The sequence below is a fragment of the Ambystoma mexicanum genome, chromosome 1p (assembly GCF_040938575.1).
Source record: "Ambystoma mexicanum isolate Mex_15411 chromosome 1p, UKY_AmexF1_1, whole genome shotgun sequence".
Classification (NCBI taxonomy): Eukaryota; Metazoa; Chordata; class Amphibia; order Caudata; family Ambystomatidae; genus Ambystoma; species Ambystoma mexicanum.
The window spans coordinates 690010381-690082469 of record NC_090921.1 but is presented as its reverse complement, the minus strand read 5'-3'; positions in this window follow the sequence as shown (position 1 = coordinate 690082469).

Genomic DNA, 72089 nt, shown 5'->3' with positions numbered 1-72089 from the left:
TTCCCCTTAAACCTATACGCCTGCCTCGTGGCAGACACTCATAACCCCCTTGATCCATCGGGTGCGAATTATTCACCTGTGATACACCTGTTGCCGCTTGCATACCCATTCCTTCTCCACTTGTCAATACAGCCCCTTCTAAGGCAAATTACGACAACCTTTTCTGAACTAATTTGGCTTCCTCAATTTTTCTATTCTCATCCTTTTTTTGTTCTTCTCTTATAATATCTGACAATGATGCACAATCGTTAAGTGTATCTCAGCCCATGGCTTCGCTTCCATCCCCATTTGTTTTTTCATCTGACTTAGTACTGGTTCTGGCAATCCCTGACATGAAATATGATAAAATAGTGCCACTGTCTTTTCTCACGGCTCACGAGTTTCAAGCTGCCATTTATCCTAAATATCTTGAATATAAGCAATAGGGTCTTCATCCTCCTTCATTTTTCATGTCATAATTGCACCCATATCTGATGTGTCAGGATGTTGTACCCTGGGAGCCTTCCAAACATCTACCCTGCAATTATTAAATGGTGATCTGTCATGCGCTGTGTTTTGTGCTGTCACACTTGCATACCCCGCTTGCCTCCATATGTCATCAGCCCTCTCCCCAAGAATGGTTGCCAGTAGATGTTTTATGTCTCCTATAACCAGCATGTTACCTCTTATTTCTAATTTGTATATCCATTTACCAGCCCCCTGAGTTAACTAGGGAGCTTGCATTTTAAGTTATCCTTTTCCATCTGTGGCCATGGAATGCATTGTGGTCTCACCCCCCTGTCTCTAACAAGGGAAACTGCGAGAACTCCATCCCATAGTGGGATTGCACTATTAGTCTATCTATGGCAGTGGTAATCGTCTCTATCCGCCTTCTTGCTGGTAGTGAACTTAACCTGCTTACATACAGTGGAGACTCTCCCTTCTCACTACATGATCGTCTTTGGGGAGCTCAAGGTATGATATACGATCTAGTGTTTTTTCTTTAGGATGTTCCACGTCTGACCATCTTACTTCCTTATCCATCTGTTGGCTTCCTAGGGGGGAAACACGCACCGTCTCTCTCTGCCTAAGGACCTGACTCTCTTTCCTCATCGGACATTTCTAGATTCCAACTAGTGTAACTGCCATCCCCCTCGCCTCTATCTAGATTTAATATACTCAAAGACAGTGCTCTGCGTTCATCACTAAACATATTTTCCTTTTCAGTTTGTAGTTGAGATACCAGGGATTGATTACCGCCCCCTCGATTTCCATACTCACTTTCCCGTCTTAGTTGCTGATATATTTTGTCGATTCTTTCCCCAATGCCTTCTGTATCATATCTTTCTTCCTCTAGTGCTACTCCAGGTGTATTTGGTGTTATGTCCTTTATCGGGAGAATCTCCCTTACTCTATCCCCTCATATTTCTTCGCCTTGCCTCATTTGTTCCTTCAGGATGACTCTGGCATACAGACCTCGCTGCCTACGATTCTGTTTTATTTCTTCGTCCACTTCCCTTCGCTTTCTCGCATCCATTCTAGCCATTTCTTCCTCCTGCCTTTGTTCATCCCTTCTTACTTCTTGTCTTTGTCTTTCTTCTTCTCGCCTTCTCTGTAACCTTCTGTCTTTTGCTCTTTGTGCTTCTAACTCCTCTCTCTTTCTTTCCTTTCTATCCCTTTCTGCTATCGCTCGTTGTCTATTGTCATACTTTCTTTGTTCCTCTGCCCGCTTTTCGTCTTTTCTTTGTTCCTTCCTGTATATCTGTTCCGTCGATCCCTGTTTTTGTTCCTTGTTCATCCTCCTTCAAACTGCTTTCTCGTTCCCTGTCCTTCTTGTCTTGGTCGTCCTTATCTTCTCTTTGGCTAACCTCCTCGATGCTTTTCCCATCTAACTTGAGTAATATCTGTCCTCACATCCATTCGTTCTGTACGAGCGTTACCTCATAAGCCCTATCTTTTCCTCCTTTCCAATGCTTAATTTCTTGGTCTATATCTGTCGATATATTTGACCGATATATTTGACCCCGTATAGACTAACAGATCTATTCCTTTCTCATGGACTGTCGTCACTACTATAAGCGGGGGGGGGGGGTTCACATGTCGGGTTACGGTACCCCGCTGCTGCTTTCAGTTCCTTTGAAGGGTAAACTCCTATCTCTTCTGTAGTTGCACTCTTAATCTTGGACAAAGTAAGAGGAGCTGCGGGCTCAATGCCCTCTACCTTATGCTGATTAAGCATCCACCCCTCTGGTGGTGGGTCCTTGTTCTCCTCCTGGTACATCTTCCTAAATTCTAAAATTGCCAACCTTTTCTCTAATTTCTTTCCCGTATTCGCAGCATGCATGTATGTGGTCAGTCATGTGTTGCAGTACCGCCTTTGTCAATGATCTCCCTTGTAGCCATGGCATGAACATTTTATCAGCTATGCCCTTTACCCATTCTGCACTGTACTGTTTGAGCTTGGGCGCATGTTTTGTCAGTGTCTTACAAAGGTGCATGAGAGGAGAGTCCTCCATAATGACAAGTCTCGATTGACTGCCGATACTTACCAGATCATTAAATAAACCTTTTATTTTATCTTAAATCACCACCTTTCATTTTAAAACACCAAAATATGAGCAAGCACATTCAATTGCCGCTCAATCCTTTTTTTGTTTCAATAATCTATTTGTCTTTGATTGGCGCCAATTGTTTACTACACCTAAACTTTAAACACTGTTTCTTCCAACCTTTTACAGTTCTATTACTTCTTAATACTTCACACAACAAATAACTCTTAAAATAACCACACACTACACATTAAGAACCCCCGATCACCTTCCCTTCATTATTAACCATTTGTAATAAGGGGTACACTTCTCTCGCCTCCACTTATTTTACCCTATACAGGGTTTAACAAATCATCTTTTACAGTCCTGACCGCGCGTATCACCTTTTCATTAATACTCCTGTTGGTGTTTGAGACATCTTCTTATAATGTAGGCACATAAAATGTACACTTTTTGATGTATGGTGCCTATACATCAAAAAGTGTTTCCAGGTGCCACACGACAAGGGGGCTACATGGGAGAAATAACAGCAATGGTCCTACTAGGCCTTGTGACATTCGGATCATGGAAGTGCAGTAAAAAGGAAGTGCAGAGAGAGGGAGAAGTGCAAGGGGGGAGGGGCCAAGGGGCTGGGCAAGTGCTAAGGGAGGCCCAAGAGGGCAATTCCTCAAGCAAGAGGATAGGGGCTATCTAGTGCAAGGGGGGGGAGGTAGAGCAGACTCAGTAGGCTAGTCGGGGAAGGATGCCCGAGGGCAAGTGCTGGTAAGGAGTGAGGCACAGACTGGTTGAAGGAGGGCCGGCCCCAGTAAGGCTCATGAGTGAACTAGCAGGGGCAGTGGAGGGGGAAACAGGAGGAGAAAAGGGAGGTCTTGAGAAACCTCTGGAATTTAAGGAGACACGGCTCAAGACGGAGAGGGACAGGAAGGCCATTCCTGTGAGGCTCCTGTGAGGCTCCTGCCAAGGAAAGAGATCTACCTCCCACTCTCTGCTTAGAGAAGCATCTGACTTGCAGAGAATTAGAGCTTGAAGACTGAAGAATTCTAGTAGGGCAGTATTTAAGGAAAGAGAGTTGGATGTAGTGTGGTCCCAGGCTCCAGAAAGACTGATGCAGAGGGTCTTGAATTTGATCCTAGCAGCCACAGGGAGCCAGTGGAGAGATTCTAGGGCTGGAGAGATGTGGTCCCAGGGCTTGATGTGAGGTGAGACGGAGAGAGAGGAGTCAAAGATGACACCTAGGTTTTCTGCCTCACAAAAGGATGAGGTGAGAAGGCCCAAGGAGGGTGGCCAGAGAGGTGGGGTCCCAATGAGGAGGATCTCATTCATACTGGCTTTAAGGCAGAGATCTTTAGAAGCACACCATGCCTGAATATCAGTCAGACAGTTGGGAATGATAGAGGAAGGAGACGAGGAAGAGGAGGGCAGCTTAAATGAGAGCTGATGGTCATCAGCGCAGCATTGAAAATGAGGAGAGAATGTGGAAATCAGTTTGGCGAGAGGGGCAAGGTAAATAGTGAAGGTGAGAGGATAGAACCATGAGGGACGCCATAGGTGGATAATGAGATAGAGGAGAGGAACAAGCCCAGTTGAACTTGCGAGACCCTGTTTCAGAGGAAGGAGGTCAACCAATCCCGTGCCCTGTCAGTGATGCCTACGGTATCACAAAGCTGATTTATGCGGGTGGAATGATTGACTGTGTCAAAAGAGGAGGATAAATCGAGGAGGATGAGAACAGAAGGAGAGTTGGAATCAAAGTTTGAGAGCCGGTCCGCACAGGTGTTCAGGAGAGCAGTTTCCATGCCTATGGCTGCTCTAAAGCCAGACTGGTGGGTTTGGAGACATCCAACGGATTCAGTGTGATGAATTAGTTGGGAGTTGACCAGCTTCTCCAAAAGTTTGCCCGAGAAAGGGTTAGTGTACATAGGGCGGTAGTTAGCTAGGCAATTTGGGGCATACACCATTATGTTGATTCACGTTTGTTGCATTTCCCTAGGCCACCTTTGAGAGGGGAAAAAGGGTTACATAATTCTTGCGTACAGGGGCTTCTTGGCATAAAAGGGACACCCAACAGACTAAAGGTGATTGGATTGCTCATCCAGAAAGCTGTGCTTTCCCTACAGTGGTCGATTTCCCTAGTGAGGTGCATGCTGATGGGTTGTCACACCATGTTTGGATGTGCTTGTGTATACATTATGCTTGCTCTACATCTGGGCTCTACAATCGTTGGCTCTCTACGTGTTTTGGGCTACAACTCCCATCATCCCCAGCTAGAATGCTCAATAGTGCAAGATCATGGGTATTGTAGTCCAAAACATATGGAGAGCCACAGGTTTCAGACCCCTGCAAATGAATTGCTTGGTATAGAGAGGGCACTCGCTAAAAGGCAAGAAACCAATCCTCTGTCTACAGGGGATACTATAGGGGGTGGACGGTATAGATGGTTGCTCAACAAATAAATGGTGCCCATCCTCAGACGTGCTTGCCCATATAGTAACTGGCATCTATCTATTCTATCTATCTATCTATCTATCTATCTATCTATCTATCTATCTATCTATCTATCTATCTATCTATCTGTCTTTCTTCTCTATTTACAGAGTGCCCACGATCAAAAGGCGTCCAAGCACTAGGAAGGCTCTACCAGGGACTCATATTTCTTTTGAAGTTGAAGGTGCTCAAAGAATTACTGTTGGAAAAGCGTAAGACTCTGACAGAACAGTAGTGCTTGAGTCTGCACTGGAGTAGTGTGGGCTTAAACCATGTAGGGCTTTAAAGACAAAGGTTACCGCTTTGCATTTAAATTTTGCTGCCACTGGGAGCCAGTGTAGTTTGTGAAGTACTGGAGTGGTATGGGCTCTGTGTGGCGTACCTGCGACTGTTTTGCTGCCTCATTTGGCTCTAGGTCAGCATACTGGCGTTTGCTTGGCATACAGCAGATGCTGTCCGTACTCCTGGACCTTGGCACGGCTAACAGGGGTGGTCTCGCTAGCTGAGGAAGATGGGTTTCTTAAGTTCCTCTGACTTCTCTTTGCCGAGAAGAAATTGCCAGCAAGAATCTCAGCCCAAATGACAGGTTGCATTCTGGGATCCGGCTTAATGGTTGGGTGAGATTTGCAATAAAAGCTAAATGGCGCAGTCACACATTAGGGCTCAACCGTTAGACGGAGATGAAAATATTTCCCCCAGAGCCTAGGCGTGATATCACGAATGTAATGCAATAGCCGTGTGGCAGCTTTGAAGGATGTGGGCTGACTTCCTGTACTTACGCGCAATGATCTTTGCTGCACACATCATATATAAGTATACCCTACTGAGCTGCAATAACTTCCTGGTGCGTGTGGAAAAGGCGCACACAATCTATTTCTAAACACACACTCATCCAGTAAATGCCACCGGAGAAAGCATATTGAATCTGTAACATGGTGGATGCCCGCGCGCCGCTTCGCCTCTACAGAGAAGCACCATGGCAAGGAACCATCAAAGATGTGTGGCCGTGGGGGCCAGGCCCTCAAAGCTATCGCTGGGGCTCAGGCCTCAGGCAGTGCCGTGATATGTTGCAGCCATTTGCCTGCTCGGCCAGCTCTGAAATAGACCAACTGGCCGGGTGTGTCGGGTCATGTGACCTTGGACCCAATGACATCACGTGAAGTGACATCAATGAAGCTTATACATTACAATAAATTAATGAAACTAAAATCAGACAAAATGTACTGAAAGACACTGATATGAAGGGGCCCCTTGCACAGATGAGTCAGGAGCCTCAGGTAAGTGAAGAAACTCTTTTACTTAGTTGCATGTTACAAATAGTAGGTTACTGAAACACTAGGGATACAGGTATGACAAATACACCAGGAGACATCCACCGGCACCCTCTCTCTCAGCCAGGACCACTTCAACTTTATTTAATTGATTTTTGCATGTATAGCAGCGCATTAAGCCCTGGGTCATCTAGGTGGTTACAGTTACAGGATGGATACATGTTACACAGAGAAAAGACGCTAGTAAGTTACATAGATACAGGAAAGTTACGTGAGGTACACAACCATAATATAAGAGCTAGCAGAAGTATCTTTAACATATGACCCGTTTCCTAGGTTCATAATAAGGCATGGTGGGCGTGCAGGATCACATCAAAATACGTATAGGGAACGGTAAAAATTCTGTTGCTGGCGCACTTCGGAAAAGCCGCATCCAGGAGGTTTGGTGGCTACAGCGGCTGTGTGAGCATCCATATGAGTTCCTGGGGGAGCCCCAGGGTAAGGAGTATGGGAGTCCAGTGCTTGTAGAAGAGCCCCAGGGTAAGGAGTGTGGTATTCCAGCGCTTGCAGGGGAGCCCCAGGGTAAGGACTGTGGTAGTCCAGTGCTTGCTAAGGAGCCCCAGGGTAAGGAGTGTGGTATTCCAGTGCTTGCAGGGGAGCCCCAGGGTAAGGAGTGTGGTAGTTCAGTGCCTGCAGGGGAGCCCCAGGGTAAGGAGTGTGGTAGTCCAGTGCTTGCAGCGGAGCCTCAAGGTAAGGAGTGTGGTAGTCCAGTGCTTGCAGGGGAGCCCCAGGGTAATGAGTGTGGTATTCCAGTGTTTTCAGGGGAGCCCCAGGGTAAGGAGTGTGGTAGTCCAGTGCTTGCAGGGGAGCCCCAGGGTAATGAGTGTGGTCGTCCAGTGCTTGCAGGGGAGCCCCAGGGTAATGAGTGTGGTATTCCAGTGTTTGCAGGGGAGCCCCAGGGTAAGGAGTGTGGTATTCCAGTGCTTGCAGGGGAGTCCCAGGGTAATGAGTGTGGTATTCCAGTGTTTGCAGGGGAGCCCCAGGGTAAGGAGTGTGGTATTCCAGTGCTTGCAGGGGAGTCCCAGGGTAATGAGTGTGGTATTCCAGTGCTTGCAGGGGAGCCCCAGGGTAAGGAGTGTGGTAGTCCAGTGCCTGCAGGGGAGCCCCAGGGTAAGGAGTGTGGTAGTCCAGTGCTTGCAGGGGAGCCCCAGGGTAATGAGTGTGGTATTCCAGTGTTTGCAGGGGAGCCCCAGGGTAAGGAGGGTGGTAGTCCAGTGCTTGCAGGGGAGCCTCAAGGTAAGGAGTGTGGTAGTCCATTGCTTGCAGACAAACCAGTGCAAATGATCGGAGAGAGGTTTAGGAGTAAATAGATAAGCAGTGTCAGTGGATGCAGGTGCAAACCTTGGTGGCTGGTGGGTTGGGCGGCCCTTCCTGGCTGGACAGGCCCATACTGACAATGAGTGCCTTTGGATCCGGCCTTCGGATATGGAAGGCTTCAACATCCGGCGCAGCTCTGCAGGGTCATTTCCCTGGCACAGTATCCGATGGGGATGCTCACCAGTGGAGGCTAGGTCGCCTGCTGATGCTGGGATAGATGACACTTTTGTGGACACAATAGCAATATGGTGGTCGAGTCTGCGGTATGATGGGAGGAGTGAGGAGGGTTTGGGGATCGGTAGAGGGAGCGATTCAACTGTGCTAGGTATAGCACATTTGCAAGCGCAAATTAGCATGGCTGATGCAAGGACAAGGGAACATTGCTCAGGCTTAACTTGCTGGTAAGTAACAGTACAACAGGTGATCCCACATGGGCATGCAGCCACTAGGCTTTGCCGGTGGAGACCGGCAGAGACAATGTGTGGCAGCCTTGACTTCAGGTCTTCACGGCTGCACCTCCCGACTGTCATAAGCAGGCTCCATTGAGCCAAGCTGTAAACAATGGGAAGGCTGCATTTGGTAGGCAGACTGGTTACCACCAAGTAAAATACACTGCGGTGCGGCGGCCATCATGAAGTGGTGGGGAGGGTCTGCAGGTATAATACATCCAGCAATGTTGGTTGAGCTGGGCTTCTCATCCAAGCCAGGACCAGGATGGTCTTCGATACCGGAAGAGACAATATGCGGCAGCCTTGACTTCAGGCCTTCACTGACACTATTGGAACACACTGCACATAACATTCTCTCAGAAGCCTGTATTGAACCTAACATTCCAAGCTCACCTAGCAACAGGAGGGAAGGCACTTACAAGTCATAACACATGCACATTGTGTTTTTTCATTGACTGTTGACCAAAAGGCGATTCCTTGTATATTTGTATATTCACAGCAACAATGTGATCTAGTATGCCATGCATGAGTGAGACTTTATGTGCAGTGCACACTTGATAGAAGTTCCAATTTCATGCAATTGTTTTAATGCTGTTAGCCAATCTGGGGTTTTGCCAAAATCTTGGGCCGATAGTCTGATTATCTCTTTTTTTGTTAAAGGCTACATGTGTGAACCCCATTGTTATCACCCCAGTTCGGTCTTAAATACAGCGATTAAGATTTTTACTAAATGGTTGTTGATTAGATTAGCGGAATGGGCTTTTTCAATGCATATAGTGAAACCATCTCAGGCAGGGCTTAGGAAGGGATTTTCGACCATTGCTTTCTTTTAAATGTGTTTATTAAAAAATACTGTATGACCGTGGAGGAAAATTATATGTGGCCCCTCTCAATTTAGAAAAAGCTTTCACTTCTATTGCTAGCAATGTGCTGTGGCGTAAGCTGGGTGCACTGAACGTGCTCAAGGGGCTGCTTAACAGGGACGTTAATTCACCGAAATGCCTGGGCTAGGAGACATGACATGGCATATCTGATGACATAACAGGAAGTGATGTCATATAACATTTTCCCCTGATTACATCATATGAATTAACATCACATAACTACAGTGGGTGCCAACACCTCCCCTTTCAACTGAATGTAGATAAAATGGTAGGTCACATAGTTCACTCTCCTGTCCATCAGTATAGAAATCCGATTAGATTGCCTTTATTAAAAGTAAAAATGACATTAGACACTGCACACACTTGGTTTGAGGTGACATGGGAAATGTAGGGTGCGTTTATATTATACACACTCCATAAGTGCACAGGGATATATTATGAATAATGTGCTTACAAAAGGAGAAATTCTTAAATAAATGAAGAATATAGCTCTCTGATAAGAAGAACAGCACCGTGTCAGATGATTATATATATTTTTTTAAATGGATACTCAAATGCAAATGGGTTCCGGAACTATAAACCATAACTAGGGTTTTCAGATAAGCAAGGGGGACTGACAAACTTGGAGACAGTTTTTGGCAGCATTTCGTAGTGAGATAATGATGTTTGTTAGGTGAAAAAATTGAATTGGAAAAGAAATGAGACAAAATAAGAAAAGGTAAGGCAATTAACAGGAGCTTAGATTATCTATGTTCTTATGGAGAAGGGTACAAAGTGTATCATACAAACTACTTTGGCACCATAACATAAGAGGTTATATCTTCTCAAATGGTGTTGAGTACCAGACAACTTGGCATAACCTCAGGAAATAGATAAGGTGCAGATATTGACTCATGAGGAATGTCCTTGGCAGGAGTTGAGCACTTTCAAAGTTATGTCCAGCCAAGTCTAAAACATGCATATTAATTTTGTGCATCAGAGAAAACTGTGGATGCCAGTTATGCTAATGTTGAATTATTGTGCATGTGTGATAAGTTATCCACTGGTAATAAAGGGATATTTGCCCTCTACCTAACTTGGCCTATCAAAAGCCTACTCTGTACAAGGTGCTAATTTGCATACAAGTGTTGCGTAATCTTGGAAAATCTATAAAGATAGGTTGGATGGAGACATGCATTTGAGTGTGTTTTGATGAATAAACAAGTTTGGCTCCCAGGTGTCTGTTTTTTCCTGTCTCTGCCTAATAGATAGCATGAGAATCTATGGATGTCTGATGGAAGTGTGTGCGGGGAAAAACCCCCTATACATCACATTTAACACCAATGGCATCACCTAAAGTGACTGACGGGTGTACAAACATAGTTTACATTTCATAAAATAACAAACCGATACTAACATAGGGTTAATATATTTTTAGTTTCCAACCACATTTTAACAAGGGTGCTGCCTTGATTTGCCAAAGAGGGTGTAATGTTATGACAAGCGTAGCCCCATTTGAACCAACATAGACCAGTGCCTTTGGCACTATAGCCTTATATGGCCATCTACTGCTATCTGAACATACCAAGTCTAGTAATCGTGTGTCAAGTAAAGCCCCACATTCTCAGCTGTTGCAACAATACTGTGTGCGGAATGCAGCCTCTATCTGAGGATGCAACCATCTACAGTCTAGGTACAGTCAAAATATATTAGATACAACTTTATATTTCCAATTTTTGTCTTATGCTATGTGATAATGAAAGCACAGTACATAGAACATATTTACATACCATTATTACCCAGCTGAAAATGGTACTCATTGATCAACCTCGTGCACCTTGTGCACAATCTGATTAGTGCCTTATTGTGCCTTTGCTCTCTGATGCAATTCGCGTGACTGGCTCCCAAATACTGCACCCTGACCTTGTTGCAGGAGTTGTTCCTAGTGACCCCACCGGGACTCTTTCTTCTCTGGAATCCCTAGTGTGATCTTTCCTCTGGAACTATTCTCCCCCACTGTCGACTAGGCACCCATTGCTGCCAGCGGTCAAGTCCTAAAAATTAAAGTGGGAGGACTCTTCAACAAACGCAATGGGATGTGAGGTTGCCAAAAATTAGCAAATCAAGGTGAAATTTGCACATTTCATTAATTGGCTTTGCATAACCACCCAAATTGCACAGGATGAATGGCATTTTCCTTTCATAAAATCGACACACACACAAAACCAAGAGAGGATATTTTCTTCTAATAGTGTTTTGAAAACATTGAAAGGTGTGCATGTTTTAAATTCCAATAACCAATACCAAATGTTTTCCCTGGACCATACGGTACTGAAATTGGACATTTAACCTTTAGTTTGATGTTCTTCATCAGGTTATATATAGTGCAGTGGTGAAGCGTCCGGCCGGACTGCGGTTCGATCCCCAAGGTTGACTTAAATTCATAAATTCAAACACAACATTTAAAGTTTCTCATTTTAGGTGGGGGATGGGTCCACCCTCTGAAAAAAGTGGGTGGCCTCTGTCCACCCTCGACTTGAGTCCACTCCTCCCCATTCCTCCCCTGTTCATCCTGGACCAGCCATGCTCACTGTTCATTGAGAGAGACAACAGTCCACTCAAGGGTACCTCAGGACATGTCCTCACAAGTAACTTACTCGAAGAGCACCACTACCCAGATGTCGCCTCAGGGGAGCCCTTACTGAAAAGTCTCCATGGCCACACAAGACTTGCCCAGCGGCCCTTGCACTAATATTCTCAAACTCTACACTCAAACCAACTATACACTTACCAACAAAGCCACTCACACATGGCATTGAATAATATTTATTTTCACGTAATATATGTACACGGTGCTACATGCAAGCACTAGGATAGTTCTAGCGGACATCAAACAACAGAATGTTATACCTCTGCAACCAACGTACACATCACAGTCCCAGGCAGCGCATCCCAGCACCACGGGCGGGCAAGGCTCCACCCTCTAGATACAAATGCCTCTCTGCTCTCTTCACATGACACTTCGAAACAGACCTGCACGCAGAGTTCGTGGTCCTTCCCTTCTGCATGGATTAACAGAACTGAAAAGTTATCTTGCATGTCCCTCTTCCTCTGTTAACCTTACCTGCTGCTTCTTTTTCAGATACGTCAGAGTGCCTGGCAGTGGTGTGTGCCATGACTCCCAATAACATAATAGAACGCAACATATTTGCAGGTCCTGGTGCATACCACAGCTACTCCCAATATCACAATAGAACGCAACATATTTGCAGGTCCTGGTGTATACCACAGCTACTCCCAATATCACAATAGAACGCAACATATTTGCAGGTCCTGGTGTATACCACAGCTACTCCCAATATCACAATAGAACGCAACATATTTGCAGGTCCTAGTGTATACCACAGCTACTCCCAATATCACAATAGAACGCAACATATTTGCAGGTCGTAGTGTACACCACAACTAATCTCAATATCACAATAGAACGCAACGTATTTGCAGGTCCTGTTGTATACCACAGCTAATCTCAATATCAGAATAGAACGCCACATATTTGCAGGTCCTGGTGTTTACCACAGTTACCCTCAATATCATATTAGAACGCAACATATTTGCAGGTCCTGGTGTATACCACAGCTAATCTCAATATCAGAATAGACCACAACATATTGTCAGGTGCTGGTGTATACCACAGCTACTCTCAATATCAGAATAGAACACAACATGTTGTCAGGTCCTGGTGTATACCACAGCTAATCTCAATATCAGACTAGAACACAACATATTGTCAGGTCATGGTGTATACCACAGCTAATCTCAATATCAGACTAGAACACAACATATTGTCAGGTCCTGGTGTATACCACAGCTAACCTCAATATCAGAATAGAACACAACATATTTGCAGGTCCTGGCGCATATGACAGTTCAAATTATGGCATGTGCAACAGTTTGATAGCCCAATAGATCTAACAATACCCAGTGTCAGGTGTGCATGATGCATATTGTATAATGTTTGTTTCTAGGCATTCTGATGCGTGTAGTTTTGTGTCAGACCTTAAGTGACAGAATGAAAGCAAAGGAGGAAGGGCTGCATCATTTATTGACACTGACATGGGACAAGAGATGTCTGTGCACTCTTCTTAGGGCGGCGAAGTCAAAAATAGGTACCTGCTTTTTCCACTGCTTGTAAGGAGCATACACATTGTTGTTTTGCATATTTACTCTCGTCAAACAAGCGAACCAGTTGTAGATTTTTAATTAATCAACTGCGGTGGGAGTTTGCCAGTAAAATGCACAAGGCTCATCAGTGTTAACCAGCGAACTTTAGTGCTATCCAGGAGGATTCATAACGTCACACATAAGAGTGCCACTGGGGGTGAGCTGGACCTCAGAACCCATTTGCCATTATTTGCTGCTGGCAGCCCTCGACGAACATGAAGGCGGTGAATGACAGCTTCGTGAAAATCAGGCAGAATTAAATTGTAATTGAGAGCTCAGAAGGAAGCTTTGATGGAAGCGAGACAACTCTGGTCCTGACATTTACCTTCAGGAGACACTTCACCCAGCACACCCCTTTCAGAAGCAGTGCCCTTGCCCAGCCCTCAAGCCCTGGCTCTTTACTTTCTGCCTGGACAGTGGAGGCACTGGCCCATGTAACATTGTCGCCTATGCATGTATTGTATTGTATTTGGTTACTCATATAGCGCTCTTTCCCCATTTGTATGGCCTCAATGCACTTTGTGGTTGGAACGCCCTTGGTGACCGTAGTTAATGTGGTGGAGGCTCTAAGGGCCTGATTCATAGAAGTGTTTTATAATGGCGCAATCCCATTGGAAAACGATCTGTGAATACGTCCTAAGAGTTTTAGATTAAGAAATGGGTGTGTGCATTTTCGCCTGCTTAGGGCTTAGGTGGATGGCTAGACTCCACTAAGCATGTGGCCTATGAAACCAAAGTAGTGACCAAAGGGAGGCAAGACATGGAGCAACACATATTTAAACCTATGTGTTCACATAACATAATTAAACAGCAGTCAAAGAATCAACTAAGTAAACATATTCAAATACAAAAATTTAAATAAATAAAAAACAGTGCTGGCTCTAATCGCTCATATGACAACATTTCAAAATAATAATCTTTTGCAAAGATTAAACAATGTATTCTCAAGGAACAACCTCGATTCAAATGAATGAAACTAATGGTGCGATTCTAGTGGCACCTGCTGGGAAAGAGCAGCGTGTCACTCATCATCTATGACTTTCAATACACAGGGAAATCACGTCAGGGACATATGTATCTACACTACCCCTAAACCGCAACAGGACCCTGGTTTGAGAGCACTTTTTGGAGTCTGCCGGGCCTGAGCTCCAGGGAGCCCCAACCCACTTAAAGGCCTGGTAGCAGCAGTGCATGTAGGCAACGCGGTCTGAAAAGCTTCTCGCTGTCTGTGTGTGCCTCTTCTTCAGAACACAGGTGTGATCCTCTTTGTGTGTCAGTTCCAGACACGATCCTGGCTCAATATACTTGTCCCTATTGCTCCAATGGGAATCTGCCATTGCCCCTGCTCCTCGGCAGCTGCACCTGGTTCCTTTCAAACATCCCTAAACATGCCAACTCTCCTTTCACTCGTACCCTTACAAATTCCATATGAACCTCAAGGTCAGCCTTCTCTACCTTGTCCCGTGGCCTTAGGGACTGTGAGGGTTGCATGGAAAGGTGGAGCCTCAGGCTAACACTAGCCCTGCTTCTAAGCCCCCACACACCTGCTGAATTCCCACCCCCTGCTCCAAGCCACTTACCTTCCCCTTCCACACGACCAGGTGCAATAACGCAGCCGAAAACCTACGCTTCTACCTGGAGAGCGATAGCAACATGAGCTCCTGGGAAGGGCCTTCTTCACACACATGCAGCTCAGGAAGGTCTCCACCGCATCCAGCCCACTTCCATGCACCAGTGGTTGCCACCCTAACGATGCAAAGCTGTATTGTGCATATGCAGGGTTGCCAACTAACAGATCTGAGTGTTGGTGGCCAGAGCAAGGATTCCCTCCAAAATACTCGGCCACACCTTGTAATGCACGGGGTGGCCCAGCTTCAAGCATCTCTGCCAAAGGATTTCCGTGCAAGCCGGAAAGGTACTACTTCAATCTCTAACCTCCTGCAGCTGAGTACTCTCGTACAGCAGCATGTGAGTATCAGTAGAGGGGGCAGGTGCCTCTGCACGCAAGCCGCCGAACTCTGGAATAGGCTCCCATTGAATGACAAATGTAGTCCCCACCCATCAGATCTTCCTCCGACGCCCGTGAGAGGGCAGGACTGGGCTGGCCTATAGAGCAATGGCCAAAGTGCATGCTACTGTCAGCCAGTTTTATTGGGCAAAGTGGCCCAATCTTTTACGGCCAACGTGGGCCAGTTTGATGACTCGCTTTGCTGTGCGGCTTGTTTTTTCCATAATTACTGATCAAATATTCTTTCAAGGGCACAATTTTCAACACAGTTTGCCAGACACCCCCATTCGAGTTTATGGTCTTTCCATGGATGGAAATTCATCGAAATGCAAATCCATCGATTGAAATCCGTCGAATGCCATTGCATCGAAAATGCTATCTTTTACATGTAAGAGTGCATTTCCATTGAAACCAGTCCATCGAATATATAAACGGACAAGTTTAGATGGAAATGCACTTTAAAATGTAAAAAATAGCATTTCGATGCATTTTTTTGTAACGTTAAAACGTTACATGGAGCTGTCCAGTGCTGAAATTTCGGAACTGGTCAGCTCTTAGTAACGTTATAAAATGTATTGTATATTGAGGATTTAACCCCCAGTCCTCCAAACCCCAACGCACACCCCCAACCCTAACCCAAACCTAACCCTAATCTAACCCTTAATCTAACCCTAAATCGAACCCTAGCCCCAACCCTAACCCCGAACCCTAACCCCAATCTAACCCTTAATCTAACCCTAAATCTAACCATAAATCTAACCCTTGCCCCTGATCTAACCCTACCCCTAACCCTAATTATCCATCGAAATTAACCATCGAGAATTATTCTATGAATATGCTTTTCGATGGACAGGCAATTCAATTAATAATTTTCGATGGGAAGGTATTCGATGAATACATTTTAGATGGAAAGACCAGATACCGCCCATTGGGTACCACTCAAACAGTCTCTCACAAAAGTAAGACAATGACATTTGTGACTGTGGGCCAATTTTTCACTTGTACCCGAGCCAATGTAATGCCCTGTAAAAGCACTGGTGCACCCAGACTTTTTCATAGGGGTGGCCTGAGGAGGTTCCTGGGGTGGAACATTCATTGGGCCTCATTACGAGGTGTGCCGGTAAGGCAAAAACGATGCCGGTATGGTAATACCGGCATCGTTTATCGTCCCGTTGCATTCCGACCCGCAAACCCGGTACTAGCGGCACACTAAACAACATTGCCGCTCATAGCGGCATAGGCGCGTACACGCGCCCCTTCAGGGAGCAAATACCGGCATGCCGGTAATAGGGGGTAATTCCAACCCATGCATACATGCAAATACCGGCATAGCGAAGCGGTAATCACGGGCTGCACGATGCCAGTCATACAGGCATTGCGGACCACCCGCAAACAGCAAGCAGGATACAAGGCAGCTGCTGCAGGTGCACCCAATCCCCACAGGTGGAGCCAATGGAGGCTGTGCCAGTATAAACTGAGCACACCCACACACCACAACCCCCCCTCTCAAAGGTGTATGCAATTTTAGAGTGGGCCAGTACAAAAGGAGCACACCTACACACCACACCCTTCCTACACCAAAATGCTACCACTAGCAGTTGCAATCATGGGGCTGGAGGACATGCCTATACTGCTACAACTACAGCAACAACAGCAACAACTACAGCATCAAGAACAGGCAGCACATAGGAGATGCAGGAGGAGAAGGAGGGTGAGACAGGCCCAGCAATTACCTCCAGTGCAGCCACCAGTGCCTCGTAGGCAGCCACCAATCCCTCGCACCAGACCCAGCCCATTCAACCTAACCCCTGAGCAGATCCACACCCTGTACCGGTTGGACCGTGACACCATCACCACCATAGTGGACATGATACAGAACGACATTGCCAGCCACATACAAATACGCACTGCCATCCCCCCACTACTAAAGGTGGTGTCTGTGCTACACTTCCTGGCCACAGGCACCTACCAACACACAGTGGGCCAGCTGCAAGGCATTTCACAACCACTATTCTCACGCATGCTGAACCAAGTGCTGGATGCCCTCCTGAAGCACGCAAGCACCCATATATCCCTACCACGGACTGCCCAAGAGATAGCCGAAACCAAAGTAGGCTTCCATGCACTGGCAGGCATGCCCAATTGTGTTGGTGCCATCGACTGCACCCATGTGGAATTGGTAGTCCCCCATGCCATAGAGGCGGTGTACCGCAATCGCAAGCAATACCACTCCATCAATGTGCAAATGGTATGTGACTCCAGCAAGATCACCCATTGCTGTGCCCGATTTCCTGGATCCACACATGATGCCATGGTACTGCACAACTCAACGCTACCCCGTCACATGGAGCGACATGCTGGACCACGTGCCTGGCTGCTCGGTGAGTTGCACAACACGCCCATGGCCATGCTGTGGGGTACTGATGTGTGTGGATGCAGAAGGTGGGGGGGGCCTACTGCACCTGGGTGGGAAAGGGGGGGGGAATAGAGCACCTGGGTTGCACTAGCCAGTGAGTGGAGAATGCACGCAGAGCTAAACACTCCTCCCCTAAACCAGCAAAACAGAACACAACACATCACTGGGCCACTTATCACAAATATTGCAGATGGATGACAACAAGTAAGAAGCACAACCAGGGCAATGCATAAATGAATAGGATGGCAACTGTGGCAAAGCGGCGAGTGTGACCATGCCTATTAAGGAATATACAGCATGATTTGGAGCCCAAACATTTGCGCACTACCAAAGCACATCTGGCAGTGCATGCATGATTACACCCAGCATCATCTATTGAACCCCATCCAGTGTACCATACCTCATTACAGTATACATTTCATCAAAGTGACTTTTTGTACACGTACAGGGACATGTGCATGCCCACACCAAGTAGCTGCTGCCATGACTGTGCTCCCTGAAGGTGGCAGTTCTGTGTGACACACACCTATTTGTATCTGCCTGCAGGTGATGGAGGATATCCCTTGAGGCTGTGGCTACTTACCCCTGTGCAGAACCCGCAGAACAGCCATGAAGAGGAGTACAATTGTGTGCACACTCGTATCCATGTTGTGATTGAGCAGGCCTTTAGCCTGCTGAAGGCGTGGTTCCGCTGCCTCAGCAGGTCTGGTGGAGCAGTCCTTTATAGGCCTGAGAAGGTGGCAAAGATCACCATGGCCTGTGTCATGCTGCACAACATGTGCGTCCGAAGGAATGTACCGCTGCCACCTGACATTGACATGCATGGGCTGGGTGAGGATGAAGGGGATGGAGACGGAGGCGAAGGAGCCCCCCTGCCAGTACATGATGCACGGGATGGCCATGCTGTACGCCAAGCACTAATTGATGAATACTTTTGAAATGCATGGACAATGTAAGTAATGTGTCTGCGACACACTGTGTCTGGACATGCCCACTTTTTTAGTTCGAATTGCCCCACTGTACACCATCACACAATAAATGTACATGTACGAAAAGAACGATGTCCAGCCAATGATTTGCTTGCACACAATGGTGTATTTTCAGCAGACGTGATATGGTGAACATAATCCCCTCACAACCCCCAGTAAACTCCCTCTCCCAACCCACAAACCCCAGAAATACCCCAGTAAACTCCCTCTCCCACCCCACAAACCCCAGAAATAACCCAGTAAACTCCCTCTCCCACCCCACAGAATCTAAACGTCCCCATGTGTCCAACAAACAGTGGTCCCTTCACCAATGTTCTTTTTCAAAATGTCATTGCCTGTCCTGTTATTTCTTGGCAATTTTTGGATCCGGGGGTGCCATGGTCAAGCGCTGTGCACTTCTCTGCGTCAACTGCACTGGGCTCGATTGGGCCGAGGTGGAAGGGGTTGTTGCAGAGGAGGTGTCATTGGTCAGTCCCATGGCTGGGCCAAGGTGTGGGCGCTGCATTTGCGGCAGATTTGCAAGAAGGGCCTGTGTAAGTGACCCCATACACTCCCTAAAGGCACATGTCGATGCTTCCACAGCAGCAGTATTGGCTGCAATGGCCATGGCAATGGCCCTCATGGCCTCATTCCCATTGTTTACTTGTTGCCGCATGAGTTCCAGCATGGACTTGTTGGGCCTCAACCCTTGCCAGGCGAGCCTCGAAAGAGTCGTCGGTTGCAGGAGTACCGGTGGCTGGCAGGGTGGTGGCTGGCAGGTGGTGGCTGTCACCTGCGTGGGGCCCATGTCCAGGGCACTGTCCTCCGCAAAGATGCCAATGTCTGAGTCTCCTAGATCCGAGTCATGGAGGCACGGATCATCCATGCTCTCAGAGTCTATAGGGGGGGTGGTAATGTGGCTTGGGGTGGGTGTTCCGGACATGATGTCAGCCTCATTATCCACCTCTGTAGACACAACATTCGTGGTGGCTGGCAGGGCATCAATGGAAATGCCTCCCAATGTTGTGGTGGCTGCTGCTGTTCTGTGGCTGCAGGTGTCCCTTGCAGGGTTACTGCCTTGCGTGGTACACTGGCTGTTGCTGTAGGCAGTTTCTTGGGCTGGGGGGTGGCGGTGGCCCTGGTCCCTTGGCGTGCAGTGGATGGACCTGCACCCCTGTCCTGCATTCCTTTTTCCTCATCGGTGCCTGGGTGATAGAAGAGATGCAGGTCATCAGTGATGTTGTCAAATGGCAGCTATGATGTATTGCGGTGTGATGTGTTCATACATTCAGGCATCATTTCATTTCTGAGCTGTGGCATTTGGTGTTCTGAGGGGGCATGTGGAAAATCAATCCATGGCTGGTGGCATGGCATTGGTTTGGTGTCTGTGTGGTGAGTTCCATGGGCATGGTTGGGTCATGTAGCACCTTTGTTGGGATTGGGATTGGCACTCAGCATGCGTGTGGTTCAGGGTGTGGCACACATTCTTGAATGGATATGTTGATGTAGCCTTGTGACATGCATTACCTTGCCTAGTCTCACTTCCACATCACTTGTGCCACATCATGGTTTATTCTACATGGATGTGATGGTTCACTCACCTTCCTCTGTGGATGATGCGGCACCAACCTCCTGGTCTTCAATTCCCTCGATTGATTCAGGGTCGATGAAGGAACTTGCGGTCTTGGTGTCAACTTCACCGGGGAGTGTGGGCTCCCGCCTGTCGCCATTGCGGCCCTCCTGTTCTCCGCCAGGATCTTCCTCACCCGGAGGCAGAGGTCGTCCCACCGCTTCCGGCATTCAGGCACACTCCTTGGGGTGCTCCCCACTGCCGACTCCCTCTATGCGACCTCCTGCCAGACTTCTTTTTTTCTTGTTTGGGCCGCATGCTTTAGGTCAGTGCTCCTGATTGTATCTGCATGCTGTGCAATGGTGTTGGCAAGCATGGTGAGTTCTGCGTCTGAAAAACGCTGCTTTCTCTTCCTTTGGGTCGACTTCTTGGTAGCCTTAGACATCCTGCTTCTGTTGTGGCACAAAACAACATGAAACAAGTGGTGGTTATGGAGGATGGCAATGGATTGTGTTTTTAAAGATGTCCGGTGGCCCATTCCCCGTTCCTGCGCGATGACGTAATTTCCGGGTCCTGTTTTTGCGAACACGGAAATACCGTGCCGGTATTACCGTGCCGGTATTTAGGGGTTGTTATGAGGCGGTTACGCAATGGGCGGCACCCGAAATGCGGTAAAGGGGGGTTGGTGGCCCTTTACTGGCATGGCAGTTTTGCCACTATCGGCATGGGGGAACGCGCGTGCTCGCGCACTCGTAATCACCCGCTGTTAGCGGGTTCATGCGGGCACAGACTCGCACGTTCCGGCATGCCGGTAATGAACACGCTGTTACCGGCCTACTCGTAATGAGGGCCATTGACTCTAAGAGGCAGGCGGGGCAGTGGAGGGGCCCGCGTTTTTATAAGAGTGGCCATGTCCTCCCTTGGCCACCCCTTGGTTGCGCCACTGTTTAAGACGGTGAGCCTTTCTTTCTGTGCTGCATGATTGAGAGGGCGCCATATCTGCTGCCAGTAAATGACCATCGACACTAGAGGAGGCGGGTCATTATCGCTGACGAGTGGAGCAAGGCAGGAAGGAGGATCAGGTCAGAGTAAGCAATGACCCTGGGGGCATGCTTGAGAGGGACAACCGAGCATTATGCTATCTTATCGTGTGAAGCATTTATCTTGTGCCAACACCACCAGAGTGTCTACAGGCACGGTACCTTGTCCAAGAAATTGGCTTAATGGGCCTCCATCTGTGGCAACCAGACCATAGTCTGTGGAGAAGAAAAGAGAACAAAGGGCAAACGTGAGGGAGGGAGTAATAGGAACATGGACACGCAAAGGAAGTTGGCTAGAAACGAGTTGATGAGGTAGTAACTTTAAGCATTTGTAAGAAATGAATGAAAATCGAAATGCATCAGAATTAGTCCAATTAGGATAACATTTGCCCAACTGTCCTATTGTAAAGAGACAGTTGAAAAGCTTATAACCTCCTTGATGTAGCCCCCTGTACCATGAGGTGCGGCTTTCCAAACTGTGCACCCTTACCAATGTTGCTTTTGACCTACCAGTATCTGCATGATTATAATTAGAATTGTTCTTTTCTAACACGCTTAATACCAGAGATTGGTTTCTAAGCTCAGGATTTGTACCTTTGTTGCTCTGTCTTGCTTCCAAGGCAAATGGGTTGCCCCTGAGTTATCCCGCCACAGTACCCTTGATGTAGCCCCAGTACCACACAGTGTGGCTTTCCAAAATGTGCACCCTCATTGCCTTTTACTTAGCTTTATCTGCATACTTGATGTACCTCCCTCCCCCCACCATGAGGCATGGCTTTCAGTCCGTGCACTCATTTTGTCTCTCACCCATTTTCTTACACTGGCAGTTGCCCCACGCACCATGATGCGTGGCCCCGTCAGATTATACACTCAAGATCTACCTTATGTTTGTAAGCTCAGGCGTGCTCGTGCACTTGTATCATCTCTATGCACTTAATGTAACCAGCGCCCTGATGCACGAAGGTTTGGCGTGCTGATATAAATGTAAACATACATAAAAATAAATATATAAAAATAGTCTGCAAACCCTCTAGTTATCCACTAGAGGGCCTAAAGCAGGAAGGATTCTAATCCAGGCGGGCAGGGGGCTGACTTTCTCAAATTTTACAAATTAATCTTTAGTCCAGCTTGGACACATCAAACAAGATAGCCCTTCACCATGGCAGATTGGACACCTCCAAAGATTCCACCAGCGGTAGTATTCCATGAAATTCTGGAGTGGAGGCACACATCTTTCGTTAAGTAGGGAAATTAATTCCTGTGACTGCAGCATGCTCCATCCTAGCAAACTAACCAAAGGTGACTGGCCATATTATCATTTGCAAATGACCAGGATTGCCATACGATGTGGTCTTCATCAATGGATTCCTTTATTTTATCATGGAAGCATCATTGTTTGTTTATTGATTTGTAAATGGATTACGAATAAACCTGGGCGATAACATCACGATAATGTAGATGCTGGAGTCCCGAGAAAACTGCTAATATTGGGTCTCACTGGGAGATTGTGATTCTGGACCTTTGAAATTGAAGCCACCGTTCTGCTGAAACCACCTTTTTGGTAGAGGGTTGAAATCACCAAAAAAGGCAACTCCAAAGACAGGAGCCAATGTACCAAAGGGAAACAAAATCCCAACCCGGGAAAAAAACCTTGTCAGTACTCGGGTGGATGCTTAGATCCCAATGATTCGGAGAGAAGTCAGGAAGGAGTACTGAGTAGTAGCAGGTAGTCCTCCCTTCTGAAGAGGCTGGCTAGCATGAGCCAACACAAACCTTAGGAGGATCAGACGGATCAAACATAGGAGGGACAGGAACCAGGATCAGAGGAGGAATAGGACACACAGGATCCAAGAAGACAACAAACTGGAGCGAAGAACAAGGCGAAATGACAAATAAAGTTTAAAACTTAAACACATTGAGGTGTAGGGACTCTGAGAAAAAACACATATTAGATCCACAATGCTACACTGCCACTGAGAAGAATTGCCCGCCATGGGTGTAGAAGCCTTAGTTTTTTTTAATTAATAATGAAATGATGGGGGTCTACTATCCAGAGCCCCCTTTCAACAAACTCCATGCCAAAAGCAGAGAGCACACCTGCGCCATAATGCATCAGTATCCTGACCTCCAGCCCTTGTATCCAGTGGCACAGAGCAGGTTCAGGGGTCACAGGTAGCCTCTTGAAAGCCAGGGTGACTGGAAAGCCACTTCAGCACATAGGCTGCTTTTAAAAAGTGCACCCCTGTGCCAAAACTACATAATCACAACGAATGACCATCCTGGTAGCAGTTTATTCTTTAACCATAAAAAGCCATACCTGAGTTTTGGGCGTGGTGGCTGGTATTTCATTAATGATTAATGCCACTTCTGATCTGTATCATACTTCTGTCAACACTATGAGCCAGGCCAGCCATGGGCAGGCTCTGTGTATTCTCCATAGACTTGCTGACTATACTACACCCAGCAGGACCATAGACAGTGGAGACTGCCTCCGTTTTGATCCTTTGTGCCGTCAGGTAACACCTCTCTCCAGAAAGCCAGAGCTTCAGCAGGAGATGTCCTTCAAAAAAGGAAGCAAAGGGCACACCCTGCACAAAAGGACTAGACTGACACCAGGGTGTTGCGTACCAAAAGGCCTTTGATGCAGTAGGTCAGGAAATGGTGAAGGGTAATCATAGACAGAAGGATCTCAGCACAGTTGGAGAAGAGTTCCACAATTTTATTTCTCTCTGTATCTCTTCTTCCTTACTTTCTCATTTGCTTCCTTTGGCACAAAGCATTTGGTTAAGATGCATTATCGCAAACACCACTTCTAACAAGGACAGGGATTGGACCTCATCAAGCAGGCTTGCTTTGGGCCAGTCCCTTATAGACGTTTGCCTATAAAGCAGAGGCTATCCCACTCCTTCTTTGATTCACTTTTGGACAATCAAGGACAAAAGAAAAAAATAATTTGAAACCCTTTTGGTTTGGGAGAGTAGGATCTTTCCAAGGCCCTTGGCAATTGAGGTGAAAAAGGAGTTTGCCGAGGCAGAGGCAAGCTCTGCTCCCTACTCAGTACTAGGGCACATTGGGAGTGACTCTTGCTGAGGACTGGGATTTGCCACTCTGCGCCAAACCTCCCTAGGCTGGGAGAGCAGAATCTGAACCCTCTCATCCTGTCCTAGAGCCCCTGCTGTCGTTCTCAAAGCATATGGAGGGCCAGATCAGCAAGGATCTCTGTTCTACCACATCGAACCAGTTGAACTGCATTTGAACCGTGTTCACTGAACTCAAACCTGAGGGAACATCGAGGGCTGATTTTGGCACTCTACCAAACTTCAAAACAGACATCTGCTGCTTTGCATCTGTTAACTGGCATGCCACTGCATTGTGCCAAGCAGAGCCATGTCACCTGTTTCTCGAACTACCTACTCACCGCTGCAGACAAACTCGAGCTGCTGCCCCTTCAAACACTGCATCAGATAACCAAGGTCACTGCATTTAACCAACAGACTTCGACTCAAACCGACCCTGGTGAGCCATTGGAACTTCACCACTTGAACACTGCACCCGAGCTGCAACAAGCTCCTGCTTGGAACCTAGATGCCAGCTTGTTGCCTTGGATCAGCATGACTCACCACACCCGACCCTGGTTCGACCCACAGTGTAGCTTGAAGCCTGGTTTGACACAGTTGAAGTGCCAAACATTGGATTAAGTCACTTTAAACTGACCCTGTGCCCCTGCCTGTCTTTCGAATTACCTGTGGTACTTAGTTACCCTTTTTCTTCTTTGCTAAATACCCAGAGTGCTTACATCTCTCACATTCTGCATCCCTCTGTCTTTTTCGCATGAGGGGAGGTTATATCATGTTTTACATTTCTTTTTTGCATTGGTGTGTTTGATTAAAGTATATATATATTTATAGAACCTTGATTGGACATTCCTTTATTTTGAACTGTATTACTTTGCTGTTTGAGCTGCTACTGAATTACATTCAGACCCCTTCTAAGAATACAGCCTTCCCTTGGCCCACGTTACCACAAAAGGCAAAGGAGGTATATCTCTTAGCTGTGCCTTTTTTTTCTCTATGATTGGATCTCTGTTGGTTTGTAGAAGTGTAAGTAGGCGGGGAGCGCTGCTCATCCTTGTACTCGTGCAGAGCAAAAGTCACTTAGTCACAGCCGCTCCTAACCTTGGATTGCATGAAAACCATGATGAGAATGATGTCTTCGGCCAGATGGTCGCCATCTTGGAAGGGGTACTGAGGCTCTTGCAACGATTGGAAGATGATGGGCCTCATTACACGGTAGGCGGTGAGCCATGGCGCTATTAGCGCCATGGCTCATGCCGGTAAAATACCGACACCGCCTTGGCGGAAAGGGGATTTACCGCCCCATTCCAAGGTTGGAGGGGCGGTAAATACCCTTTCCGCCATTGCCCTTCCCCATTCCCATATCTGCCCCATAGGGCTCTATGGGACTGGGGAAGGCGCTAATTACGCCACCGCACTTTTGCGGTGCCGTAATTAGCTCTGAGGTCCCTTAGCGGGTTGGATTTTAACGCCTGCAAGAAGCAGGCGTTAAATCCTCCAACCCGCAAAGGGACCTCGTAGTACGGCGGTAAGGGTTAACGGTCACCGTTGCCATTAACGGTGACCGTTAACCCTTACCGCCGTCCGTGTAATGATGCCCGATGTCCCAGATCCGACGATTAGAAAGGCCCATGGCACCATGTCCGGTACTTGGGCAGATAATACCTAACAGAAGCACACAATGCTTGAAATTCGTGCAGCGTCCCATACTTAATAAGATGCCTGCAAGGCTCATATGACATAAAATGCCAGGCATTGCACAGAGCTCTAGTCCCGGCACACCATGGGCCACACAACTAATCTTATCTCACACCAGGCTAAGCTATATTTTATTTCTTAATCATTCCTGTATTTGTTTGCCTGTTTCTGCCCAAAGCCATATTGCAATAAGTCTCCATGCAAGATAATGTTATCCAGAATTATATGTATATGTGAAATTACCAAGGTAAGTCAAACATTCTCCTTTCTAAAGACACTCAAACTAATTATTGCTTCCTGCCCCCACGGCATTGGTAATACCATTTCAAAATGTCTACACTTCTTTTTCAGCTTTAATTAAGCCTTATTAAAGCCACTGCACAAGGAAATGAATCCTGGGCTCAGATCGGTTTCTTCAGCTAACAAGTTGAGCCAGCAGACATGCATGACAATATCATTAATTAGCATTTAATATATACCAGAATACACAAAACAGTTACTACTGCTAACACAATTTGCTTTATTTTTTTCTCGCAGCTCTATTAACGTTTGTAGCAATCGATGTTTAAACACGTGCAGCCTGTGTCTTTTTGCATTTCTCACAACCCAGAGAGCTACGTTTTGTAAATGTTAAATGTTAAATGTTAAAGGTATTTGTACCGCGCACCATCACCAACGGAATTGGTCCCCAGGCGCTCAGGCGGATCTGTAAATGATAAAGGTGGGATGGGTTAGTAAGGTGAAGAAGGGAGTAGGATAGTGAGAGGACTGGTGTTCTGTTGGCAGCTTCAACTCGGTATACACCGGGTGCTGAGCTTTGGTGCGGGTATCGGATCGGAGTCAGTCTGCGTGTGCTGTTGTTCCGGATTATGTGTTGTTGCAGTGTTGTGAAGTGCGTGCGGCTTGTTGTGCGAGAGATGGTTGTGTGAGTTTTTTGAGTGACATAAGTATGCAGAGTTTGAGCTTATATTGGTTAGTGGGTTACCTGACCTTTACCATGCTAACATTCACAGTTCTGTCTGAGTGTGGCACTTGACGGCCCTCACATTCCCATCCAAACGCAGCGCAGGCCAACGCTCAGGACTCCATCCAGGTGTGGTCATGCCAACACTCATACTCCCACCCAGATGCGCCGCAGGCTAGTGTCTGGTGACCTGTCCAGGTGTGGGCATGCTAACATTCACAACTCCATCTGAGCACCACGCAGGCTGGTGTTCACAACTCTAGGTGTGGCCCATGTTAGCATTCACGTTTTTCTAGGTGCCGGCATGTTATCCTTCAATCGATCCTATCCAGATGCGACGCAGGCCAGCATCTATCTAGATGCGTCTGCCGTTCTGGATATGTTCGTCCGGTACGTGCGAGTCGGAGAGTTAATTGGGCTTTCCTGTGGGTCTAGGTATGTGGTCAGTCTCTGCAGCCTTCCTTTGTGGCTATTTTCCATGATGTCTTATGCTCTGTCGAGTGGTTGGTGCTTTGGTTTGAGTGTTTGTCCAATTTGAGAGTGGTCGAGGTTGGAGTTATTTTCATCATTGTTTTAATGTCTGGGCATTCTAGTGCGTCTCCGTTGTGGTTATGCTTTGAAGAGCCATGATTTGAGGAGTTTTCTGAATGCTAGGTGGTTTGTTGTATTCTGTATATTCTTAGGTAGGTCATTCCAGGTTTTAGGTGCCTGGTGAGAGAAAGACGATCTTCCGAGTTTTTTTCTGTTGTAGGGTTTTGGTTCCAGGCATATGTCGGTGCTTGATCTTAGTGTTCTTGTCGGTTGGTGTAGGCGTAGTTTGTCGCTTAGGAATTCTGCGCCTTGTTTGTGTATTGCTCTGTGCGTGATGCACATGGCCTTGAACTTTATTCGCTGTTTCAGTGGTAGCCAGTGTAGTATTTTTAGCGCGGGTGTGATGTGTTCTCTTCTGGGTAGCTTGAGGAGGAGTCTGGCTGCTGCATTTTGTATCCATTGCAGTTGTTTTAGAAGTCGTTCGGGCATGCCCAGGTATAGGCTATTGGCAAAGTCCACTCTGGACATGATCAGAGCGATGATGGTAAGTGTTTTGTTGGCGAATGACAGGAACGGTAGGATCCTTTTTGCTGCTCGCAGGAGGAAGAAACATTTCTTGATTACCGAGTTTACTTGTGGCTCCAGAGTGAGCTTGTTATCCATCAGGACTCCTAGGTTTTTTACAGTTGATGATGGTTCTGGTGTGGTGCCGAGCTCTCTTGGCCAGGGGATGTAGTTGATGTCGCCTCCCTTTTTTGAAACAATCATTATCTCTGTTTTGCCTGGGTTGATTTTGAGATGGTTGAGGTTCATCCAGTTGAATATGTCACAAAGGCAGTTCTCTAGTGTGGTGTTTTCTTCTCGGGTGTCTTGTATGTTGAAGATTATTTGAGCATCGTCGGCGTAGTTGTAGCATGTGAGGCCATATTTTTTGATGAGTTTGATTAATAGGTACATGTAGTTGTTGAATAGAAGCGGGGAGAACGATGATCCTTGTGGTACGCCGCACGTGGAAACTCTGGGTTTGGATTTACAAGGTTTCATCCATATTGTTTCTGTTCTGTTTGTTAGGAAGGATTTGATCCATAGTAGGGCACTGTCTGTTATGCCTAGTCCTTCTAATCTCTTTATGAGGATGGCGTGGTTGACAGTGTAGAAGGCTGCAGACAGATCAAGGAGAATCAGGGCGGGGCTGTTGTCTGAGTCTGCGTTTGTTTTCAGGTCGTCCCATATTGAGAGGAGAGCCGATTCTGTTCCTCTCATAGGTCTGAAGCCAACTTGTGCCTGGTCTAGTAGGCAATGCTCTTCTATGAATTCTTGGGTTATTTGGTAGATGTACATTTCTAGCAGTTTGGCTATGTATGGTATGTTGGAGATGGGTCTGTAGTTAGATATGTCCTCTACGTTTCCTGTTGTATTTTTGAGTATTGGCTTGATCTAAGCCGATTTGAAGGCCTGCGGTACTTTACCTGTTGAGATTGAGAGGTTGAGGAGGTTCCTGTGGTATTCCATGGGGGTTCCTTGTTTGAGAATTTTTTTGTATATGTCCGGGGGGCAAGGGTCTTCAGGAGAGCCCGATTTGTTGCTTTGGTTTACCAGTTTGACGAAAGCCTCAACTGATATTTCTGGGAAGTTTCATAGCTTGTTTGCGTGTTCCTCGTCTGTGTTGGTGGGGTTTGAGCTGTGAACGCTTGGTCTGTTTTGTATGGTGTGTTGGATGGAGGTTATTTTATTTTTGAAGTGGTCTCTGAGGTCCTTGCAAAGTTTTGTCGATGGGATTGGCGTGTTGTTGCAGGCCGGTGGGTTTTTTATTTCGTTTATGATTTTGAATAGTTCTTTTTGAGCATTTGGTGTTCTGAAGATTAGGTTGTCGTAATGTTTCCTCTTCGCTTTTTGTATTTCCTTTTTATATGCGCGGATCTGTTGTAGGTATTTGAATTTGTCTGCGGTGTTGTTCTTGTTCCTCCATTCAGATTCTAGTTTTCGGTTTTTCCTTTTCATGGCGTTGAGTAGTGGGGTGAACCATTTTTCTGTAGTTTTCTTGCGTGATGGGGTGAAGGGCTTTTCGTTGGCGGTGTCGTCAAGGGTTGTTGCGATCCAGGTATGAAGTAGGGCAACTTTTTTGTCTAGGTCTGCTTCTTCCATGGTTGATGCTTGTGGTTTGCTGAGTTCTAGGAGCTCGGTTAGATTGGAGTTTTTTATGGTTCTCCAATTTCTTTTCATCCTGATGGGTTGCTTTTCTTGTTGCTTTTTTGTCAGAGCGGCCGTTGTGATTATGAACGGAATAATGAGGTGGTCGCTCCAAAGTATTTGAATTGGGGGTGCCGTGGTGATGTGATCCTTGTTGGCGAAGATTGCGTCAAGTGTGTGCCCTGCTGAGTGGGTTGCTCCTTTGACTAGTTGTTGTAGGTTCATGGCTGCTAGTTGGGCGGTTAAGGATTTTTGTGTGGTTGTGGTTTCTTCGTCGAACCAGATGTTGAAATCTCCAAAGATGATCAGATGATTGTACTTGATGGCTAGGGTAGTGATTGCTTCCGTGAAAGCGTCTATGAAAGTCGCATCGTAGGTTGGTGGTCTGTATATCAGTATGAATTTCAGGTTGGTTTTGGGGTTTACTGAAAGTCGTAGTATTAAGGATTCGCATTTGTCGATGTTTAGTGGATCTTTCATTTTGATCGCCAGTTGTTCCTTGTGGAAGATCACTAGCCCCTCCCCTCTTTTGGATTTTCTGTTTGTTTGGATGCATTTGAAGTCTTCAGGCAGGCCGTTGTTGAGGGTGATCTTGTAGTTGTCGTCTAGCCATGTTTCGGTTACAAATAGGATGTCTATGCCTCCTTCTGACAGGAGGTCGTATATTTCCGTTGAGTGTTTGGACATTGACCTTGCGTTTATTAGATTACAGTGGATTCTCTGGGTGAGATTTTGTTTTGAGGTCATTTGTTGTTCGAGTTTATAATTGTCTGTTCGTGGAGTTTCCGCATTGATGTCGGTAGGATGAAGAACGGCGACAGCTGCTTCTTCATTGAAGCGGTCTAGTAAGTTGATAACAGGGCTGATTAGTCTTGGTGTTTCTGCTGTGATGCTACTCGGATGAAGATCAGCGGTGGTTTCTTCATTGGGTCCGGTTGTTGGGTGGGGGGTGGCATTGCTGGTTGTTGGTACTTCGCCATATTGTGCTGGATGTAGTGGAAATCGATGTTGCCCCTCTGTTCTTGTAATCTAAGGGGTAATGGGGTCAGAGCCCTCCCACTCTCTTGCTGAGTGCCCCCGTCTATTTTCCCCGTGTATCAGGAACTTCTTTGCATGTTTCGGGGTTTCGTGTTGGGGTGTCGGTGTACCGTGGTTGTTGCGAGGTAAGGTGTGAGGTTTAAGGATTTTTCTCTTGTTGATTTTATTCCTGTTGTGGCTGTTTTAGGCGTGTTTTCTTCCAATGGGGCTGTTTCTTGTCGGTGTTGTGTGTTCGCGTCTCTTCTTGCATGATCTTGTTCTCTTTCTCGCCGTCCTTTTCTGGTACGGGCCATTTTCCAGTCTAGGTGCAGGCATGGTATGGTAGTTGGTCCTTTATGCTGTGCTGTGCGGTCGCAGTGACCTCGGTTTTCCTTCTCTGGATACGCTGGGGTGTTCCCTGGCTCGGTGTTGTTTTCTGTCGGTGGGTAGGGTATGTTTCCTAAGCGTGCACTGTCGGTGGGGGGTTAGGGTGTTAACGGTCTGCTGGTATGGGATTTGGTTGGGTTAGGAAGTGGTGGGTTTCCGGGATTGGTAGAGTATTGAACTAAGTGCAGTTAGATTATTTGAGAGATCTGTATATTTGGTGAGAGTCCCATCAGTGCAATCTAAACATCACACAGTGCCGTTCGGAGACAAGGTCCCTGCTAAGTTTGAGAGACCTGCACAGTGGGAGAGACGTCCACCAGCTCAATCTAAACGCCACACAGTGCAGTTTGGAGATGGAGCCCCTGCCAGATTTGAGAGCCCTGTATAGTGGGATAGAGGCCTATTAGTGCAATCTAAACATCATCAAATTTAATTATGAGACAGAACCCCTGCTAAACTTGAGAGACCCGCACAGTGGGAGAGAGGCCTATCAGTGCAATCTAAACCTCACACAATGCAGTTTGTGGACAGAGTCCCCGCTAGATTTGAGAGACCTGCACAGTGGCAGAGAGGCCCATCAGTGCAACCTAAACACCACACAATGCAATTAGGAGACAGAACCCCTGCTAAATTTGAGAGACCTGTATAGTGGGAGAAAGGCCCATCAGTGCAATCTAAACACCACACAATGCAGTCTGGGGACGGAGCCCCGGCTAAACCTGAGAGACCTGTATAGTGGGAGAGAGGCCCATCAGAGTGCAACCTAGACATCATACAATGCAATTAGGAGACAGAACCCCTGCTAAATTTGAGAGGCCTGTGCAGTGGAAGAGAGGCCTATCAGTGCAACCTAGACATCATACACTGCAATTAGGAGACAGAACCCCTGCTAAATTTGAGAGACCTGTATAGTGGGAGAAAGGCCCACCAGTGCAATCTAAACACCACACAATGCAGTCTGGGGACGGAGCCCCGGCTAAACCTGAGAGACCTGTATAGTGGGAGAGAGGCCCATCAGAGTGCAACCTAGACATCATACAATGCAATTAGGAGACAGAACCCCTGCTAAATTTGAGAGACCTGTATAGTGGGAGAAAGGCCCATCAGTGCAATCAAAACATCACACAATGCAGTCTGGGGACGGAGCCCCCGCTAAACCTGAGAGACCCTTATAGTGGGAGAGAGGCCCATCAGAGTGCAACCTAGACATCACACAATGCAATTAGGAGACAGAACCCCTACTAAACTTGAGAGACCCGCACAGTGAGAGAGAGGCCCGTCAGTGCAATCTAAACATCACACAACGCAGTCCGGGGACGGAGCCCCTGCCAAATCGGAGAGACCTGCACAGTGGGAGAGAGGCCCATCAGTGCAACCTAAACATCACACAATGCAGTTTGGGGATCGAGCCCCTGCTAAATTAGAGAGACCTGTATAGTGGGAGAGAGGCCTATCAGTGCAACCTAGACATCATACAATGCAATTAGGAGACAGAACCCCTGCTAAATTTGAGAGTACCACACAGTGGGAGAGAGGCCTGTCAGTGCCATCTAAACATCATACAATGCAGTTTGGGGAAGGAGCCCCTGCTAGATTTGAGAGACCTGCATAGTGGGAGAGAGGCCTATCAGTGCAGCCTAAACATCATACAATGCAATTAAGAGACAGAACCTCTGCTAAATTTGATAGACCCGCACAGTGGGAGAGAGGCCTATCAGTGCAACCTAAACATCATAGAATGCAGTTTGGGGAAGGAGCCCCTGCTAAATTTGAGATACCTGTATAGTGGGAGAGAGTCCTATCAGTGCAATCTAAACATAATGAAATGCAATCATTTTTTACTTTTTGGTTTGGTAAGTGGCTCTAGTCCTGACCCAGGCCACCCCTACCTTACTGGTCCTTGTGGATGATGGTTGACGGCTGGCCACTGCTTCCCCTGCAGACACCAGCTGACACTTCTTGGATCCGCTTCTGTTGGAGCCACCTTTGGCCTTGGGGCCCTTAGCCACAGGGCTGCACAGGCAGAGGGCTGCCCTGCGGGACCAGTGATAAAGAGGGAGCGAGCGGGCCAGGGAAAGGGGAGCAAGGGGCCTGCTTTCAGGCTCGGGGTGCCACTGGATGGGCAAAAAGAAACACAATCGAAGCGCTTCCTGGGCGCACGCACTCACCGGGCTCCAGGGATGGCAAATGGAGCCGGTGGGTGCTGCAAGTCACTAGGCTCGCCAAGCACCACGGATGGACCAATGGGAGTGGGCAGGGGCGGGACGGGAGGCGGGAGGACGAGGATTCAGGGAGAGGGTGCAGGGAGGGAAAGGGGAGCAAGGGGCCTGCTTTCAGGCTCGGGGGGCCACAGGATGGGCAAAAAGAAACGGAATAAAGGCGCTTCCTGGGCGCATGCACTCACCGGGCTCCAGGGATGGAAAATGGAGCCGGTGGGTGCTGTGAGTCACTAGGCTCGCCAGGCACCACGGATGGACCAATGGGAGCGGGCAGGGGCAGGACGGGAGGCGGGAGGACGAGGATTCAGGAAGAGGGTGCGGGGAGGGAAAGGGGAGCAAGGGGCCCACTTTCAGGCTCGGGGTGCCACAGGATGGGCAAAAAGAACCGCAATCAAGGCGCTTCCTGGGCGCACGCACTCACCGGGCTCCAGGGATGGCAAATGGAGCCGGTGGGTGCTGCGAGTCACTAGGCTCGCCAGGCACCACGGATGGACCAATGGGAGCGGGCAGGGGCGGGACGGGAGGCGGAAGGACGATGATTCAGGAAGAAGGTGCGGGGAGGGAAAGGGGAGCAAGGGGCCTGTTTTCAGGCTCGGGGTGCCACAGGATGGGCAAAAAGAAACGCAATCAAGGCGCTTCCTGGGCGCACACACTCACCGGGCTCCAGGGATGGCAAAAAAAACATAGAAGTGTAGACGTTCATTCAAAACACAAAGTTCAAGAAACTAAATATCCAGGGGAGGAACTATGATCCTGGCACAGAATCACAACACAATACTAGAAGACAAAAAGGTCCACGGGCAGGACCCTCCCATCCCCCGCACACCATACTCGGCATTGTATGGTGTGCAGGGGAAGGGAGGGTCCCACGGGAGGGTCCCAGGGTCCCACCCAGGAGCCACCCCCACCCATGGACCCCTCCGTCTTCGTCTACAGTGCAAACGGGCACTTCACACTGAACAGGCTCTTCTAGGGTGCAAGCAGGCACTACAAACGGACTACGCTCTTCTAGGCAGCAAGCAGGCACTACAAGCTCACCAGGCTCTTCTAGGCAGCAAGCAGACAGTACAAGCTCACCAGGCTCTTCTAGGCAGCAAGCAGACAGTACACGCTCACCAGGCTCTTCTAGGCGGCAAGCAGACACTACAAGTTCACCAGTCTCCTCTAAAGTGCTAGTAGGCACTTCAAGCACACTAGGCTCTTCTAAACTGAAAGCAGGTGCTAAAGTCACCAGACTCTTCTAGGGGGCTAGTAGGCACTACAAAGCTAGCAGTAGTTTGGAGCCCTACACTGACGTGTAGCTCGGGCAGGATTTGGGAAACAAACTATTAATTTTATTTCCTCCAGCTTCGAGACAAGCTGGATTGATGCAGTGTCTACATTGGCACACCCCAAAATTGTCGTACAAAACCCACCTCGGGGTACTTAAAGCATGACGACATGACTAATTCCTCACCACTACTACAAATGGAGGTAAATGAGAGATATCATTGGCTAATTATTTGGTCTACGTTGCACAAGCTAGGTGTGCGTGTTACCTTGTTGAACAATGGACTATTGCCTTCCAAGTGGCTTTTTGATCGGATATTTTAATTTAATTGATGTCAGGGCACAATGAAGAGGCATTAAAAAGATAATGCTTATGATAATAGTTTTACATGGCACACAGTTCACCAGGGCCTACTGTATGTGGGTAGTGTTCGACACAGTTCACCACAGAAGACTCGTAGATATCTTGGAGCCTCATTAGAAGTTTGCCGGTGTGGAAATAACGTGCCAGTAACTGGCACATTAACACACCAGCAAACTACAGGTTTGCCGGTGGACGCCTGATTGACCTCCAGCCACTGGAGGTAAATCAGGCACTCCACTGGCAAGAAACAGCCGGCATTACCGGCACCGACCGGCAATCCCTCCTATGTGACTCCATGGAATGGGGAAGTCCCACCCTTCCAGACACTGGTGATCTGCTGGTAAGTGGCTGGAACGGTATTACAGTTTGGTGGTATCCCGCTGGATTTTTAATGAGGGCCTTGATCTCTAGGGCCTCTGTGGCACAGCGCTAATGTGGACGAAGCCCCTTAAAGGAGATCAAACTGAGAGAGTAGGGCTAGGGACTCGTTGTTCCGAGGACGTTTATATAGTCTGAGGGGTCGCAGAGGGATCCTCTTTATCGCCACTTATATTTAATCCGTACAAAGCCCCTTTGTCAGACTTGGCACATTGGTATCGTTTTCAATGTTATACTTATACAGACAGCACACAGCTGATCGTGCAGCTGAAACCACCAGCGGACATGATCGCAGACTGATTGAAGGGTGCCTATCCTCCAGAGGTACATGTACCTGCTTCACTAGGCTGGCATTAAAGGGAAACCGCGCCCACAAGAAGCAACTTTACAGAGTAATCTAGGACTTCTGCTGGATGCCTCACGTTCTCTTTCAAAACAGATGACTGAAGTAACCAAGTAATGTTATAGCAAACCAAAAAATGGCACGCAAAGTGTTTGCATTCTTGACACCTAAAGCATGGCTCATCATGGTTAATACATGGATTTCGTTGCACATTTGGATTACTGTAAGGCACAGTACCCGGGGCTCACGTAACGAGGGGGCCAGAGGTTTCAAAAACTCTAGACTCTAGCTGCCCTGTTGTTCAATGGGGTGGCAACATGAACACATAACATTAGAGGTACAATTACATATAAGGCTCTTTGCCGGACCCATGAAGCCCTGCACAGTAAGTGGCCTTCCCTGCTTAAATGAAAGCTGCAGTGATCGTACACCAGTGGCGACACTGACCGTACTACTGACTTGGTGCTAAGAATTCCAAAGACATAGGAGATTTCCTTTCCTGGTCAGAAGGCTATGCAATTCTTTGCCTTTTCAATTAAGAAGCGCCTTCCAAGCGGGGACGTCAATGGGGGGCAGACAGGGGTCACAATTGCAACCACTGGCAACTCATGTGCGACCCCTGGCTCTGCCTCTGCGATCCTGGGGCCTGCAGAGGCAGAGAGAAACCAAAGTAAAGAGGGGTCTCAGAAATTATTTCCGTTATGGAAAACCGTAATGGAAATAATTTCATTTTGAAGTTAGACTGACTTCAAAAAGAACCCTCTCCCCAAACCCCAACAGGATATGGATGACTGGGGTCCTCATTACACGGATGGCGGTAAGAGTTTACCGGTACCGGTAAATCCTTACCGCCTTACTGCGAGGTCCCTTTGCGGGTTGAGGAATTTAACGCCTGCTTTTTGCAGGCGTTAAAAACCAACCCGCAAAGGGACCCAGGGAGCTAATTACGGTACCGCAATTTGCGGTACCGTAATTAGCACCTTCCCCATTCCCATTATGCCCTATGGGGCAAAAATGGGAATGGGGAAGGGCAATGGTGGAAGGGGGAATTACCGCCCCGCCAACCTTGGAATGGGGCGGTAATTCCCCTTTCCGCCAAGGCGGTGCCAGTATTTTACCGCCATGAACCATGGCGCTAATAGCGCCATGGTTCTCCGCCATCCGTGTAATGAGGCCCTATGTCTCCCCTGCTCTGTGCATGGCAGGAACGCGTGCTGGTTCCTTGCATGCGTGAAGCATGGGAGAGAGACCTGTCTGCAGAGGAGATCCTCGTAGTAGCAATGGATTTGGAAAAAGGCATGAAAGTTGGTTTTTATAAAAGTGTGCGTGCGTGCATGAAAGGCTGTGTGTGTGTGTGTGTGTGTGTGTGTGTAATGTGTATGTACATTATGTAATGTGTGTGAATGAGTGCATGATGTAAGGGTGTCTGGGTGTGTGAGTGAATGTGCGCAGTGTAAATGAGAATTTGAATTATGTGCTTGTGTTCAATACCTAGATTACTTATCTGTAATCTTCATTACTCCTAGTCCTCCTCTTCCCCGTCCCAGTACTTGCATTTGAAGCACCTTGCCTCATACGCAAGTACTGGGACAAGGAAGAGGGACATGGAGGTGGAGGAAGAGGGGAAGAAGGATAGCTCAGGGGCAACGCGTTTGTCTTGGAAGCAAGACAACACAGCGCAACACAGTTTTGAATCCCAATCCCGCGCTTAGAAACCGTTCGTTGATATTAAGTGTGTTATAAATAAACAATTATAAATTATACAATGCTGTGCCAAGGGGCTGAGTTTGGTGTTGTAGAGTTGGAGGGACTAGGGGATGCATCAGGCTGGTGGCACAGGTGGGGGTGCGCTATCACGTAATGGCAACCATGATAAAGCAGGTATTATATGTGTTATTAGTGTCTAGACACGCATTTTGGTACAGTGAGTCATTTCTTAATGTGGCAAGACATTTTAATAGGGCATCTATGATATAGTAAGCATGATAAATGTTATTACCTGTCTAGACTGGCATTTGGGTTAAGCCAGTCTAGTAATTTCTTACTGTGGTATGACATTTTTACAGGCCATCTATAATAAAGTAAGCATGATAAGTGTTTATTACCTCTCTAGACTGGCATTTGGGTGTCATTTCTTACTGTGGCATGACATTATTACAGTACATCTCTAAAAATGTAAGCATAAGTGTTATTACCTGTATAGACTGACATTTGGGTGCAGCCAGTCTAGCGATTTCTTACTGCATCATGGCATCATTTTCTGACTAGCATTTTGCTGCAGCTAAATTAGCCATTTTTTATTGTGGCTTGATATTTTGTACTGACATCTCTGATAAAGCAATAATGATAAGTGTATTTACCTGGCTAGACTGGCATTTGGGGGCAGCCAGTCCTTACTGTGGCACTGTATATCTTTCTGGGCAACTATTATAAAGTAAGCATGATACGTGGTATTACTTCATTAGATTGGCATTTTGGTGCTGCCAGTCTAGTTATGTCTTACCGTGACATGGCATTTTTTTTACTGTGCATCATCAAGGCTACAGCAAACATGATAAGTGTTATTACGTGTCTGGCCAACAATGTGCAGCCAGTTTTGACATGCTTTCTTATGGTGGTATTTTAATAGCAAAGCAGTAAGATAGCTCAGTGCTGTGGTCAGTGCTGTGGTCTGTGTGTGATCTGCAGGACACAGGTTAAAATCCTGGCATGGCCAACTCAGCCTTTCATTCTTCCGAGGTTGATGAATGAGTATCAACTTTGGTTGGGATGATAATTCCATGTAAGTATGACTATGTACAGCGCTTTGGCGAAAGTGCTATTTAATTAAAAAAGCATGAATGCTCTTGTGCACTGAAAGTGACTTGGATTTTTGGATACTGTACTTTTACAGCAACTGGCAATGTAGGGATCTACTTTTCATATAATCACAATACCCGACATAAATTGGCATAGTATGTTAGTACCTGCCGATATAATTCTGAAGTTTCACATCTATGGTAGTGCCTCTGCCTATTTTTTCTTGTGTCTATAGTTTATTAAAAACTTCAACACATTTGTAGATGAGCAGGTGGATGCTTATCCTCTGGTCCCTGCCCCTTCACCACCGTCCTATTGGAGTAGCAGATGAAGAGCTACAATTGGGAACCCATGCAACGTTCATAGTGTATGAAAGACGCTATGCACTCAGGCATCCATTCAGAAAATAACCTCACATGGAGGCAGAAGAAGAATGCTACCAGGAAGGATGTCCACTACAAATATGCCAGAATGCGGTTCTGAGTAATATGGATGAACTCTAAGTAAAGTCTGATGACGACAGAATGTTGGTGACCCATGACGATCCTCTATTACATGACTTTGGGGGGTTCCAGAGAGAAATGGAAAAATGTTTTGCTCGCCATGCCCAGGAACAAGCAGTAGATAATGAACTCTTATCCCTCCGACAGGGGAATCAGGACTTGTTAACGTACATTGCTACCTTCAACAGACTGGTTGCCGAAGCTAGGTGGCAAGAAAACAAAAGAACCGCGTTATTTCATCGAGGCTTACGAGGCAAATTAAAGGACGTCTTAGCCCAGGTGGTTGATCCGCCCATAGACTGTACCGAATTCATAAATCTGGTCGTGCAGCTAGACCACCGGTTGCAGGACCGAAAAGCAGACTGGTCTAAGACAGACCCTCGGGCCGTGTAGGTTCAACCCAGGGAAAACACATAACGTGTAACTGAAAACGCTGTAGAACCCATGCAGATCGGAGGGATACGGCCTCCATTAACAAGAGTGGGATAAAAGAAGACAACAACAACTTTGTTTGTATTGTGGGAAACCAGGACATTTCCTGAAGGACTGCCCAGTAAAACCCCCAAGAAGAACAGTCGAGCCACAGAAAAGGATGAAGTTAAGGAATCAGAAAACTACCATGCTCGACAAACGTAGAGGCCAGTTTTTCGAGTGAGAAGAAAGAGTTGCTGACCTCACACTTTGTAATACCAGTGATCTTAATTAACCACCAACGGTCATCAAGAATGCATGCCGTTGAAGCATACATCGACAGCGGAGCAGTTGGAAATTATCTTGATCAAGAACTGGCAGCAGCGATGGGGCTTCCTTTGTGTTCGAAGCCGACTATGGATAAGGTAACCACCCTGGATAGGACCGAAATCGCTTTTGGACCAGTAACCCAGTGCACAGCCGGCGTAACCTTGCTGTGCCAGGACGGACATTGGGAGTCTATTTCGTTTGATCTCATCAGGGCACCTCACTTCAGGCTAATACTAGTGATGCCATGGTTGGTTGCTCACAACCCTTTGATAGACTGGCGGGCACGAAAATTAACCTTCCCCAGTGACTGCTCCCCTGCCTGCTATTATCAAGAGGAGAAACCCGACATCTGTATCCCCATGACTCCCGGAGCGACAGTATCAACCCTGGGAGTAACTAATACCTTGCCAAGTAAATACCATGATTTCCAGGATGTATTCCGAAAGGACCAAGCCAATACATTGCCACCACACAGGCCCTATGACTGTCAGATTGACCTTGTTTCTGGTGCACAAATCCCTTGTGGCAGGATCTATGCTCTCACAGAACCGGAAAACCTTCATTTGAAATCCTATTTAGACCAGTACCTTACAAACGGATTTATCCATCCTTCGAAGTCCCCAGCAGCCAGTCCTTTGTTCTTCATACCGAAGAAGGAAGGGGACTCGAGAACCTGTATTGACTACTGCACATTGAACCAGATCACTGTGAAGAACTGCTACTTATGCCTGAGATGCTAGACCAAGTCAAAGATGCCCAGATTTATGCCAAATTGGACCTTCGAGGAGCGTACCACCTGGTCCGACTTAGAAACTGAGATGAATGAAAAACCGCCTTCCGTACTAAGTACGGCTTGTTTGAATATCAAGTCATGCCCTTCAGGTTATGCAAGGCTCCTGTGGCATTCCAATATTTCATGAATGACGTCTTGAGGGAGTTAATTGACATGTGCCCCTTGGTATACATAGACGACATCTAAGTGTACTCAGCCTCGGAACAAGATCATGTCAGGCACGTTCGTTCAGTCCTCACCAAGCTCCGTCAACAACGCTTGTTTGCAAAGCTTGAAAAATGATTTTTTCACGTCACCGAAGTAGAGTTTCTTGGTTTTATACTTACTCCAGGAGGCATCAGAATGGACGTGCACAAGGTAGATGCCATTCTGAAATGGCCTTCACCGACGTCTCTGAAAGGGGTACAAAGCATGCTGGGCTTTGCGAACTTCTACCGCCGGTTCATCCAGACTTCTCTCAGGTTGTGCACCCAATCACAGGACTATTACAAAAAAACAATAAAAGGTTTGCTTGGACCGAAGAAGCAGAAAAAGCCTTTCAGGAACTTAAATGAAGGTTTACCTCCGCTCCAATCCTGCGACATCCTCGTCCAGACCTCCCTTATGTCGTTGAAACTGATGCGTCCAGTCTAGCAATGGGGCTGTCCTTTCACAGAGAGACCCGGAAACCGGCCAACTACATCCTGTGGCCTTCTGGTCAAAAAAGTTCTCACCTCCAGAGATTCATTATGCCATCATGGACAAGGAACTCCTGGCTATCAAATCCGCCTTTAAAGCCTGGCGGCACTACCTTCCGGGGGGCCAGACACACCATTAGAGTCATCACAGACCAACCAAACCTGCAATATCTTAAAACAGCCAAAGCCCAGTCCTCACGCCAACTGCGGTGGGCCCTTTTTCTTCGCTGAATATGATTATGTAATCACGTTTCGACCAGGGGTCAGAAATGGAAAGGCGGATGCCTTATCTCGTATGGGCATAGATGAAATGGTATATACAACTCCAGACCCAGTACCTATTATACCTGAAGACAAACTCTTGGGTATCATGACAGCCTTAACACAAGCAGAACTACGAAAAGAAATTCAACAGACAATGAATCCTGATGCTTTCCTCACATGGCAAACGCAAGGAGAACAATATTCCATCAAGAACCATCTACCCTTTTTTAGGGATCGTCTATATGTACCCAAGAAGGAATTACAACAGCATTTCATTTCTAGTTATCATGATTCACTGATCGAAGGGCATCCTGGGATCGCCAAAACCCTAGCTAAGGTGAAAGAGAACTTTTGGTGGCCTACCTGGCGTAAGGACATCATTCAGTATATTCAATCATGCGGTGTCTGCGCACAAAATAAATCACAGAAACAAAAACCATTTGGTCTCCTACAACCATTGGACATTCCTCCAGTTCCATGGTGCACTCTTTCCCTCGACTTCATCACTGATCTACCTCCCAGCCAAGGGTTCAACACCATCCTTGTAGTAATGGACTTATTCTCAAAGATGGCACACTTTATTCCTCTGAAAGGCCTCCCAGACGCATCCACATTAGCAAAAGTATTCCTCTAGGGCGTTGTTAAACTACATGGCTTCCCATCAGTTCTGGTCTCTGATCGAGGCAGCCAGTTTGTATCCAATTTCTGGAAAAAATGTTGTGCTATGGCGCAGATCGACGTTCGGCTATCTACCAGTCACCATCCCCAAACGGACGGCCAAACCGAGGGGACCAATCAGAAGCTCGAGCAATATTTACGGTGCATGCTGCACCAATAACAAAGGAATTGGACAGACTTACTATGGATAGCCGAATATGCATATAACAATTCCTTGCATTCAAGCACGGGACAAACGCCCTTCTATACCCTTTATGGCAGACATCCACGTACCTCTGAACTAGACCTTCCAGCCAGCTTGTAAATGTCAGCGGTAAAGACTCTACACACAACCATCACTCAGGCTTTCAAAAAAGCAAAGGAACATCTTATTCATGCCAAAGAAAAACGAAAGAAATTCACTGACCAACACCGAAAAAAGGCCCCTGACTATCAAGTAGCAGACAAAGTTTGGTTAGCCGCTAAATTCGCACCCATCAAGGGAACCCAGACCTTTCTTCCCAGATACTTAGGACCCTATACCATTAAGGCAATTATCAACCCAGTAGCCGTGAAACTGGCTTTACCTCCTAATCTAATAATCCACCCGGTATTTCATGTGTCCCTCTTGAAACCAATGCAATCCGGTACGCGGATGGGGACACCACCTAACCCCATACTAAGATATCCTGGCCTCCAAATACTCTAGGTCCAAGTTATTGGAAAGGATTTAGACCACAAGATAGGCCCTGGGAGCCCAGTGAGAACATCCACACACTACGTCTAATCAGGAAATTCCATCAGAACTTCCCAACTAAACCTGGACCAGACAGAAGGAACACCGTGGGAGGGGCCTTAGGGGGGAGTGCTGTCACGACCCTCGCCCAATAAACCCTCTGGCAAGCCCATTGGCCAGGTGGAGTCAGGACTTGGGTCTCTAGAGCCTGGTATCCTCTTCAAAAGCCCTCCTGGGGCCAGTACTGGCGCCTATGGCACCAGGCTCATACACCATGAAAAACATGTGCTCTGGAACTACTTTATTGTGTTTGTCAGCCAACATGGAGGCATCCACATAGCTTGGTTCCTAGGTACCAAGCTATGCGGTCTAGTATTTTGGGTGTGGTGGCCTAGGGACTACTTTACCTGGACTATTTTGTTGGGGCTATTTAAACCACACCCGAGCAAGACAACATGCTTCGCGTTACTTTGCAGTTTGCAATGTGACGCTCACCGTGTCCAGCTATACCCGCGAACCTCAGAGAAGCAGAACCTGCAAGGAGACAAAAGGAACATCATTATCAGCAGCATCTTACCTGCAGTCTTCATCTTAAGCTTCTCGCAGCTCGTGTGAACAGCTTCCTTGAATCTGCACGCCTCCCGGACTGAACAACCTGAAAGAGGAAGACAAAGGCAACATTAAAGAAAGCACAAGAGACATTGCAAATTACGAACTGCTCAAAAGGCTTAGCTGGCTGGTCACCTCTCGCTGGCACCACTCCGGAAATTCCACACGCGCTGAAGAACACCGCGACCTACAAGGAAAGAAGGAAAACAGGTTAGCGAAGGCAAGACATCGCAGCTCTGCGCATAGCGCTTACTTACCGCATCATAGCGCTCTTAATACGCCATCATTTACCAGCAAGGCTCAACAAAGCCAGTTCACTGCGCTGAAGCTCCGCATATCTAAGGGAGAAAAAGAGACATTATTAAACCAAGAAAGACATGCAGGAATAGCAACAATACGAAAGAGCAGCAATAAGACCTACCTGAACGATATCAAACGGGCCGGCGTCAGTGAAGCAACTGGACCGCACACGGCCACGAAAGACAACGCATCCCTGCAAAGAAGGCAGGACGGAGAGCATGCCTAACTCTACCACAAGGTGAGGAGAGGGCCCCAGAGGGGCTGAAATGATACGGGAGTAGAGGGAGGGTACTTACCCCGGTGGGCCAATCTTGAACACAGTCCTCCTGTATTTTAAGGCAGAACCTTCCCCGCAGATCACATCTGGGCACCACTGAGAAGTACACCAGCGAGTAACCCGGCTGAGGGCGTCCCTGTGGATACCAGGTGAGCGTAACAGAAAGTCTCTAAAGGGCAGATAGGGTAATGGTACCCTGTTTAATAAAATCAAATAGTCATAAATGCGTGACTGAAATGGAAAACAGTTTGGTCTCCTGACACGTGACTCAGAAGTCGAAAACAAGAGCTATTTATTAAAAACCCAGCGGTCTGATCATACTCCCTTGAATGTTCCAGAATAGTGAGCAGACTACGAGGTCAACGACGAGGTCAACGACAAACAGAAGGTGTTTGCTAATGATCAGGTCGATGACATACGATGGACTAATTGGGAAAACAAGCAGTGAATTGACGCGTCTCGAGCACCTAGGTTTCGTTTCTACTCACGTGCTGCTAAGCAAGCCAAAAGTCCAAGGTTGGATGGGGTTACCAACCAATCATAAAGACTGCCACACACTTTTACATACAAAGTTGCATTTACCAACCCTCTAGGTAGACATGTTCCCCTAATCCAATCCCTCCCGTTAACAGGTTTTGCAAATGCCACGTAGGATGACATCATAAATGACGTATGACAAAGTATATAAACTCTTTACAAACAAGATAAGCTTTGAATACCCATGCATCTATTTTGATAGCTATTACTTCTCCCTGCTTTCTTTCATTGAGATTAAAGCAGTATTTTACCATCTTCCTTTGGTCTGTCTGGTAATTTGGTCTAAGATATTTACTGGTAATTCCATCTAGCGCATAGAGGACACTTCAAAGTGCTAGAACACATTTGGTAGCAGTGCGGATGGGCCCAAACCCAGACCCTGGACGAGGGCCTGCTCCTACCATTAGCTAGACAATCGCGGAGTTTCCTGCAGAGAGGGGAGTGTAAATTTTGGTTCCCTTTGACAAAATTCCTGTCCGATCCCTGCAGGCGAACTGGTCGATTGTGAGAGAGTCGATGCCGAGGGACTTGAGCTGAATAGCGGATGTAAGTAGACCATCGAGTCTAGTAAACTATAAAGTGGGGAGGGAGGGATTGTATTGTGGTGTGTTGTACATATATATATATATATATATATATATATATATATATATATATATATATATATATATATATATATATATATATATATATAAAGATTAACTGGATTTTGGGGATTATAAAGAAGAGAAAAAGATACCTTGATACCTTGATTTCATGGGCCCGTGATGGACCGAAAGAATAGACTCTGTAACTCGATATAGGAGTGTTAAGGATTCCTGAGGCATAGAGCCAATAAGAAGGGCGTGCATTACACTCCGAGACGGATTAAATAATAAGAGATCACATACATTTACTAAGAATGGTAAAGGAAGATATACACAAGGTAACAAATTGAAAAGTGCACATATATAGGTGTGTAACATGTTTGTATAATGCTTTCTGCATGTTTAAACTGATAGAAAACGACAGCAAAAATAAATAAATAGAAGGGATTTATGGTACATTTTTTAAACAGGGGATTGACGTCAATCAGGTCAAAATTAGATTACATTAATTTACAAATTAAGAAGAGAACCTCAAGATACGAAAAAACAAAGAACAATATAAAAATAATTGATAGAACATGTAAATGAAGGAGCAGAAGAACAGTGGTACAAAGAGCTTTCAAAATATTTTTATTTATGGATTATGAACAGCGATTGATGGTGCTTGCCCAAAGAGATTAAAATGATATACTTAATACACTTAGGGCCTGATCACGACTTTGTCGGTAACCCTTAAATCAGGCGGTCGCGCTATTACCGCCCGATTTAAGGGTCCGCCAAATCAGGACTTCGGGGGATTTCGCCCCAAGACTTTGGGGGAAATCCGCAGAAAATTTGCGCTATTACCGAATTCTGGAAAATGTACCAGAGTGAGAAAGAAAATCCAGCTGAGAGGGAGTGGATGCTTTAGCAGCATAAACGAGAAGATTTAACACCTTTGGCTAATCTTTCCCCTCCTGAAAAGCAAGATGTAAATACTGAAGAAAAGGGGTTTTATTCCTTAAAAGAATTAAAGGCAGAAGAAGGGTATGTTAATTCAACATATGAGCTCTCTGCTTATAGCAGTGAAGACACCACCGACGTGAGCGGGACTCGAGAATGCAAATAAATATTAACACACAATGAAGATAAACAGCGTGATGAGAGAAAGGTTAGGCAGGACAGACAGATAGGGACAGAGTAAAAGGCTGAGAAACAGAAGGGAACACAGGATACAGCTAAGGGCATAACAATAGTATGGAATGAATGGAGGGGAGGACAAATATTACTCAGACTAGATGACAAAGGCATTGATGGAGTTTGGGAAAGAGAGGAAAAAGAGGAGCGAAAAAAGGGAAAGATAAAAGAAGAGAGATTATATAAAGAAGAAAGGGACAAAGAGTGTAAGCAAAGGGAAGAACAGAAAAAAATGTGAGATGAGAAAAGAGAAGGAGAGATTAGAAGAAGAGAAACAAAAAGAGGCAGAAGCCCAAAGATTGAAAGTACGTATGTTGCAAAGAAGGCGAGAGGAAGAAGAGTTAAGGGTAATAAGGAGAAAAGAGGAAGACATTAATCAAAGTAGGTGAGTAAAACATGACGAGATTGAATATTTATGCCATAGGAGCACAGTGCCCATAGAAGCACAAGAACGATTGGAAGAAGAAAGAGGGTCACGACTGCCCCAAAGGGAACTGCAAAGAATGCCACGATCAGGTTGGGCTGGTGGGCAGGATACAGAAGACATAGAGCAGAGGCTTGGGAACATATATAGGCAAATGAGGGATATGGAAAGGTATGGAACGATCCTAGAACGATGTCTTTAACCAGGTTAGATCTTGTTGATATAGAAGAAGATAACAGTCATACGAGTTGGGGCATTATATTGTCAGATGAAGAAAGAAAGGAAGGAAGACGAGGAAGCACGAAGAAAAGGCGCATATGGATTTGTAAATGAATTGAGCGTAGATAAAGGGATAATATGGTCAGCTTTAGAAGACCCCATAGAAAAAACACCAGAACCGACACCATATACTGAATGACCATAAGTATGATTGTGCAGTACAGGGAATATATCACGCCTTACATAAGCAGATTCAGGGCATTGCTAGGACAGGAAAGAAACAGGCGAGGACAACTCTGCATGGAAGATGGTGGGTAAAATTATGAATCAGGACTGTCACAATTCCCACTATTAGAGAAAGCAGGGGGTCGACCACAATATATTCCATGGCCCCAAATGGATAAGGAGAATTTAAAGTGCACACTACCAAGTATAATTTCCGGTGCAGGAAAGTGGATTTCTGAATTAGAGAAAAGAACATCAGGAGCGACTTTAGCCATAGGTGAGATTAAAGGCCTATTATCAGCCAGTTTAGGGGCGAGAACTGACATTTGGAAAAGAGCAGGATATCCAAAAGTCACTGCACAAAACACAGTGCACGATGGAGCTCCGTTAAATAATTGTAGAGCAGATATATGTGGATCACGGAGAGTACAATATCTGGATACATTGGATATCGGAGCAATAATGACTAGGAAAATAGGAGAGACTGAAGACCCTGTTGCAGGGGTGCTGATATGTCTGGAAAAGATCAGGGGCTAAGCTAATGTCACGACTGGCAGGACTATGGGCTAGCCATAGCCTTTTGGTTGTAGCCACCTGAGCTTGTATCCAGGGCTACAACCAAAAGACCCGGGGCTATAGCCCCCTCAGCCTCCCCCCAGCAATGCCTCTGCCCTGGTGTCTTTGTTCAAGAGATTCAGGATAAATCGAATTTGGAGGCGCATGAATTCCGGGATAAGACGGTAGCATTATTTTATCATATTTTATGTCGAGGGCTGCCAGAACCGGAGCAACGTCAGCTAAAGAAACAGGTGGGAATGGAAGCAAACCCATGGCCAGAGATACAATTGACAATGGTGTATTACTGTAGAATATTAAGGGAGAAAGATAAAAAGAAAGCCGAGAGAGGCGGAAACAGGAAGCAGTGAAGTTAGGATGGAAAAAATGATCAAAGTATGCCATAGAAAGAGCAGTATTGACAAGTAATGATGGAGCGACGGCACAAATAGTGCAGTTACCACAGCAGAATAATGCAGCATACGTCATGGATCAAAACGGTAATCATTTTATGTCCAGACACAGAGGGAATGGGCCTCAAGGAGGAAAACGAGGTGGATTTCAAAACCCTCAAGGAAGGTGAGTATTTAAAGGCAAACAGCCACCGCAATTTTGGAATTGCAGTAAATTGGGGCATTTAGCTAGAGTATGCAGAAGCAGGGGAGGTATGCCCAAGATCACACACAAACTCAGGCATATGCACCACAATCACAGAAAATACAACAAGTCCCAATGCAGATCCAATGGCCGCAAGGGCAACAACAGCAAGCACCTATGCAGATGCAACAGGCACTGACAAAACAAATACAACATCTTCCAATGCAACAGGCAAGTGCATCACAATGGCACATGAATATGGGCGTCACACAAGTAGCCGCACCCAAATCAGGGAGTGTGACTGTGGTAGGAGGGAATCCTTTCACAGGTACAGGGATGGATTTATATCCACAATAGGGCAGCCGATAGAGCAACCTGATGTGTTCAGTCCAATGTGTGACACCGGACCCCCCCAAGAGGAACCAAGGGTCAAGTTGACGATAGGAGGCAAGACGTTTTCAAATCTTGTGGACACTGGAGCAACTCATTCCTGAGTCCGTGAGGGAAAATATCCAATGTCAGGCAATGCCATAAATGCACAGCGATTTTCTGGGGTAATGAATTTAGTTCCATTTGCAGACAAATGACCAATGTCTCTAGGTGAACACGACATTTCTATGCCATTATTATACTCTAGACAAATGCTGGTAAAGAAACTTGGGTGTGACCTAGTGTTGAAACTTCACATAACAATATCTTTTACTAATGGTGGGAATAGTGTGCTCAACTCCAGAGATATATTATGTAAATATGAGGGGGCTCATTTAGCATTTACAGGAAAGAAAGCTTTACGAGGAGTACCCTAAATGAGGAAGTGGTTTTGTATGGAGTGACTATCTTATTATCATGATTGCCTAGATTGATCGGTAAGTTACTGAGAATTGAGAATACCTGATAAGTTTTTGTTCAGGCTTTAGGTCCATATGGATGACTCAGAAGGGCAAATTATCCCTTTAGAACAAATAGCAGCAATAGTTAGAGAAGAAAGGTTGATGCTTCATGGGACAGACGATGAGGGAAGGGGATGGAGAGCAGTGAATGCCCTTAATGAAGGATATAGGTTGACAGATTTGACAGAAGAGGCTCTATTTAGGGATGACTATTCAAATGATGAGTTAATATTTTTCATAAATCTCACTTATTGGATCAAAGTCCATATGATATGGACCTATTGAAAGTAGTGGGAGCAGGTAAAATGAAGCTTAAACCAGGAGCAATGTTGCCATGTGCAAAACAGTATCCGATGTCCAGACAAACGGATGAAGGTATATTCAAAACCATATCCACTTTAATGAAGCAAGGCATTTTGGTACCATCTGATTCCCTGTGTAACATGGCCGTGCACCCTGTCAAAAAATCAACAGGGCGTTCTGGAGATTTATCTAGGACCTTGCCCTTTGTGAGGAACTCATGGTGGCAACAAGTAAGAAAGACACAAATGATTACATTTCAAGGGTGTTTATTGAACAATGAATGCAGGATGGAAAAACACCTAATCTAAATCTTAATCTAAAATGGGAACAAGCGTCAACCATCAAATGAAAATAAGGCAGTTCTAGTGGTGTTGTGTCAAATAATGAGGGCCTATACTAAGAAATATATTGCCAGAACTTACACTAATACAAAGGAATGTGGGATAGGGTTATCGAGAAAAGAAAGAAGTGTTCTCAAATAATATGTCAGTATGCGATAGCCTGGATCTCCCTTCCCATCGTTTTGTGCACCAGGTAAAATGAGATCTTGGAGCACAGCACACACTCAAGCTTTCTCAGCACGAGTCAACAGTTTCGTTTCAGCCGGTACAGTATATGCTCGAGCTTTCTCAGCACGAGCTGACAGTTCCATTCCGGCTAAGTCTCTTTCCACTAAAAAGTCTCTTTCCCTTCGAGGGCCTGATAGTTCCAACAAACAAACAGACACAAAGTTCTATTCCACAGTTTATGTTGGGTGATGGCCTCACCCCTGGGTCTCTCTCTTCTGGGCGTTGAACCCTTTGAATACTTTTGGGTGATGGTTTTATCCCTGGATCCCCCTCTTCTGGGTGCTAACCCTTCACAATATTCTTGGGTGATGGTTTCACCCCTGGGTCCCCCTCTTCTGGGTGCTGAACCCCCAAAACACTTTTGGATGATGGTTTCACCCCTGGATCACCCTCTTCTGGGCACTGACCCCCCACAACACTTTTGGGTTACACTCCTGGCATCTACTTTCACCAATCTTTGGGGTGATAATTTTCTCGCCCTTGGATCCCCCTCAGCCAGGCTCCGACCCCTTTCGACTGTTAGCCTCACTCCCCCGGGTTCTTTGTGGCTCTCGATTAGGGCAATAGTGGCTTACCCATGGGTCCCCTTCTTCTGGCCAATGACCCTGCTTTACTTTCACAATTATGTTGGGATTCACTTCCCTTAGTTTCTCTCAATGTGGGATTCGCTTCACCTTGGTTTCTCTCAGTACATGATTTATTTCCCTTGCTTCCACCAGTTTGTAGATCAAAGTCTTTTGATTGTACATGGATTTTACTTGACCTCCTGTATGACAACTATCACCTATCTTGGTGGCCTTCCTACGGCCTTCTGGTACTTATAGTTTTACTCAATAATTGGTTGACCAGAGTCTCCTGACTTAGCACCCACATGGTGCTGGTCTCATCTACAGCTTGTCTTCCATTTTACAATTTTACAGTTCACTTTGCTTTTAAATTGCCGCTTTGCAACTCTCACGCAAAACAGCCCGGTTCTTATCAGTTCTCCCTCCTACTCACCGACCGTGATGAACCGACGGGCTTTCCTTCTATCTGAAGTCAAGCCCAGTACCATGGTAGCAGGAAATGTCCTCCTTCCTGCTTATCGGCGTCGGCTTGCCCCATGTACCGTTGACATCTGCAGCAAGACACTTGTGCTATTGTTTGCGGTCTTAAGAAGTTCTCTTCCATGAAGTTTGTGCAGGCTTGGGACGAAAAGGGCAAGGTCTCTTCTCTAATTTCCATCCTCTCGATTCCCACCACTTTCCTCCTTTTCTTGAACTGCCATGCCTGGTTAGCTGTGCCGTCGTTCTGTCTGCTGTGCTCGTCCTGTGTTCTCTCGCTCTACCTTTTATCCCTGTGGGGAAGGGAAAGGTTCAGCAGGTGTGCATGATTTAAATCAATTGCCTGATTTTGCCTGATCTCTGTGTTGGGATATGTCAAATAAACAGTTCTATTGCAAGTTTGTTGTCTGTTACAAAGTAAAGAAGTGTTCGGTTTACAATAAGAAGGTGATAGAGTTTCTAGGTATCCTACATAGTTGGAAAGGGAAGAGGTGTTACATGGAATTATAGCCTTCGTATTTGGTTTTGGGTGATCTTGGAAGGGTAGGTTTTGGAAGGTTTTTGAAACAGATGAGAATGACCGGAGTTATTACCGTGACCTGAATAGGGGAAATTGTAGGAATGGTAGTGAGATGTCAAAGCAGCCTGGGGTTTCACAGAGTGAAAATCAGAGGTACGGGGCTGGTAGGGTTTGTGGGGCAAAGATGAATAGATGGGATCGTGAAATGAACAGAAGGAATTGTGGGAACCGTAGTGCCCTATCTAGGCAAATGGGGATTGTGGACAATAGTGACTAGAGGGACATGGAAAAGAATGACTCAGAATATGGGGGTAGGGAACATAAAGATCGGGATTCTGAGAGATGTAATTTCCCACGGCACTGTGGTTTGGTGGCTTTGGATAAGGGATATTTCTTGGAAGAAGGGGGGTGGATTTGGAGCAGCCTAAAAAAGCCCCATGAACTTTACCCTCCTCGTCTTCTTTCCTGATAAGATACCGTGTCTTCTCTGGGCTATTTACCCAAACACAACTCTGGGTTTCCCTGTCAAGGTGATTCTCTCTTTCTCACTTTCCTAGAGCTAGGGATTGCGAGCACTGGTTCTTTCCAGGCCACCTGAATGAGGGAGTCTCGAGGCTGGCCTGAGTGAATACCCTCAGGTTCCTTACACCATTGAACAATATAGAGGAAACAGAGTTTCGCTTAGTTACAAATCCTGCAGCAATATTGTGCAATATCCCATCGAAAGCAAAGTATTTCACTGTTGTAGATTTAAAAAATGAATTCCCCTTCATGAAGATTCACAAGATTTGACTTCCTTTTCATATAGAATGATTCATCTGAAGCACACTTGTTCCCATCAATTTTTAACAGGTTCCTTCAGATGGACATGGGTAATGTTCAACTTAAAAGTCCCATAAATCAATAAGTTGCTGACATTTTAGTGTGCAGTGAGACAGAAGAAAGGTGCAGAGAAAAAGAGAGACAAACGTATGACTATACTGGCAGAGAAAGGGTACAAAGTAGATAAGGAGAAATTACAATACTGTCAATATGAAGTACTGTATATACAACAGTTGATCTCACACAAAGGAAGAAAAGCGACACCTAAAAGGACAGAGGCTATTATGAGAACGGAACAGCCAAGAACAGTGAGAAAAATGCAACAATTCTTAGGCCTATGCAATTATTGCAGGGCCTGGGTTTTTGATTACAGTACGTATATTCTTCAACTTTTATAAGTACTCAAAGAGGCACAGATGGCTAAAAATAAACTAATCTGGACAGAAGAAATGACTAAAGGATATGAATTAAGAATAAGAAACACAATCAGCACAGCTCCTGTGCTAGGGATTCCAAATTACAGTTTAGAATGTTATTTATTCTCTCATTCAAATGAAGAAGTCATGACAGTTTACACAGAAAACAATATTAGGGCATGGTCATAAACCATTGTCTTACTATAGTGGGATCTTAGATCCAGTCATGAAAGGACATTATTCTTGTAATCAATCTTTAGCTGCAGCTGCATTTGCGATTGAAAAAGCCTTAAGTATAACCATGGGATGTTCAGTAATGTTGTTCATAGAGCATGTATTATTTGCAATTTTGGGGAAACTTAAAGTACATTGACCACACAAAGAGCGTAGAGCTAGAGGTGATTATCTCAAATCCTGCAATCAAAATTGTTAGGTGTAGCACAGTGAATCCAGCAATGTTTACAGCTGAACCAGTGGGAGAAGATGACGATGTACATGACTGTATAACATATGCTGAATTTTATGCTGATATTCCCTGAGTTAGAGAGAATGCTCCAGGAAGGAGGAAGTGGCTTTCATTGATGGGTCATTGAGAATTGATAAAAAAACGGTGGTAAGACATATGGGATCGGCAGTGGTAAAACTGAACCGAGACGGTATATGTGAGGTAATGATTAGCAGAAGATTATCCCCAAATGACTTAGCACAGGCTGCAGAATTAGTAGCGCTTATTGATGCACTACGAAGGTTTGAGGATGAGGAAGTGAACGTGTATTCTGACTCCGCCTATGTGGCATCAACCGTATATGCAAGCCTATCACGTTGGAAAAGGAGGGGCTTCTTCTGCACAGATGGTACTCCAGTGCAACATGCAGGCTTATTAGAAACATTTATTGAAGCACTGAGTTTCCCAGAGACAATAGCAATCGTAAAATGTGCAGGCCTTTCAAAGAGAATTTAATTTCTCGCAGAAACAAAGCGGAAGATTTAGAGGTAAAAATGCAGCCCATTACCCAAGAACATTTGAAAGTGAAGTGAAGAATATAAGGCAGATAACAGGGCAATGCATGATAGTTAAGGAAGTATTTAATATGATGTCAATTGTGCAGCTATTTGAAATACAAGGACGAGCATCGCAGGAAGAAAAAGTGTTATGCAAAAAAAAAAATATATTCTCTATCCCCAACTGAGGCAATTTGGAGACAGGATATCACTGGAAAGCCAATTAAGCCTCTAGAATTATCGAGGGTAGTGTGGACACAACTCGGAGAGTCTAGTTTCTACTATTACAGAAGAATGGTTTGTACCAAACCTATTTGAACATGTGACACAGTTCATTAGACACTGTATTGTGTGCCAGAAATGTACTGCAGGACACACTTTGCAAACAGTGAGAGGAGTAACCCCCAGACTGAACAGACTATTTCTGTTTATACATATAGATTATGTAGATATGCTGCAGACTTGTAATGGCTATAGATACATGCTAGTTGTCGTATGCCCTTTTCTAGAAGGATTGAAGCGGGTACATGCACGCACACTGATACTGCGTGTGCAGCCAAGTTTCTTGTGCATGAAGGATTTGCAAGATGGGGTGTGTGCGAAGATTTGCAATCCGATAATGGACTGCACTTCATAAATGAGCTATTTAAAAATGTCGTTTTTCTACTAGGCATAAGACACAAGTTTGTGTCAGCCTATCATCTACAAGCAAACAGAATCTTTGTGAGAAATTAAATGGGCTTTTGAAGGAAAGAATAGAGAAATTGAAAGTCACTTTAAAGAAGGGATGGCTCGATTGCCTACCCCTTGCTTTACATGCGCTGCGGAACCAGCCTGGCTCAGTTCATCATCTGACTTTTTATGAGTAGGTGACTTAACGCCATACGAGAACTCCTCCCACTCCGTGAGCAAGGGCAAATACAGGCACCCATAGTGTAGCAAGGGCTTTAGGTGATGAAATGCATGATTATTTATAAACAATGAATGCATGTGTTTCTTGTATGTCTCAACAGCTCCAGAACTGATGGTAGGGGTTAAGAGGAAGCAAATAAGACAACCAGCCCATTGATTTGGAAGAATCACTCTAGCATCTAAGCCTGTATCCAAGGGAACTGGTTCTGGCACGCAAATTCATACACACCTGGTGTACCCCCCGCTTTGAGGGCCCCCATGAAGTGGAGTAAGTGAGCCCTACTGATGTAAAACTACAAGGAAGGTGAACATGGATACATTTACATGTCAAACCCTGACCCCTCCTGCAGCTACCCCTACTAATGCAAGTGAAGAATTTCAGCATCTATAGACAAGAACGATAACCAAATGTCAAGACCAAGTTAAATAGAAGAAGTACAACCTTTAGATTAGGGTTTTTTAAGGACTGATGGACTTGCAGTGATACTGGAACCCCTTGCTTAGACTCGGAAAAAAGAGACAAATGGACAGAAGCAGTAAAATCCAGAAGAAAAGAAGAATACTTTATTTTTATGTTACCTATTGTACACAAGTTCTTACTTTCTGTTTTCTCCTATATATTACAGTCCTATTACAGCTTTAATAAGAAGACACACAGACACTGTGACATTTCACGGAAACCCGAAAAGCAACGCTATTGTTTTAAGAATTATATTGGTGATTGTTTTACAGTTTTTGTCATAAATGTATGAGTCATCAATTTTTGATGACCTTGGTATATTGAAAATGATTGGATAAATGGAAATGTTTTCAAGAAGTAAGAAATGTAGCTCCATGAAAGAAATGTACTGTATGACAGAAAATTATTGGAGCTTTTTGTGGTATTTTGATTTTTTGGTTCTAACTGCTATCCTTATTACTTTGGCATTCACACATATGATGAACAAGAACATAAGCAATCTGCCATTGTCACTATTAAGAGTCCAAAATCCCCACTGATCTTTGATATTAAAAGACATTTTTCTCCAAAAAAGAGAGGTGCTGAAGAAGACAATGAAATTTTAAATACATATTTGGACAAATCAGCTCATCTAGCTAACAACCTATGGTACCAGCACATTAAGGATGTCGAAGAAAGAACATCAGAAGAAATGTATTATGTCTGTACCTTAATACCGTATGTAAAACAAAAGAGGTGATGGCTGGAAGGTTTCAAACTAATCTAACCTGTTGCATTGCTCTGGGCAACCCTCCAGACCATCGTTCTTCGCCTGCCAAGCCATTACAAAAGGGCAAGGACCGAATGCAAATCAGGCTTGGTCCCACCCCAAAAGGGGTGCTTGCTTACATCCCTTCTGCATGAGACCCCAAGCATCCCCAGACATGTTATGGCCTTATTAGGCCTCATCGCTGAGGAGTAGCCTGGATATATAGTCCCAGCAGTCATGGGACCCACGTCTGGGCATACCCACCCCACTCGGGGTGATAAAGCAAAACAAAAGAGGTGATCGCTGGAACATTTCAAATTAATCTAACCTCTGGCATTGCTCTGGGCCACATTCAAATCAGGCTTGGTCCAACCCAAAAAGGGATAGTCCAGCCCGAACTGCTTTCTCACATCCCTTCTACCCTAAATTACTAGGGTAATCCAGACCTGGAACCCTTGCTCACTGTTCTTAGAGAGGGGCAACTGCACCTTACTGAAGAGGACCAACCAGGCCGAAAAACATGTCTGGGGTTGCTGTAGGTACTCTTGTTCAGGAGAGAATTGCCTGGGATTTCGGTGCTGGATTGCCCTTGGGCAGGACAAAGACTGATATGTTGTGGAAATGTATCTTCTGTGAAAGGGATGGGGAGCTAAAGAATCTGGTTGAGACTCTTACCCCAGACATAGGCCGGTAGAGAGACACTCGCAACCCCCCACCCCTTACTTGTGCATATTAAGTAGTTTTGGGTTTTCACCCTCAGTTACTAGGGTAATCCAGATATGAAACTCTTGCTCACTGTTCTTAGAGAGGCACAGCTCCACCTCACAGACAAGGCCAAGCCAGGCCGGAACACGTGCCTGGGGTTGCTGTAGGTACTCTTGTTCAAAAGGGAATTGGCTGGCATTTCGCTGCTGTACTGCCCTTGGGCAGGACAAAGACTGATATGTAGTGGACATTTCTCTTCTCTTCTGTGAAAGGGATGGTGAGCTAAAGAATCTGGTTGAGACTCTAACCCGGGATATAGGCTGGTAGAGAGACACTCCCAGAATCTTACTAGTGCCTTAATATTGTATGCCACGAATACGGCAAGAACAATTATTGCAAGGGAAATGGCTTGAATTTTAGGTGGAATAGCACCAAAACTGTCACATGCTTCTTGGCCAAACATGAGTATGTTTACTTGATCATTATGTGATACACAGACCTTACAAGGTTGTTTCTGTTGTGTTTTTTCTAATCTGAATTACTCTTGAAAAACAGGTTTTTACACTGAAACGCTTCAGCTCCCTTCAGACTGTCTATTCTTTTGAAGACAATTATGTGATTAAATAATTATATTTTATTATATTACTTTGTTGTGTATCTACTTGTGTTATTCTTTTTTATATCATTGTGCAATTTCATCTCTAAGAATTGACTGATTTTTCAGCATTGTAAAATGTGCAGGGGACAGGAGGGTCCTATCTATCGAGCTCACTTGCTCTCAGTTTCTCTTTTGACTTTGTGTCAGGGTCACAGTTCCTCCCCTGCACCTCGAACTCCTTGACATTTTGTAAACTTAATTTTTTTAATTGGTGTGCACTAACATTCCCTCTGTTAATAAAATCAAATAGTCATAAATGAAAGGTTGAAATGGACAAAATTGTGGTCTCCTAACACGTGACGGAGAAGTCGAAAACAAGGGCTATTCATTAAAACCCCATATGGAGATAGTGGTCTGCTCATACTCCCTTGAATGTTCCAGAACAGTGAGCAGACTACGAGGTGAACTACAAACCGAAGACCTTGGCTAAGGATCAGGTCGATGACATACAATAGACTAATTGGCAAAAAAAGAAATGAATTGACGCATCTCGAACACCTAGGTTTCATTTCTGCTCACATGCTTAAACAAGCCGAAGGTCCAACGTTGGATGGGCTTGACAACCAATCATAAAGCCAATTCCTTGGATGCAGTACTTTGTTCCCTCAGGTGCTAAGATGCTTGCCTCTATATATTTTCTGATTTCTTCATCTGTCAACTCCTTGGGTCCATACCCTGATTCGACATCGATCATGATCTTCATTCCCACTGCCTTCTTTACTGTCTTCTTGCACTGTGTAATTATTATCTTGATCACACAGAATCCAAACATTATCATCACTAATACCACTCCAAGAAACTTGAAGATATTCGCCATCCATTGTGGAACCCATGAAAAGATAGACACAAACCAACTGTCATCTGCAATGGCTTCTGCCTCATCTTCCATCTGATTGTGCAGTTTCATCAGCAGTGTTATGGCCTCTGTCAATGCGCCATTCTCGCTGTCATGTGAAGGTTGAACATGCAACATGATGGCCCAATTTCGGCGCAAACTACTCCATCCATCGCAGCAAGCATGCCAAGGACATACCTATTCTGTAGGGTTATCAGTCTTATGGCCCTCAATGCTTGTTTGATAGCATTGAATCCCATGATGGTGGTGTTGATCATCTGCAGGAGCTCTGGTTCTTTGTCGCAGTTTAGCATTCGCCATCGTCTGGATCCCTAGCATAAAGATAGTTGTGAATACTGGAGCTGTCTGGCTAAAAAATCTGTGCTCATATGGTATAGCATCAAAAGCGTCTATTGATTTTGCTGAGAAATAATTTTCCCTCTTTGTTCGATTGAGAAATGTGCGTGCTTTCTCCTTCTTAAATGGGTATGCCCTTTTGGAAATTCACCAATGTTCAAGTCACTCTGTAGAATCACTAACACTGGAATATGAATCAGCACCAAGGAACACGTCCCACCCCAGTGCTTGGGCAGCTTCATGTAGGCTCTGGACTCAGAAATTCAATAATGATCCATCAGGACTGCTGTTCCTTCCTTCGCCTGGTAGATCAAAAATTCGGGCAGACAGTCGATTCTCTCCAACTTTCCTTGTGCCTTTATTTCTAAAACATACGGACACACTCTACAGAGGTATTATCTGCAATGGTCCTCCTTTATCATCGACCCATGTCCACAATTTTGCAATCTTTGGCCATTGATCTTTGCATTCTTTTTTTTCATTTTTCACAACGTCTTCCCACTGTCCAGTTAATGCTGCTGCTTTGCACACAACCAGTCCGTCAACCAATCCTTCGTGAGTCAGCACTGTTCCTTTAATTTGTAATTGTTCTCTTTCCCAACATATCTGTATCTCTTCCTCATTTTTGCCTTGACAATTTAACATCTTGTTTTACTCGATCCCAATTCCTGCTCCGTTCATTCCAGGCTGTTCATATTTTATTATTTGATGCCTTGTTTCTGGCTTCTCTCTTGTCTTTACATTTTGCACATAATTATCTTCTCTTTGATTTGTCACTTTATTCATCCACACTATGGATGCTGTTTGGCCCTGGAACTGTCCTCTTGTCAGGCAAAGTGTGGGATGTGTCAGGCAATGGGATTTTGTCACTGGTACTTCTGTAGTTAAGAATATTTTGGAAGTTCCCAAGGCATAAGGTACTAGAGAACACATGTAGCAACTCTCCTTAGATGTTCTCTCTCCCACCTTTCTCATGTGTTGGTACCACATGTTACTATCCAAGTGTACTGTATTGCTTAGATATGTGTTTATCCCACCATTAGCTTCCTCTGCATTTCTCTTGTACCTCCTCAGTGCACGGTTTATATAATACTCATGAAGCATATCAAAAAGAGTTCTCTTTGTGAGGAGGGTCATAGGAACATCTACCTCAGTAAAAGTAGGCAGACCAAGAGTAGTTCCTGTAGTAGGAGAAATCATAGTAGTCTCCATTTCAATAGGAGCATCAATATAACAAGGAATGCTAAAGAGGAGAAACAGAAAGACACAAAGTATAGTCGCATATTCATATTTCACAAACCAACTTATGAACCTCCACCATTTGAGGCATTCTGGAATTGGTTGGGCTTGCTCATTCCCCATAATCATACCAGCTTCAACATTCCTAAGTTTTACCTCAATAGTTAAGGAAAAAACACTTTTACTCCTGCAACTACAATATATCTGCCAACTGCAATATTTCTTCTTTTATTACTACAAGCAGCCTTCTGATTGCAGGGCCATTCTTAGGATCCTGTAAAAATGTGCAAATATCAACGTCTCTCCTGACAAGAGCAGGGTAGGTTTGTAGACATCTCTGTTTGTTAGGACCATAGATTCAACCAAATAGAGTCTGCAAATTGCTTGTGTTTCCAAACATCAAATTCAAATTCAAGATCAGGAATATTCGTGAAACACCAATAACTTTCTAAAGTTCAATTTTCAAAGGATTCTGTGACTCTCAGCAAGGGTTGCACGCCTGCTACAATATGTATAAGGAGTGTTCAAATGAGTCACAGTCAAAATGCAAAATCTGCATTTATCAGCTGGTCGCCTTATCCTTCTTCTTCGTCATCAATCGAGTCTGCACACGCTGACATTCTTCTTCTTGTCTTGCTTCTGGATCGACAGCTGTGGGTGGTGCTGTCTCGCCGGTGTATAGTTTCACGTCGTTCAAATGAATCCAAGCTCATCTGCCTTGGACTTTTACTGCTGAGGGAGTGACATTTTCAATGCAAAAGGGTCCATTAATTCTCGGCTAGTGCCACTTGCTAGTGAAGTTTCTGGTTAGCACGGTATCGCCATCAAATAGTCTAGGCACTGATAGTTATTCAAGAGATCTGGTTGCTGAATGGTCTTCATCTGTGTTCTGAGACCGACCCCCCTGATGCTTGAGTTGCTATGAAATGAGAGAGATGCTAGAGGTCATACATATCAAATAATTGTGCAGCTCATCAGCTAGCAGTTTCGAAGTACTCTGGGCATCACTTCTGCACCTCAATGGATGTGTAAGAGGCGTTCTCATTTGCCTAGTTTGTGGGGTGTGAGGTGGTGGTCTGACCCAGGCTGATTCCTTGGGGCATATCAAGCTATTGGCAAGCAATATAGCCATCTCTTTTTCAAAGGCTCAAGAGGCAGCGGCGCCGGGGTCACCATGCCCTACCTAGGAGAGCCACATTGATGGTTTTCCCCGCTACCCCAACCATGGGAAAACATGTTTGGTATTGGAGGGGAGTTGGCTCCTGGTTACCAGAATTGACTACAGCTACCAGAATTCCCTGAGACCAAAATTGAGACTAATTAGTAACACCTGAAAATACTGCCTCCCTGAAGATTGTAAGAGACATGAAAGCTCTTGGAGGAGAAGAGCAACTGAACTGCAGCAGGTTTACAAAGGTGGGAACTAGAGTGTGCGCCTCACCCTCTCTTTTTTCTACATAGCGTTTCGCAATACTCTGGGCATCACTTCTGCTCCTCGATGGATGGATAAGAGGCATTCTCATTTGCCTTGCCGTTACTAGTTTGTGGGGTGTGAGGTGGTGGTCCGACCCCAGCTGATTCCTTGGGGCATATAAAGCTATTGGCAAGCAATATAACCAACCCTTTTTCAAAGTTAGCATAAGCTTGCCAGTCCTTTCTTTAAGGAGAAGTTGAGTCTCTCACATATCCTGTTTGCTTGTGGGTGATAACCAGAAGAAAACTTAATGCTCAACAATAGTCCTATCTGTTCAAACACTTCATTAGCAAAATGTGGCCCATTATCTGATATCAGCAGTTCACACACACAGAATCTTAGAAAGACTTCAAGTACTAAACACTTTGCTGTGCCAGTGGTGTCAGGGTGTGTACACAGACCTGCCTCGATCCACCTAGAGAAGGTACACACCACCATCAGATACCTGTATCCATTACACACCTGCAGCATATCAACATAGTCAATATGTAAATGCTGAAAAGGACCATTCGGTCGAGGAATTACTCCTAATCCTTCTCAGTGTATGCCCAGCTGTAAATTTATGACATATGATGCAATTCACTACATAGAATGCAAAGTGCTCTAATAGATTCGGAGTGAACCAGTGTTCCGCAATCGTTGCAGCATGACTCTCCCTAGTCACATTCGTGGGGTAATGCAGCTGTTCTAGCGTGTTCATTTAATAACGCTACTGGCATTACTGGCTTTTCAGTGGTATCCTGTAGCCATAATGCTTCTGTGGGGGATAAAGAACACCCTGTTTGTTTCCATAATTCCTGCTCTTCCTGCGGTGCACTTCCCTGAATCTCCATTAATTGAGTTTTTGGCAAATGATGAAACCCTTCTCGCATTACCATATTTGTGATTACTCCCTTTCTTATACTAGGCCATCTCTCAGCTTAATCTTCACACTGAATCTGTTGGTTGCCTCCATGGCCATCGGTCTGGCTTCAGAGCAGCTAGAAGCATGTAAACTGCTCTCCTGAACATCCATGAAAACCTGCTCTCTAACCTTGATTCTAATCTCCCCTCTGTCCTCATCTTACTCACGCCTTCTGCCTTTGACACGGTCAACCATGCCAGCCTGCTCAATCGTCTCTGTGATGACCTGGGTATCACCAATCAGGCCCTGGCCTGGCTGACCTCATTCATCTCTGATCGACCCTTGCAGATCCAACTTGGGTCCTTCGTTTCCTCTATCTCACTCTCTTCCTGTGGTGTTCCCCAGGTGTCTAACCTCTCTCCCTGGCTGCTCAACCAAAATCTCCCACCACATTGCCGCTCTCTGCTCCAACTTTTAGTGCTATGCGGATTACAGTCAGCTCATTTTCAGGATCTCCTCTGCCACCTCTTCTGCTTCTCCCATCTCTGACTGTCTATCCTGACTGTCTGTCTGCTATCCAGGAGTGGTGTGCCATTATTGATCTCTGCTTAATGCCAGTAAGACAGAGTCTCCTCATCAGCGCACCTGCACCCTCCTTTCCTGTCACTCTCTGGCCGGCCTCCCTTGGCCATCTTCCTGCTCCCATCTGTGAGGCTAAGAACCTCAGGGTACACTTTGACTTCACACTTACCTTTTCTCCTCACATCTCTGAGGTCTCTAAGAAGTCAAACTACCAACTGCACCTCCTCAGAGGTATTCCTCCTTTCCTCTCCTTCCCCCCAAAGCTCACTGTCTCTAGAGCTCTGGTTCTCTCTAGGCTGGACTACTGCAACAGCCTCTTTCTAAATCTGGCTGCTACTACTGTCCGCCCTCTGCAACTCATCCAAACAGGATGTCGAGACTTGTCCTTGGCCTCAAGCCCAGGGATCATATCTCTCAGCACTGAAATCTCTGCATTGGTTCCCAGTGGCTGCAAGGATTAAGTTCAAGACCCTCTGCATTGTCCACAAGGCCTTCTGGGCCTGGGTTCTCAATCGCTCAATACTCTCTCTTTGTAAATACCTTCCTACGCAAGCTCTTTGTTCCTCCACCTCCAACTCCCTCAGGGTGAGTCGCTTCTTCAAGCAAAGAGTTCATGGTAGATCTATGTCTTATCCTGGGGCCTACTCTGGAACAGCCTCCCTGCCTCTCTGAAACTTGAGAAGAACATCTCTGGGTTCCAGAAGCACCCCAAGACCTTCCTCTTTGCTTCTGCCTTCTCTCTTCCTCTCCCCTGCTGATTCCCTCTCTGATACTGCACTGGTCACCTTGCTACCCTCTGATTCCAGGCCAAGGTCCCTACCTGCCCAGTTTCACACCCGCACTGCCTCCCGGCAACCCTTGCAGTTGGGTCTGTATCTGTAACCCTACAGTCCCCCTACCTGCACTTTTGGGCAGCTGCTGTCTGAACTTATCCTTGAACCTGCCACCTGTTGGCTGCACTCCTGGTTATTGTTTTGATCCCATATACAGCACTGCCCCCTCCCCTTTCCCCTGTCTCTTTTCCCCTCCCTTGCACTTGTGCAATCTCAATGTCACTTGGCCTAGCAAGCTTGTTGTCTCTATCCTCTCTCTGTTCCCCCTTCCTTGCCTCTTCACGCCTTGAAACACTTGTGTATAGGCCTGTTACAAATGCCATATCATATCATAGGAGTATCAAAACTCGACATATCTGCAGAACATACCGCCCTGTTGGCTTCTACATCTGCAGCTTTGTTCCCACAAGAGATAAAATCTGTTTGGTAAGTATGTGCTGGGCATTTAACTATCAGTATGGCTGCTGGGAGCTGTAGTGCCTTAATAAGCATGTCCAATAAAGATGTGTGCTGCACTTGAGTGCCATCTGCTCTGAGGTAACCCCACCTTTTCCAACATGCTAGCCCTGCGTGTATGGTTGACGTCACATAGGCAGAGTCACTGTACACCGACACTTCATGTCCTTCATGTTTCTCGAGCGTGACAATAAGCGCCACCAATTCTGCCGCTTGTGCTGAAAAGTGAGATGGTAGCTTCATACTCACTACAACCTCAAATTCCCCATTCGATTTATGCCTCACTACAGCTGTGCCAGAATGTCTGTTGCCACTTGTCTGATCAATTCTCGAAGAACCATCAATAAATAGAATTTGCCCTCCTGGCAATGCATTCGATTTTACATGCAGTAGCATCATAAAATTCAACATAATTTGCACAGTCATGCACATGATGTCTCTCTGCCACTGGCTCGGCTACAAATGTGGCTGGGTTTACTATTTTACATCTGACAATTTTGATCGTTGGATTTGAAATTATTACTTCATAAACAGAAGCTCTCTGGGATGTCAATGTACCCTTGGGTTTCTCTAAAATGGAAAACAAAGCATGTCTCACAAAAAGTGTCATAGAGAAGCCAATTGCAATACTTGTAGACTTCTCAAATGTCAATGCTGAGGCTGCCAATAAGTGTTTGCATGGAAACTATCCTTTCAAAACTGGATCTAAAATCCCACTGCAATACGCTAGAGAGTTGTACCCTAATGTAGTCCTCTGTGTAAGAACTTCTGTCTTTACTGTACCATTTCTGTACGAAAATAAGAAAAACTCCTCAGCATAAATGGTGGATTCCCAAAACATGAGCTGTGCAAATTGCTTTTTTAAACTCCTCAGTCCATTTCATTGTAACACCATTCACCTGTGACTTCTTTAAAGCCTGAAAAAGGGGTCTTGTGTGTGAACTGTAATCAAACACCCAGGCTCTAACATAATTGCATAGTCCCAAAAATGGTTGCATCTGTTTCACTGTGTGCGGTGTTGTGGTTTTCATAATCGCCTCAGCCCTTTCAGGTTTCACCTTTTTTCCCTCATGTGAAATCAATTGCCCTATGTATAACACCCCTTCTTGACAATACTGTAGCTTCATTTGTCTATCTTGTATCCCTTGTCTTCTAGAAAAGTCAACAACTGAATAGAGTCTTCTCATCTTCTGTAGTGCTACAAATTAGAATGTCATCTACATACTATATCACAGCACTTTTCAAATCAATATAGCCTAAGTTCATCTGTAGTACCCTGTTAAACATTGATGGAGACTCGGGATTGAAAAAAACACATGTTTGAAATCAATCACCATGAAATATTGTGCTTCTTCCGATGGGATAATATTGTTGCCGGGTAAGGAACTAAAGGAAATTCTGCCTCTACAATCTGGATAATTGGTCTCATCTCCTGTATGAATCTCCACGACCCTCCCTTTGATTTTTTCACAGGATACACTGCAGTGTTGCACAATGATTCTGATGGAACCAGAATACCTTGTTTCATCAGTGCTGAAATAGTCTTGAATATACCCTCATTGGCCTCTCGAGACACGGGGTACTGTTTTGTTCGCGGTAAAATCACCCCTGGCTTCAGCTTTATTTTAACTTCCCCTATTCCCTTCAACAGGCCTACATCATAAGGGCCTGTAGTCCATAGGACACTGGGCACCTTCTCCAAGACTTCCTCAAAAAATGCTGGATGCTGCCACATTATTGCCATTTGTTGTGGGATTTCCTTCTTCTCTATTCTTATCCAGTATGTGATGCTCATAAAGAACACTACTTCATCGTCTGTTGGATCATCTCTAAACATATCATCATCAGAAATGTCAGTCAACCTGCACCCTCCTTCGAGAGCTATTACTGTTCCCATGGTCTACCCTCATCATTCGTTCCTTCAAGCATTGCTATTTCCCTTTGTACTATGGATGTTTTTAATTCTAGAGGGATAGTCTGTCCCCCCTTTTCGTCCATAGGTATCTGTGGTCTAAACAAGAATTTGTAAGGTATCCTCATAGTTTTCCCCACTAAGCCAGGTAGCCATGTCAATAGAATGCTCATCCCATAAAGAAACACCTCTGCCTCTACTGGTACACCTTCCAGAGCCACTTGCCCTGTGCATTCCAGTATAAATTTGACCACATTCATGTAGTGTATTCCAGGAGTGGAACACATTATCCCTTTGTCAGTAAAAGAAAACGTCATGTTAAGTTTTTTTCATCAAATCTCTTCCCAAAATGTTAAATGGTGTCTGCTGTGAATACAATAATCAAACAGACATGTCACACTCTCCTATAGAGACTGGTGATTCATCAGTAAAAGGAACTCGACTCGTAGCTCGCAGCGCCAGAGAACCATTGAGCATTTGTGGCAGTTCCTGACATTGGCTATTTTCCCTCTTGTATACATGAAGGAATAGCCCCAGGGTCTACTAAAAAAGAAAAAGATGTGCCTCTTATCGTCACATCAACCATTGGTTCCTCTTGGGGGTCTGGTGTCACTGATAGTACTGAACACATCAAGTCGCTGTGAGCTGTCCTATTGTGGGCATTTGCATACCTCTGTACCTGTAAAAGTATTCCCTCCCACTAGAGTAGCACCTCCTATTCTGGGTGTCAGTAATTGTCCCGTGTTTGTATACTGTTGTGTCTGCATGGGGCGTGTTGTGACTGCCCTTGCGATGGATTTATTTGAACTTGGTGTGGTTGCTGTGTCTGTTGCATTTGCTGCGCTTGTGTCTGATAGACTTTTTGATCTTGGGCAAACCCTTCCCTAGTTTGTGTGCTCTATGGTAGAGGATAAGCTGTCCCCCTCTTGAGAATTGGCCATTCTGAACATTCCTTTGGCTTCCACATATGCGTGCAATGTGTCCTGTCATCCCACAAGTCCAACATACAGGAGGAGCCCATCTGACTAGTCCTCCTTGGTTGAATCCTTCTTGCGTGTTCTTGGTTGCTTTGGAATCTACCTCTTCCTCTATAGATGCCTCGTGGCATGAACCCATTCCCTTGTTGGTTCATTGGGCACTGATTATTTGCCTGTGATGTACCCACTGCTTGCTGTATTTCCAGCCCTTCTTCACTTGTCAATACCACCCTTTCTATGGCATACTTTGACAATTTCTTCTGAAGAAATTTAGCTTCCTCAATTTTCCTCGCCTCACCTTTCTTCTTATTTTTCTCCTGCAGTAGTTGACAGTCATGCACTATTGCCAACTGTATTTCAGCCCATAGCTGTGCTTCCATCCCCACTTGCTTCTTCATTTGCCTCTGTACTTACGCGGGCAACCCCTGACATAAAATGTGTTATAATAATTTCACTGTTTTCCCCACGGCTCCCTCGTTTCAAGAGTCCAATGCTCTTGAAAGTCCTGAATGTAAGCAATAGGGTCTTCATCTTCCTTCATCTTACATGCCATAATTGCACCCATATATGATGTATCAGGATACTGCACCCTGAGAGCTCTCCAAACATCTGCTCTGCAATTATTATAAAGCGCTCCATTGCGCGCTTTGTTCTGTGCTGTCACACTTGAATAGCCTGCTCTCCTCCATATGTCATCAGCTCTTTCCCCAAGAATGGCTGCCAAGAGACTCTTAATGTCTCCTACGGCCAATGTAGTTCGTCCTGTCATTTTTTCCAGTTCATGATTTCATTATCTTGCTCTCGACGTTAAACTTGGGAGTTTGCATCTTAAATTATTCTTATCCATCTGTGGCCATGGAATATACTGTGGTCTTGCTCCCCCTTCTTCCAATAAAGGAAACTGCGAGAACCCTAACCCACAATTGGCTTCCATCGTCTGTCTGTCCATGGCAGGGACAATAGACCCTGAGCATCTCCTTGCTAGTAATGACCTTAACCTGTTCACATATTGTAGTGATTCTCCTTTCTCACTATATGGTCGTCTGCTGAGACGCTCTGGTTATGCTATTGGATCTGGAGTCCTATTCTTAGGCTGCTCTAGATCGGTCCATCTTACTTCCTTGTCCGGCTGCAGGCTTTCCTCAGGGGCACATGCACCTTCTCCTCTTCCCCATGGAAGGATTATCTCTCCTCGTCTGACATGCCTACTCCCCAACAAGTGTGACTCTCGTCGCCTTCACCCTTATCTAAGTTCAGTCTGGTTAAGGATAAGGCTCTGTGTTTGAGACTGAACAGATTTTCTCCTTCATCTCGTAATTGAAATACTAGGGATTGCCCATTTGCTACTTTCCTTTAATTCTTGCTTGGCCTTATCGATCCTATCCCTGATACCTCCTATTTCAAAGTTTTCTCCGTCTAGTGCTACTCTAGATGCCTCTGATGTTGCTCCTTTTCACGGAAGAAACTATTCCATTCTGTCCCATCGTATTGCTGGACTCGACCCCATTAGTTCCTTTTGAATGAGGTTAATATCAAGCTCCCGTTGTCTCCTCTTACGTTCTGACTCTTCATCTAATTCTCTTGGCTTTCTCGACTCCCTTCTAATTCTCTCTTTCTCTTGCCTTCATTCTTCTCTCCTTGCTTCTGCTCTCCTTTCTTCCTCTGCATTCCTTTGTCTCTTAATTTCTGCACTTCCTCTTCTTTCTCTTCCTTTCTAGTCTGTCCCTATCTTCTATTGCTCTTTGCCTGTTGTCATACTTCCTTTGTTCCTCTGCCTGTTCTTGTTTTTTCTCTTGCTCCTCCTCATACATCTGTTCTCGTCACTCCTTGCTCTTTCTCTTATGTTCGTCTTCCTTCACTCTTTTTTCTCATTCCCTGTCTTTTCTATCCTGTTCAGCATGATCTTCTCTTTGCCTTACTTCCTCCTTGCTTTTCCCATCTAGCTTGAGTAATATCTGTCCTCCCATCCATTCCTTCTGCACGAGCAATACCTCATCAGCGTTATCTTCCTCTCCTTTCATCTCTTAATTTCTCATTCTATTTCTGTCGATGCATTTGATCCCTCACTTTTCTCTTCCTTGTTTTGTATGATCTTAAAGATCTCCTCTTTTCTCTTACTCTCCCCTGGACTGTAATCAGTGTTATAAGCGGGCGGTTTGTATATCGGGTTACTATACACCATCGCCACTTTCAGATGCTTTAAAGGATATATCCCTATTTCTTCCATACTATTGTCTTTAACTTTGGGTGAGGTAAGGGGATCTGAAGGCTCAACACTTTCCTCTTTACACTGGTTAAGCATCCATTCCCAGGTGGCAGATCTTCCCTCTCTTCCAGGTACATTTTCCAAAGCTCTAGAATAGCCAGCCTTTTTACCAAATATTTCCCCGTGTACGCAGCGTGCAAGTATGTGGTCATGTGTTACAGTACTGCTTTTGACAATTATCCCCCTTGTGGCCATGGCATGACCATTTTATCTGCTGTGCCTTTCACCCATTCCGCACTATACTGTTTGATTTTAGGCATGTGCTTTGGAAATGTCTTACATTAATGCATCAGAGAAGTGTCTCCCATTGTGACAAGTCTCAATTGACTGTCAATACTTACCAGGCTTTTATAAAAATACCTTTATCAAAAACAACAAATATGAGCGTGTTCCATCAATCGCTGCTAAAACCTCTATTTTTTCAATATTAACTGTCTACCTCTGGATTGGTACCAGCCATTTCCCTAGATAGATAGCATAACTTCATAACTTCTTGACTTTTATCTCAATTTTTTCACAATTCGTGCATCTTTTGACACCTTTCCTTCACACAAATACACAGACTAGTCGACCTTACTTTGCACAAAAAACCACAGTGATCACCCTTTTTCCTCTTGCCCCTGATCAATACTCTGATCACAGAGTTTCACTCGTCTCCTTATATGAACATGTTCATACGTAGCCTATGGACACCCGCTGGGGTGTGAGATTACCTCTTCTGGACCCCCTTGGGTCAGGATTCTTATGCGCATTCTCTCTCTTTACCTCTACACAATGTTTCCCGTTACTCCTGTTACTTTTAAAATTACCACAACCTTGTTCCCTTAGTTTGCCATTCCCCTCAGTCTACTCACCATTTGCTCATTTGACTCAAGGCCCTCGGTATCGTCTCCTCCTCCACCCGACCACTTTTGCCTTCTGTCCGCAAAGCGTCTGTGTAAACCAGGTAGGGATTTTGTCAAAGAGGGATCCTGCCCACTGTCTCGATTTGTCTTGCAAGATTTCTATTCAGCCGCTCTCCACAGGAGATCCAGCAATCTACTGGCTAGATGGCAGAGGCTGTCCGATCGTCCAAAATACTGGAGTTATTTAATCAATGGGTCTAACCATCCTACCACTACTATCAAGTGAGTTTATGGTCCTTAAATAAGTAGCATATCGTGCAGTAGATGGGATGCAGAGTAACTCTTACACCAAATAATCAAACCAACACTGGAAGAAGGCAAAGTTGTTTTACTGTTTTAATATCAATTGTCTAAAACAGGGAGTTACAACGGACATCAACGGACATTGCACAGCATAATCGCACTCAAAGCATTTCATAAAGAATTACATTTATATAGTAAAAACTTGTTTTCCGTGACATCACACTACATGGCAAATAAGAAAAAACCTATGGGGGGTTGTGATAGGTTTAAAGGGAACATCTAAGTATACTTTCTATAAGGGATTGGGTTGTGATTGGGTCTCTACCGTCAGGTTGAAAATGTATGCCCACCCTTAGTGCAAGTCTTCTTCAACAGTTATTCGACACACAGCTCTTCATTGGCTATCAAACTATAAGGCTCTTCCTTATATGGCCTTCTATAATTGGTTGGCACGCTTGTGCCCTTCTGGAACATTCATCTTACTAGCAGCACGTGAGCTGGTACCCCAGGTGTCAGTGGGTGGACTTTGACCGTGCCTCCCCACCCAATTAGCCCTACATCTCTCATCACCCATGCCTTCTGCCATGGAGATTACCTTTGAACTTGGCCTCTCAAAGTATCCTTGCTCTTGGGAATATATGGGAGTGTTATCTTAAGTCTAGAGCAGCATGCCCAACTTCTATTTCCATCCATGGCCCACGTGACAGGAGATGGCAATTCGGCTAATTTTCTAGCATTTAATTGTATTAAATGAATAAAACTTGGCACTCATAATGTTCTTTCTTTGCATCCTAACAAGGGATGACTCAGCCTCTCATGTTCACTGTTCTTCAAGGATAACTAGTTCTTGGCTGCCCCAGCCTTTGACACAAGGCCGGACAGTCTTTCTCGGTCCTTCCTTCATTCCAGCTGCTTTCTTGCTGTGACACAACTTTCAGGCATCTTCTCCATGGGTTTAAGCTTACTAAAATTGTGACACTGAAGTCCAGATTCTATATAATGGTGGCACCGCTTGCAGTCTATTCACTACATATAGCCAGCTTCTAAGATTACTTAGTCTACTTGTGTTGCTGCATCTGTACAGTTATTAAACGGCTTGCATTTTCTGCAGTGCTTCTTCACGTGTGCAATCTTCACTTTGCATATGAATGTTTACTAAATTCTTTACTTCGTCATCAGATTCCATAAGGTCTATACATCCTCTTCTCAGTGCATCACAGTCATCTCTTGTGACGTCACCAACTTCTCTTTCTTTCGTCTTCATATTCCTTCGGTGACCTCTTCCAAGAGATTGCCATCTCTACGGGGATACATCAGATAGGGTTTTCTTAGTGGATATATTTTCACAATGAATCTCCGCGGAATAGGCACATCCACTGGTGTCATGCATGGCACCATTTGTGGCTTTCAGCATATAGGCATTTGGCTGCTCCTCTACAAGACAGTTTTAGCACCCACACTCAGGTCCCTGCACGCATGTGCAGGAACCAGCAAGCTTTTGCTTCCCGATTCCTGTTCATGATGCAGGAGCTGGAACACTGACTAGGAAACCTCAGGACGGGGGCAGAAGGTAAAGGTAAGTTTATGTTCATGTCTTTTTTATTTATTTATGTGTATGATGCATGTATGCTTGTGTTATGAGTGAGTGTGTGATGATGGATGCTCATGTGAATGACAGAGTGCTTGCTGTGTGAATGTGTGTTTGTGTTGGTCCATGGAACTGATTTTGGCAAGTGGGGGAGTGGGGGGGTTGTACAACAAAGGCATTTTAAAAATGTTAGGCGCTGTGACGCCCAGGGGACAGGGATGA